At 41.7% G+C, this 65,377-nt stretch overlaps 3 protein-coding genes and 1 pseudogene across 4 annotated transcripts; 1 reads left to right on the top strand and 3 right to left on the bottom strand.

The window, feature by feature from the left end:
- Positions 1–20,950: 20,950 nt before the first annotated feature.
- On the bottom strand, positions 20,951–22,652 carry LOC103785478 (BET1 homolog). The gene has a single exon (XM_024929642.4). The coding sequence runs from the start codon at positions 22,650–22,652 to the stop codon at positions 22,308–22,310; it is 345 nt and encodes a 114-aa protein (XP_024785410.1). The 3' UTR covers positions 20,951–22,307.
- A 595-nt stretch (positions 22,653–23,247) lies between these two features.
- LOC100985207 (GTPase IMAP family member 5-like) lies at positions 23,248–26,026 on the top strand (annotated as a pseudogene).
- Positions 26,027–26,165: 139 nt separating this feature from the next.
- Positions 26,166–35,363, bottom strand: GIMAP5 (GTPase, IMAP family member 5). Of its 2 annotated transcripts, none has more exons than XM_008967933.4 (3): positions 34,744–35,363; positions 31,529–31,577; positions 26,166–30,269 (listed from the first exon to the last, which is right to left on the bottom strand). In XM_008967933.4, the coding sequence occupies exons 2-3, from the start codon at positions 31,569–31,571 to the stop codon at positions 29,389–29,391; spliced, it is 924 nt and encodes a 307-aa protein (XP_008966181.1). In that variant the 5' UTR covers positions 31,572–31,577; positions 34,744–35,363; the 3' UTR covers positions 26,166–29,388. The 2 variants fall into 2 exon arrangements, with proteins under 2 accessions (XP_008966181.1, XP_008966182.1); XM_008967934.5 differs by lacking the exon at positions 34,744–35,363 and adding an exon at positions 31,953–34,704.
- Positions 35,364–51,213: 15,850 nt separating this feature from the next.
- GIMAP1 (GTPase, IMAP family member 1) lies at positions 51,214–55,782 on the bottom strand. The gene is made up of 3 exons (XM_008967932.4): positions 55,679–55,782; positions 53,293–53,341; positions 51,214–52,335 (listed from the first exon to the last, which is right to left on the bottom strand). Exons 2-3 carry the CDS (start codon positions 53,333–53,335, stop codon positions 51,458–51,460), a joined length of 921 nt encoding a protein of 306 aa, XP_008966180.2. The 5' UTR covers positions 53,336–53,341; positions 55,679–55,782; the 3' UTR covers positions 51,214–51,457.
- Between the last annotated feature and the right edge of the window lie 9,595 nt (positions 55,783–65,377).

Raw genomic sequence — 65,377 nt, 5'->3', positions numbered from 1 at the left:
ATTTTTAGTGGAGACAGTGTTTCGCCATGTTGGCCAGGCTGGTCTTGAACTCCTGGCCTCAGGTGATCTGCCTGTCTTGGCCTCCCAAAGTGCTGGGATTACAGGCGTGAGCCACTGAGCCCGGCCAATTGCACCATTTTATATACCACCAGTCCCTCCACATCTTCCCCAGCACTCAGTGTGGTCAGTGTATTTAATTTTAGCCATTCTAATAATCCTTTTTAGTGCTGCATAATATTTCCATGATATGAGTATACCAATATGAGTAGCCCTACTGATGCACTTTTACCTCTCTTCCTATGTTTTTGCCTCTAGAAACAATTCTGCAAAACCAGACTATACTAACTGGAGCTTTTATTGCCATGAGACGGAGTCTTTGGAATAGGGTTGATGCATTAAAGTGTATAAATATTTTAAAATAAAATAAATCCTATTGAGAGCTTTCTTAAAAGGCTGTAATAATTTACATTTACCAGCAATGCATTAAAGCATCTTTTGTGTTTCTTCCCAACCTCACCACTAATTTTTTTTTTTTTTTTTTGAGATGGAGTTTCGCTCTTGTTGCCCAGGCTGGAGTGCAATGGCGCGATCTTGGCTCACCGCAACCTCTGCCTCCCGGATTCAAGCGATTCTCCTGCCTCAGCCTCCGGAGTAGCTGGGATTACAGGCATGCGCCACCACACCCGGCATTTTGTATTTGTAGTCGAGATGGGGTTTCTCCATGTTGGTCAGGCTGATCTCGAACTCCAGACCTCAGCTCACCCCTAATTTTTGTCAATAGTATATAACTTTTTACAATGCTTTCAAGTTGTTTTGATTTTCATTTCCTTCATTATGAAGTGAATTTTTTTCACATGTGTATTGGCCATTGATTGTTCATCTGTGAACAGTCTAAGGATGTTGCACATTTTTATTTTTGTGAGTTTTTTTGGTAACATAGATTTTAAAATTTCATCTTAAATTTTTTTTTCCTTAGAGATGAGGTTTCACTCTGTTGCCCAAGCTGGATTTCAGTGGTGCAATCAGATCTCACTGCAGCCTACAACTCCTGGGCTCAAGAGAAAAATTTATTTTTTTATCTTTAAATTTGTTTATGGCATCTTTGCCATATTAAACACTTTAAAGCCATCTTTTCTTTTATAACTTTTGGCTTCATATCTTGGTTAAGAAGGTACATTCAACTCTTGGCTTGTACGTATAATCTCCTGTATTTTGTCTTAAGATTTTCATGTTCTTATTTTTTTACAGACACAAATTCAGTCCTTCTTGGATTTTATTTTATTTTTTATTTTTTTAGATGGAGTCTCGCTCTGTTGCCAGGCTGGAGTGCAGTGGTGCGATCTCGGCTCACTACAACCTCCGTCTCCCGGGTTAAAGTGATTCTCCTGTCTCAGCCTCCCAAGTAGCTGGGACTACAGTCGGGCACCACCACGGTCAGCTAATTTTTGTGTTTTTAGTAGAGATGGGGTTTCACCATGTTGGCCAGGATGGTCTCGATCTCTTGACTTCGTGATCTACCTGTCTCAGCCTCCCAAAGTGTTGGGATTACAGTGTGAGTCACTGTCCCCGGCCTCTTGGATTTTTACGTAGTGTGAGGTAGCAGCCCAGCTTTACTTTCTTCTAATTGGAAAGCTGTTTTTTCCTCACCACTTAACTAAATAACCAATTTTCCTCTGCTTTTTCATACATTTATTCCCATTATTAACTAGGATTCATTATGTACTATGTATATTGTCCTACTGATTTATTTGTGTGTTTTATGCCGATGCCAGACTAACTTATGTTCAGGCATTTTTTTTCCCCACAAGGGAGCCTGAAGAAAGCATATCTAATTCCACACACAAAAACAACAGATTTCAATTGGAATTTAATTATGTATATATCCATTTTGGAAGAATGTATATTTTCATAGTGGTAAGTATTTTCATACAAGAACATGGTCTGTTTTTCTGTTTGTTCAGGTCTTGTTTCATGTTTTTCAATATGGTTGAGCTATATTTATAGTTAAGTATATCATGAATATATATATATAAGAGTATATGTACAGCATAAAGCTCAATAAAGCCATACCCAGTTTAAGGAGTAGAGCATTGCCCTTCAAAGCTTCCCATCCCACCTCCATGAGTTCCTCTCCCTGTCGCTAGGGTATTACTACTATCCTCTCTTTTGTGTTAATCATTCACTTTCTTTCTTTTTCTTTTTTTTGAGATAGGGTGTTGCTCCATTGCCTAGGCTGGAGTGCAGTGGTGCAATCATAGCTCACTGCAGCCTTGACCTCCTGGGCTCAAACGATCCTCCCACTTTGGACTTTTGTGTAGCAAGATCACCTTGTGCACCACCTCACCTGGCCAATTTTTTTTTTTGTTTGTAGAGACAGGGCCTCACTGTTTTGCCCAGGCTGGTCTCGAACTCCTGTCCTCAGGAATCCTTCTGCTCTGGCCTCCCAAAGGGTTGGGATTACAGGCGTGAGTCACCGCGCCCAGCCTTTCCTTGCTTTTCTTTATAGTTTTGTATCACCTATGTCTGTTGCTCTAAACAATATATATTTTTAGTTTTTTTCCATGACTAACCTTGTCAAAAATGGAATCAGATTCTGTATTCTTCTGGGAAAAGAATGGTTCTTCTTTGATTAAACATTATGTATATGATATTTATTCATGTTGATGTAGGTAATTGTGTTTTGTTCATTTTTCCTGCTGAATATCATTCCACTGTGTGGATAGTCTATAATTTGCTTATCCAATGCACTATTGATGAATATTTGGGTTGTTTCTAGCTTTTTACTATCATGAGTCTTCTCACAAAATATCCTTATGCATTCATGTAAGGTTTTCTTTAAGGCAATGGTCTTCAAACTTTTTTACTTCTGTATTCACTAAAGGGATTTTTAAAAATTTAGGTCTTCTCTTGATTTTATGCTGAACTTCTAAAATTTTTTCATCATGAATATTTGCAAAGGATGTAATTTCTAGCACATTGTAGATATTAACATTTTTAAATGAAATTACTTCTTCTTTTAAAATTATTTTCAATATAATACAAATAACAAAGCAATTGGACACCAGTCTTCAGCTATTTAAAAAATACATGAGCAAGCCTTTTTCTAACAGTCGGAAATTTTACCTGTTGCTTTTTCTCCTTGGCTGTCCATTTATTTCCCCACAGAATTGTATCTTGTGATCAATTTTTATGCTTGAAAAATCTTGGTCACCCTGGCATCTTTTTCTATCACAAAAATAAATATGGAATTTGAAAAAAATTCTGTGGCCATAGATATTTAGTGTGAACATTTTCTTTCATATTTAGTTATTATTAAAGCATTTGGGGAGTCAGTAAAAAATAAAATAAATTATCAGTACATGATTGATGGAAGTACATAAATACATCACAACATTAGTAAAATAATTTATCACTACCTTTTTAATTTTGAAAATGCATCTCTCAATGGGATGAATGAGGCTTCTTTTAATTTATTTCATGCATGCACTATGACATCATTCTTTGCCAGAATGAGACAATGTTCAGCATCAATTCTTTTCCTATTTTTTGTTTTCATCAGTGCAAAAATTGAGAAGTCTTGTTCATATAAATGAATCAATAGAAATATAATCAATTCTGTTATGATAATGCCACTCAATTCTTTGTACTCCTTCCAAAATAAATGCCAAAACTGCATAGTGGTTTCTCATTAATTTTTAATTGTCTATTGATGGATATATCTGTCTTCCTTTTTGTTGAAAACAAAATAGTGGAAACTGCTTGACTTGCAAAAGGATTTAATGGCCAGTCATTAGAATCACTTGATTTCTCAGTATCTGGGAAGTGTACCAAAAAAGCTTTATCAAGACATATCAAATGACTATAAATTGTATGTCTTACTCTTTCACTGAAAGGTTGAAAAGTATCCCATTTAACCCATTATATCTAAAATATTTGGAAAAATTGAAATATTATGAACTTTGACAAACCTCTGTCAATCTATTTTAAAAAACTTTTTAAGTGGAAAATTCTAAATACATAGAAGTAGAAAAAATAGTGTACTGAACTCAACGTATCTATCATTAGGCATCAACAGTTATACATGGGCAATCTTGTTTCATCTAAACCCCTATCCTTTCCACTCCTAGTTTTTATTATTGTTTTTATTTTTTGAAATAGGGTCTCACTCTGTTACCCAGGTTACGATGCAGTGGCATGATCACAGCTCACTGCGGCCTTGACCCCCAGGCTCAATGGATCCTCCTACTTCAGCCTCCTGAGTAGCTGGGACTACTGGTGCATGCTATTATCTTCCGCTAATGTTTTAAAAAATATTTTGTAGAGATAGGTCTGTGTTGCCCAGGCTGGTCTTAACTCTCAGGCTCAAGCCATCCTCCTGCCTTGGCCTCCCAAAATGTGGAGATTAAAGGTGTGAGCCACCATACTCAGCCCCTTTTGATGTTTCTGACAAACTTCCCAAGATTAATTTCTAAATTAAGCCTTTTTTATTGATCTTGAACTAACTTTGGGATTTTTGAGATGGGCTCCTGGAAAATGTGAAAGAATTTCTCTCTCACCTTGTAAAAGAGGGACATTAAACTAATTGGCTTATTTGATATGTTAAATTATGTGGGAAGCATTGTCAAGTAAAAGTGACGTTTAGCTTTCTTTATATTTATATGGGCACATGTTACTAATAAGAGTGTTTCAGAAATAAAATTTGTTAAAATTTGCCAATACCCTTAGCTATTCATCATATGTCTGATATAATGTTATCAATCAGAATTCTACATCTTATTTTACAATGTTGTATGTCACAGAAATAACCAAATTTCCTCATCAATTAGATTGTAAGAAACTCTCATTAGATATTTAAATGTGACTACTTAAAAATCTTTTATCATTTACATGTTATTTTACTGTGATATTTTCCTAAAAGCTTTTGCAAGCCACTATGGTCAAAATTTGTCTTCAAAGAGATTCATGGAAAAGACTCCAACAAGTACAGGTTTTTGATAACTTTAAGATCACACCATTGGCCTGGGTAAGAATTTCCAGAACTCTAATGAAGAAACTGACTGGTTTGTAAAACTGTTAACCCGATGTTGGGCAAAACAAAAATTAATTGGATGGGACTAAATGAACTGATGAAAAAAAATGATGCTTTAAAAAATTACCTTTTTTCAAAACATTGCTCGTTCTTTAATATTTTGTTTTCCAGATCTGAGGAAATGTTTTCTCTTTTATCCTACGCTATCTGTAGTTGACCACAATCTGGTAGATTATGCATTTGTAAACAGAAATAAAGCATTTAATTTTCTCCCTACCTAATCCCTCCAGAATTTGAAAATGATGAGTGAGTATTCTTACATTCATGACAATAGTTGTTTGTATAGCTCCAATAAGAATCTATCTGTTTGTAACAGGACACAATGGAAAACATTGGTTACATTACCAAAGCTTTGGAATGTAATTTTTAGAATGTCATAGAATCAGATATGACTACACAGTTTTAAGAAACTAAGGATGACTTTGTGGGGCGAATAAGGCCCCTTAAAAAACCCCCAGCCTGGTACCTTGCTCACAGAGTTCCTAGCCTTATAGTTGAGTAAAGAAGGTAACTTTCATGCAGGCCCAGGAGCCTTAAAAATATTTTGGAGACCTCGAGAAGAGAGGAACTCACCCAAATCTAGAGGTGTTACAGGTGAAATCTAATGACAAGCTCTTGGCTTGGCTTCCTAGACTTGAGAGGCTTTTAGATTCCTTATTAGCAGTTCCAGCAAAGCAGACTTAAAAAGAGCCTATACGATCAATCACTATTCTTGCTGCATTATGTAAATAATCAAGACAAGTTTAATGTGACTAGACGTATTTTGTAAAAAAATTAGTCTTACTGTAATTATGTTTGGTAAAAGTGGGAGTGACTGTGGAGAGAAAAATTATATTAAAAAAAACTATAGTGTACCCGTTATTGGATTCTAGTACTGTTCATTGTCTTTGAGGTTTTGTTATCTATATGTAGAATGGATTAGATATTAAACTCTAATTTCCTCCCATATCCGGCAACAAATCTTCAGGCTAATGCTTCATGTTTTTCTCCTACTCTCTTGACTTGACATCACTGAAAACTGAAGCTGCCCTTTTCCTGAAATTTTGCAAGCTGAAACTGGATGACTTGATATAAACTTCAGAGAACTCACTACCACAACTAATATATAAGCAACCTTTGTGCCTGTTGCTGTGTAGGCCACTCAGAAAGTCCACTGGAACACCCAATGACCTCACCAGAGACATTCAAACTGCAAATCAGGAAATTGATCAGAATTACCACTGCTTATCTTCACTCTCTATCTAAAGATGCTTTGAGCCCAACCTATAGTAGTACCCTTACCAACTGATTGCCCTCTGGACTCAAAAGCTGGGCTTATAACTTGCCCTAAACATTAACCTTTATTTTTCTTTTGTTTCCATAGAAATGCCTCTTATTGTTTACACTATGAAGTCTCAACTTGGATGGAAGCCCAACTGCAACACGGCCTCCTAAAATGAGACACAACTGTTCAACTGAACTGAACTATTCTCAGGACTAAAAGGCTGTGTCAATAAGATATGGGGAATATTTGTTCTTCTGTGTGTTCCAATCCGTGTTTTTCTTTCCCTTCGTTCATCTCTTGTTTCACAACTTCCAACCCAAATCTGCTCACAGCTACTAACTTGGCTTTTAACATATGAAACTTTCTAAAAGTAAAGTTTCAAATGGGGAATGAAGAGGCTCAGAATACACTACCCCAAAACATGTCACTCAGAACACATCATCCCCAAATATGCCACTTTGGCATCAGAATTATTTTAAACTAAAGGCACATAAAAACAGGAGATGCAAGAAGATCACTCTGACCTTTACTGTTCTTTAAAAGCCAGAGACGAAATTCCCATGTGAAAGGTGTCCTCCCTAAACCAAGAAGAAAGTAACATTCTCATCACAAAGGATAGGAAGTTGGGGCTGATAGGAATCTATACAAGCATCCCTTATGTTCCTAATTACTTATTTACCCAGTTATTTACCCTAGCATAAGCCCCTTCGCCTTGTTACATTTTCACAATTCAGGGCATAAATGTTTGACTCTAGCTGCTGCTTTGTGTCTTCATTTCCTTATGAAGGCTCTCCTGCCATTAAAAAACTTGCATTAAATAATTTATATGCTTTTCTCCTGTTGATTTGTCTTATGTCTATTTAATTCTCCAGGCCCAGGCAACAAACAAACAAACAAGAAAACAAAACAAAAACAAAAAACCCCCAACAACAACAACAACTACAAAACCGTAAAAGAGGAGGGGCAAATTTTTGCCTCCTCTTCTGCATTTTTCACATGCTTTATCCTGTTTTCACTTCTTTACTTTCTGGCACTATAAGGTGTTCCAGGCTCATCTTATATTTATTTTCCCTATCCTAGCCCTGGAATCAGCCACTTCTACATTTCTTGAAGGAGTCCTGGTTCCTTTCATTGGGGAACGGCATTTCGAAATCAAGATCTGAGTGCTGGCTGTGCTCATTGCTACTGGTGTCACTGCTCGTAGTCTCCTCTCTCTCAGTGGGCAGAGCTAGGTAATTCATGTATGTATAACTGACCCATATATGTACACATATTATATTTTTGTATCTACTAAAAATAAATCAACCATGAGTTCATACTGATATTTCTAACTCCAGTCCAGTACCAGGATTTATTCTAGCATTATCTCTGCTTATTTGTAACTTCTTTCTGACAATGAGAAAAGTGGATCCCATAGCTTACACTATATTTAATTATTTTTGAGCCCAAGAATACCATAGGTTTAGGGTTGTTTGTGAAAAACGAATTTACCAATGAGAGTTTGTTGCTTCTGTACTGTTCTTCTTGTCTTTGGCCTGACACTCTCCAGTCAAAACATTGCTTTACAAAGGCACTTAGGTCAGCTCGTTTCTTCCCTCCTAACTTCTGTATGGTTATGTTTTTTTATTTGTAATACAGTTAGATTCATTTTAGCAGTCCGCTTTTCATCTTGGATTTCCCCAAGATCTCAGTTGATTTTTTAAAAATTTGTATACAGCAAAGTTTACCCTTTGTGGTGTATAGGTTTATGGGATTGAGAAAGGCATAGAGTCACGTGTACAACAAGACAGTTTAACTCAGAACAATTGGACTGCCCAAAAGTTTCCTAATGAGGCCCTTTAGTGGGGCATCATTTCATAGGACTCCCCCAACTCCAGGCAACCACGGATTTGTTTTCTATTTTTATAATTTTGCCTTTTCCAGAATGCCATATAAATAGAATCATTCAGTATGTAACATTTTGGATTTTCTCTCATTTAGCAAAAAGAATTTCAGATTCATTCATGTGTTGTGGGTTGATACTTTTTATTGCTGAATGGTATCCCATTGTCTGGATATACACAGACTTACTTACCCTTTCATCTGTGAAAGACAGCTGAACTATTTCTAGCTTTTGGTAATGAATAAAGCTGCTATAAACATTCAGGGCCAGGCACAGTGGCTCACGCCTGTAATCCCAGTACTTTGGGAGGCTGAGGCAAGAGGATCAACTGATGTCAGGGGTTCAAGACCAGCCTGGCAAACATGGCAAAATCCTTTCTCCACTAAACATACAAAAATTAACCTGGCGTGGTGGTGCATGCCTGTAATCCCAGCTACTCGGGAGGCTGAGGCAGGAGAATCACTTGAACCCAGGAGGCGGAGGTTGCAGTGAGCTGAAATAGCATCACTGCACTCCAGCCTGTGAGACTCCATCTCAAAAAAAAAAAAAAAAAAATCAGGTACAGGTTTTTCTGTCAGCATAAGGTTTCAGTTAACTTAGGTCAATACCTTGGAGTGGGATTGTTGGGTCACATGGTAAGTGCATGTTTAACTTTATAAGAAATTGCAAAACTATTTTCCATTTATAAGAAACTGCTATACTGCCATTCCCCAATGAAAGGAACCAGGACTCCTTAAAGAAGTGTACTTTTGGTGCAAAAGTAATCAGAGTTTTTGCCATTGAAGGTGATGGCGTGAGTCAGAATTTCCTTATTTTAAAAGGCTGAATAATATTCCATTGTATGAATATATCATGTTTGTTTATTCATTCATGTGTCAATGGACACTTGGGTTGCTCCCACCTTTTGGCTATTGTGAATAATGCAGCTATGGACACAGTGTACAAATATGTGTTCAAGTCTCTGCTTTCACTTCTTTTGGGTGTATACCCAGAAGTGGAATTCCTGGATCACAGGTAATTATGTTTAATTTTTTTGAGGAATCATCATATCGTTTCCACAGCAGCTGCACCATTTTACACTCCCACCAGCAATGCACAAGAGCTCCAATTTCTCTCACATCCTTGCTGACACTTGCTATTTTTTTTTATTTTTTTGTGTGTGCATGTGTGTTGATAATACCAACCTAATGGGTGTGAAGTGATATTTCATTGTGGTTTTGATTTGCATTTTGTTAATAGCTAGTGATATTGAATATCTTTCATGTGCTTATTGGTCATTTGAATATCTTCTTTGGAGAGATGTTTATCTTGATAAACCATTTTTTGAGGTTTATTAATTTTTTTAACTTTTATTTTAGATACAGGAGGTACATGTGCAGGTTCGTTACGTGGGTATATTGCATGATGCTGAGATTTAGGGTATGGATCCCATCACCTTGGTAGTGAGGATAGTACCCATTAATTTTGTTAACCTTTTCAAGGATCCAGTTTTGAGGTTCTATTATTTTTCTCTACTATTTTTTTCTGTTTTTAATTTCATGACTTTGTTCTTATCTTTTCTCCCCTTTCTGCTTGCTTTGGGTTTACGTTACTCTTCTTTCTCTAGTTTATTAAGGTGAATGCAGCAATTAATTTTTTGAGGTTTTTCTTCTTTTCTGATATAAGCATTTAATGTTATAATTTTTCCTTTAAGCTCTCCTTTAGCTTTCTTCCATAAATTTTGATTTGCTGGCATTTTATATCAACTTATTTAAACATATTTTTAAAATTTGCCTTGAAGTTCTCCTTGAAGAGGTCCTTCACATCCCTTGTAAGTTGGATTCCTAGGTATTTTATTCTCTTTGAAGCAATTGTGAATGGAAGTTCACTCATGATTTGGCTCACTGTTTGTCTGTTATTGGTGTATAAGAATGCTTGTGATTTTTGCACATTGATTTTGTATCCTGAGACTTTGCTGAAGTTGCTTATCAGCTTAAAGAGATTTTGGGCTGAGACGATGGGGTTTTCTAAATGTACAATCATGTCATCTGCAAACAGGGACAATTTGACTTCCTCTTTTCCTAATTGAATACCCTTTATTTCTTTCTCCTGCCTGATTGCCCTGGCCAGAACTTCCAACACTATGTTGAATAAGAGTGGTGAGAGAGGGAGAGAGGGCATCCCTATCTTGTGCCAGTTTTCAAAGGGAATGCTTCCAGTTTTTGCCCATTCAGTATGATATTGGCTGTGGGTTTGTCATAAATAGCTCTTATTATTTTGAGATACATCTCATCAATACCAAATTTATTGAGAGTTTTTAGCATGAAGGGTTGTTGAATTTTGTCAAAGGCCTTTTCTGCATCTATTGAGACAATCATGTGGTTTTTGTCTTTGGTTCTGTTTATATGGTGGATTATGTTTATTGATTTGAGTATGTTGAACCAGCCTTGCATTCCAGGGATGAAGCCCACTGGATCATGGTGGATAAGCTCTTTGATGTGCTGCTGGATTCAGTTTGCCAGTATTTTACTGAGGATTTTTGCATCGATGTTCATCAGGGATATTGGTCTAAAATTGTCTTTTTTTGTTGTGTCTCTGCCAGGCTCTGGTACTCATTGAAATAAAAGAGGGCACAAACAAATGCTCATGGATAGGAAGAATCAGTATCATGAAAATGGCCATACTGCCCAAGGTAATTTATAGATTCAATGCCATCTCCATCAAGCTATCAATGACTTTCTTCACAGAATTGGAAAAAACTACTTTAAAGTTCATATGGAACTGAAAAAGAGCCCGCATTGCCAAGTCAATCCTAAGCCAAAAGAACAAAGCTGGAGGCACCACGCTACCTGACTTCAAACTATACTACAAGGCTACAGTAACCAAAACAGCATGGTACTTGTACAAAGCAGAGATATAGACCAATGGAACAGAACAGAGTCCTCACAAATAATATCACATCTACAACCATCTGATCTTTGACAAACCTGACAAAAACAAGCAATGGGGAAAGGATTCCCTATTTAATAAATGGTGCTGGGAAAACTGGCTAGCCATATGTAGAAAGCTGAAACTGGATCCCTTCCTTACACCTTATACAAAAATTAATTCAAGATGGATTAAAGACTTACATGTTAGACCTAAAACCATAAAAACCCTAGAAGAAAACCTAGGCAATACCGTTCAGTACATAGGCATGGGCAAGGACTTCATGTCTGAAACACCAAAAGCAATGGCAACAGAAGCCAAAATTGACAAATGGGATCTAATTAAACTAAAGAGCTTCTGCACAGCAAAAGAAACTACCATCAGAGTGAACAGGCAACCTACAAAATGGGAGAAAATTTTTGCAATCTACTCATCTGACAAAGGGCTAATATCCAGAATCTACAAAGAACTCAAACAAATTTACAAGAAAAAAACAAACAACCCCATCAAAAAGTGGGTGAAGGATATGAACAGACACTTCTCAAAAGAAGACATTTATGCAGCTGACAGACACATAAAAAAATGCTCATCATCACTGGTCATCAGAGAAATGCATATCAAAACCACGATGAGATACCATCTCACACCAGTTAGAATGACGATCATTAAAAAGTCAGGAAACAACAGGTGCTGGAGAGGATGTGGAGAAATAGGAACACTTTTACACTGTTGGTGGGACTGTAAACTAGTTCAACCATTGTGGAAGACAGTGTGGTGATTCCTCAGGGATCTAGAACTAGAAATACCATTTGACCCAGTCATCCCATTACTGGTTATATACCCAAAGGATTATAAAGCATGCTGCTATAAAGACACATGCACACGTATGTTTATCGCGGCACTATTCACAACAGCAAACACTTGGAACCAACCGGAATGTTCATCTATGATAGACTGGATTAAGAAAATGTGGCACATATACACCATGGAATACTATGCAGCCATAAAAAAGGATGCGTTCATGTCCTTTGCAGGGACATGGATGATGCTGGAAACCATCATTCTCAGCAAACTATCGCAAGGACAAAAAACCAAACACTGCATGTTCTCACTCATAGGTGGGAATTGAACAATGAGAACAGTTGGACACAGGAAGGGGAACATCACACACCAGGGCCTGTTGTGGGGTGGAAGGAGGGGAGAGGGATAGCATTAGGAGATATACCTAATGTAAATGATGAGTTAATGGGTCTAGCACACAAACATGGCACATGTATACATATATAACAAACCTGCACGTTGTGCACATGTACCCTAGAACTTAAAGTATAATAAAATGAAATTTGCCTTGAGGTTTCTTGTACCCAAGGGTTATTTTCAAGTATGTGTTTAATTTTCAAATCTTTGGACAATTTCTAGATTCTTTCTGTTACTTATTTTGAATTTAATTCCATTTTGGTCTGAAAATATACTTTATGTAATTTCTATTGTTTTAGATTTGTTAAGGTTTGTTTCATGGCTCAGAATATGGTCTATTTTGGTGAATGCTCCATGTGCATTTGAGAAGAATGTGTGTTCTGTTGTTGATCGAAGTATGCTATAGGTCAAGTGTCAATAGGTCAATAGTGTCATTAGGTCAATAGTGTCAATAGGTCAAATTGGTTGATAGTGGTCAGGTCATCTACATACTTAATGATCTTCTAGCTACTTGTTCTATCCATTACTGAGAGAGATGTGTTAAAATCTCCAACTGTAATGTAGATATTCATCTATATCAGCTTTTGGTTCTTTCAGTTTTTCTTTAAGAGTTTTGAAGCTCTATTGTTAAGTTCATATACATTTAGGATTGTTATGTTACTTTGGTAAATTGGCATTTTTATCATTATGTAGTATTTCTTTTTACCTTTGATAATACTCTTTGTTCTGAAGTTTTAAAAAATTTTTATTTATTTATATTTTTTATTTTTTTAAAATTTCACCTTTTTCTTCATCATTCAACTTGATAAAGCTTCTTTTTTTTAACATGAATATAGCTATTCCAGCTTTCTTTTGGATATTGTTTGATGGTATACATTTTTAATATTCTTTTATTTGTAACATATTTATGTCTTTGTTTTTAAAGTGACTTTTTCTTAAGGCAGCATATACATAGGTCTTGTTTTTAAATCATATCTGGAAATTTCTGTCTTTTAATTGGTATATTTTGATCATTCACATTTCGTGTTATTATATAACTGAATTAAAATCTACCATTTTCTTAGCTGTTTTTTATTTAATCCATCTGTCCTTTATTTTTTCCTGCCTTCTCTTGAGGTAATTGAGCATTTACTGGAATTATGATTCTATTTCATCTCCTCTATTGACTTATTATTTGTTCACCCCTTAAAAAAAGTTTAGTCCTTGGTACAGGAGTTATATGTTTTTAATTAATTAGAGTGTATCATTAAATAATATTGTATATATTCACAGATAGTTTAAGGCCTCAAATTATCAGAGTCCCACTTCTCTGCTATTACATATATTATACATATTATATACAATTATTAACCTATATATCTCTATATTATTAGATATTAATATCTGTATTCTATCATCTATCTATCTATCATCTATCTATCTATCTATCTATCTATCTATCTATCTATCCATCCATCCATCCTGGGAATTAACTGAGAGATACAGATAAGCCAAAGCAGGCTTAAAACAAAACAAGGGCCGGGTGTGGTGGATCATGTCTGTAATCCCAGCACTTTGGGAGGCCAAGGTGGGCAGATCACGAGGTCAGGAGATCAAGATCATCCTGGCCAACATGGTGAAACCCCGTCTCTACTAAAAATACAAAAATTAGCTGGGTGTGGTGGCGCCTACCTACTCGGGAGGCTGAGGCAGGAGAATTGCTTGAACCTGGGAGGCAGAGGTTGCAGTGAGCCAAGATAGTGCCACTGCACTCCAGCCTGGTGACAGAGCGAGACTCCGTCTCAAAAACAAAACAACAAACAAACAAACAAAAAACAAAAAGTAGCTAGATAAAGAAAATATTGTTAGGTGAATCATGAAAAATAAAAGCATTTATTATGAACCATAAAAGTCGTACAGAGTAGCAGTATAAAAGATGATCTACATCTTGGGTTAATACAAGGCTTTTGTTATATAAGACTCACTTCACACCTTCATATTATTCATATAATTTTAATCTAATGACAACTTAGTTATCTTGGCTGTCTCTCCAATGTGTTGTATAATAAATTCTTATAGGGTAAGGAGTTTACCGTGTGCAAGTGACCCTTGTTCTTCTCTCCTACCCCTTTCCTCCCTGTTTTCCTCTTCCCCTCTTTCCCACTCTCTCCTCTTCTCATCCCTTCTCAACTCCTCTCTCCCTATCCCACCTTCTTTTACTCACTCTTTCCTCATCTTATCTTCTTTAATCTCCCCCTTTTTAAAATTAATAGGTTTTGTTTTAAAAAGCAGTTTTAGGTTTACAGAAAAATGGGAATGATAAATACTGAGAGTTCCCCTATACTCCTCACCGTCTGCCCCAGCAATTCCCCCTATTAGTAACATCTTGCATTAGTGTGATACATTTGTTGTAATTGATGGGCCAATATTGATAAATTATTATTAATTAAAGTTCATAGTTTACATTAAGATTCAGCCTTGGTGTTGTATATTCTATGGACTTTGATGAATGTGTAGTGACATGTATCTACCATTATAGTATCACACAGAATAGTTTCACTACCCTAACAATTCCCTATATTCCACCTATCCATCTCTCCCTCCATCACCTGGAACCGCCAGCAACCACTGATTGGTTTACTGTCTCCATCATTTTGCCTTTTACAGAATACCATTTAGTTGGAATCATACAGTATATAGCCTTTTCAGATTGGCTTAGTTCACTTAGCAATATGCATGTAAGTTTTCTTTATGCTTTCTCATGACTTGTTAGCCCAGTTACTTTTTGAATGAATAAGATTCCATGGTCTAGATGTGCCACACTTTATTTATCCATCCACCTATTGAAAGATATCTTGGTTGTTTCTAAGCTTTGACAATTATGAATAAAGCTGCTATAAACCTTTGTGTGCAGATTTTTGTGTGGACATAAGTAATATATTTTTAAATAATGGGACAAAAAAGGAGAGCTTTCTAAGAATGACAGCGCCATAAAGAAAACATTTGTTCAAATTTCCAGACAGCAAAAAACTCACCATAGCAAACTTAAGAGACAAACAGCAGGGGGTGGTATTTGCAAGATATGTGACCACAGTTGACAGTTCTATTTTACTTAGCACACTGTGAACTTAAAGGAGATAAGATTCTCAAACTCTTTGACTATTTTATTTTATTACCTGCATGTCTGTGGTAGGAGAGAGACATATCAGTGATTCCCTTTAGATTTGTCCAAAAAATCTTATAAGAATTTAGCCCTGTTAGGAATTACCAGATTTCTATTTACATCTCACTGTTAGGAAAACACATTTTGAAACGAAACCACCATAATTCTACAGACTTTTAGAGAGAAAAAGTTATAACTGTTATTATATGAAAAGTGAACATTACAATATTAATATGAGAGAATATTTTGGAAGTCAAATCTGGCTTTCATTGCAAAGTGCGAAGTGTATATGTTATCTGCGTTAGAACCGCTTTCCTCTCCAAACTAAATCAAAGAATCAAGAGTTACCTGTATCTCACTCCCTGGCTTATAATTTCTTTAAAAACTGAATCCATCTAAACGCAAATGTGCAAGTAACTGATCAAGCTCTGCCTCATTCACCTGAGAAAGTCCCCAGAGAGGAGCTCTGCCCACTCCCCCTGCACCCGCCACCACAACACAGAGGCTCCCAGCATGACCAGGGCCACCCTCTTCCCTTCTCCCGAGCCCCTTGTTAAGTGCTTGTCACTTTGGCTAAATCACATCATGAATGGGGTCAGATGTCTTCCTGGTCCCTGCGGAAATGAAATCCTCCTGGGTGGGGAAATCTCCTAAGCCTTGCCTCCCCCTCAGGTCAGAGCACAGGTAACCTGAGGGCAGGGCATTTGGCAGAAGTAAGAGGGAGCCATAAAATGTTTCAAGCAAGGTGCCAGCTCCTTGTGCAGTGGAACCTGGAGAGTGCCCTTGGGTTCAGTCCTCACTGCCATCTAGAATTCAATATAGGAAACTCTCTTGGCCAGGCTTATGCCTATAATCCCAGCACTTTGGGAGGCTGAAGCAGGTGTATCACTTGAGCTCAGGAGTTCAAGACTAGCCTGCGCAACATAGGGAGACCCCATTTCTTAAAAAAAAAACAACAAAATTAAGAAACTCTCTTTATGGCGCACTGCAGATGGTGGCTGGGAGATGTGTATATGTCCAGCCTGGGCCAGTAACCGGCAGCTGTTGGCCTGCCCTGGGATGCAGCCATATCCAGATGCTTAGTGGCTTTTCTGGGTCTCAGTGCTCCTGCTAATTCTGGTAAAAAGTTTGTTTTGCACAAAAGCAACACAGAGGTGTGGTGGGAAAAAGGAAATAGAGCTGTTTTACAAACAGCTTCTTACCCTGGCTGTCTCTCAGGGCCTTGAGTCACCCTCTGAGGGCGGCTTTGTACGGAAACCCACACACATTGTTATTTTCCTGTCCCCAGGGACATGGTCCCTCTCTCTCTCTCTCTCTCTCTCTCTCTCTCTCTCTCTCTCTCTCTCTCTCTCTCTCTCTCTCTCTCTCTAGCAGACCAAATTTGTGGCCAGGTTCATCATGTCTCATTGCTCTTGTGTTTTTATAAAGAGCCTATAAGACAGTGAGAGAGACTGCCTAGGAGAGGGAGGGTTGCTCCTAGGCCATCTGTAGACCTTGCAAGAAATTCCAGGACCTGGCAGATAACAAGGCTTGTTTTGTTTTCTTTCATTTTCTCTTCTCTCCCCCACCCCGACCCCCCAGTTCTACCAGTAACAATCTGTGCCAGCGTGGACAAGACACTTGATCTTTCTAAACCTCAGTTTCTTTATTCCTGAATTAGGAGAAAAAAATAATATACCCTAAAGTCCCAGATATGTGCTAACTGAAAATATGACTGATATTATATTTTTAAGAACCTAAAATCTGGAATAGAATGAGTTCAGATGGTACCCCTATGGTGATACTAATGAGCTCATTTCTTGTGTTTGTGCAAGAGCATTTTCATATATGCACATAGTGGCTGCTGCACCCTCTATGTGGGTACACATATGGCTTCCCCACAAATTGCAGGGCAAGGAAAGATCACCTGAACATCCTTCCACCACCCTGGTCTTCCCCAGAAGTTAGGGGATAGTCTTTGAAGGACAGGCTGAAAATTCACCTTTTGATTTCAATCTCATTTTATTCCCATGCCTTTTGTTGTTGACTATACCACTCCACTTGATGGAAATAGTTTCCATCTTAAAGAGGGGAGAAAGATTTCAGGAATAGGACTCAAGATGATCTGCAGTTATATATATATATATAATATATAAATATATAATATATAACTGTATGTATATATATACAGTTACGTTTATGTATATATTTTTCAAAGCAGTTTTAGAGTTACAGAAAAATGGGAATGAAAAATACTGAGAGTTCCCCTATACTCCTCACCTTTTGCCCCAGCAATTTTCCCTATTAGTAAATTCTTGGCTTAGTGTGGTTTATATATATATATATATAGAAGTAGTTAAAACTCCACTGTCCACAAGAATGAAGTCATAGATGGCAAGGGCTTTATTACTAGGCAGTTACCCTGACTCATAACCCTCTAACTGGCAGATCCTCACAACTGCACGTTATGTTTTTCTAATCAGCATGCCACTTATCTTTTGGAAACTCCAGTGAGGGAAGTAGAGAGAATATTATTGCTACTTTTGGCAAATGAGAGTAAGATAATCTGTCCAAGGTCAACCACTAGTTTCAGAGCATTTCACAGTTTTTCCAGTGGGGGTCTCCACCTTCCCCTTCTCCACCATGCCCCTCATAGTGGAGGGAACCATTCTTTACTCTCATTAGCTTAGAGATGATGCTCTCCCAGTTTGAGGCATGAGCTGCTCCCCTTCCTTCCTTCCTTCCTTCCTTCCTTCCTTCCTTCCTTCCTTCCTTCCTTCCTTCCTTCCTTCCTTTTTCTTTCTTTCTTTTTGAGACAGGGTCTCACCCTGTCACCCAGGCTGGAGTGCAGTGACACAATCATGACTCACTGCAACTTTGGCCTCCTGGGTTCAAGTGATCCTCCTACATCAGCCTCCTTAGTCGCTGAGACTATAGGCATGAACCACTGTGCCAGGCTAATTTTTTTTTTTTTTTGGTAGAGATGTGGTTTTACCATGTGGCCAGGGCTGGTCTTGAACTCCTGGGCTCAGGTGATCCTCCAGTCTCAGCCTCCCTCCTAAAGTGCTGGGAGTACAGGCATTAGCCACTGTGCCTGGACAGGTTAAACTGGTCCAACCATATTCCATGTGTGAGGCATTTAATACCATTTTAAAATGAATTAATGGAAGGATTGATGGATATAAGATGAGTGAGGTGAGTTGATGGCCAGCCCAGAATAGGCATTTTTTTTTTTTTTTTTTTGGAGGGGAGCGATGATAGTGCTGTCCAGAGGGCTGGTGTGGCACTTGGGTGGGGTTCTCTGTAGTGGTGGTTTGGGCTAGAGGGACAGCACTGTGACTGGAGAGGAAAAACTCCTCAATAAAATAATTGAGGCAAATGAGAACAATCCTGATGTTTCTGAGAAGCACCCTTTTCACTTCTCCTTCTGTTCAGGCTGGATTCCGAGACAGCAGCAATTTCAGGTTCTCCTTCTCGGAGGAAATGGCCCGCCACCAATCTCTTGGCCAAACACAGCACGTGAATAGCTTTGCTGCACGTATTCCCGGAAGGCTGATCCCTCTCAGCACACAGGGGCAGCCACAGATTCAGGCCCTACAGGCACTCAGTTTGCCCTGAAACACCTGAAAAAGCTGCCTTCTCCCGTTAATATCCTTTCACCCCCTCAATCTTGGGTGCAGACTTGGCCTCATGTCACTGCTGCTTTAGGAAACCCTGGAAATCTTAGTTTCCCGGTAGTTAAAAGGGGTAGATGGTATTACAAGACCGCCAAGTTCGCCAGGTCCCTGGCCTCCCCCAGTGTAGGAATATCCGCTTCCAAGTCCACCTACCCCTCTGCAGCTCTTTCAGCATCGCCTTATCTTCCCCTCACACACCTCTCCAGGCACCTACCAGTGCCACCTGTTTTCCTCTGATGCTCAGGAGCCCCTCCTTACCGGCTCCTGTGGAGACCACCGTTCAAGACAATCCAGGGGCAGCACATGAGAAAACAGAGAGTCTTGAGTTCCAAACCATCAGCATTGCAGCAAGATGGAGTGAAAAAAGGTTGGTTTTCCCATTTGCCTTCCCCCTCATGCAATCACATCTTTAAAAAATGTCCACCCCAATATCATTCTTGAAAAGAAAAGAATCATCCTTGGAAAGATGAGTTTTTTTTTTTTTTTTTTTGAGACAGAGTCTCACTGTGTCACCCAGGCTGGAGTGCAGTGGTGCAATCTCGGCTCACTGCAAACTCCGCCTCCTGGGTTCAAGCGATTCTCCCACCTCAGCTTCCTGAGTAGCTGGGATTACAGGCATGCGCCACCATACCTGGGTAATTTTTGTATTTTTAGTAGAGAAAGGGTTTCACCATGTTGGCCAGGCTGGTCTCGATCTCCTGTCTTCAGGTGATCCACCCACCTCGGCCTCCCAAAATGCTGGGATTACAGGCATGAGCCACTGCGCCCGGCTAAAAAGATGAGATTTATGTTCAGGTTTGCTCTTTCTCTGAATATCAGTAGCAATAATCAGTTTTGACTATTGGCCAGGTTTCTCCAGAGAAACAGAATATATCTATTAAGAGATATATATCTATTAAGAGATTTATATCTAGAAATTGGCTCATGTGATTTCGGGGTCTGGTATGTCCAAAATCTGTAGTACAGGTGGGCAGGCTGGACACTCAGCCAGGAGTAGACACTGCAGTCTTGAGGTGGAATTCCTTTTCTGGGAAATCGGTTATCGTCAGACTTTCAACTGCCTAGATGATTTCCCTCTATGTTATGGAAGGTAATTGTTACTTCACATTAACCACATCTGCAAAATACCCTCACAGCAACTCCTGGATTAGTGTTTGGTTAGATCATTGGGTACTATGGCCTTGCTAAGTGACACATAAGAATGACCATCACACTCAGTTTGAAGGGCCCTCTCACGGATTGCAGGATGACAGAAAGTGCTTTGGTTTCTATCCAAAACGTCAGCACTTGCTTGGGTGTAAAAGCAAGGCTTGAGTTGTGTCATCAGAGCTGTGGGTGGATAACTCTTATTTGAATTGTGCGTACTGTGGGACAGACTTTGCAACCAGATTAGATTAGCTTCCATGGGACCTGGCTAAAGAACAGAGAGATTCCAGGAGGCAGTACTGGTGCTAAAAATACCCTCGGAGCCACTTACAAAGAAATTACTAAATAGTTACCTCATAGAAAGTGAGTTTTGACATTTAGTACTTACATGAAAATGATTCCAAAATTATTTATTTATTAATTTATTTTCCCTGCTAAAGTAATCACTGGCCAATTTAACTGTGTCTCCGTTGGGGGGCAGGGAGCTAGATACCATCTTATGTAGCATGATCCCAAGGAACATTAGAAAATCCATTTATTCCAAAAACTTTTTTTCTTTATAAAAATATTTTATTTGAAAATTTATTTTTGGATCCTATAAACGGGTAAATTCCAAAATAGTAGTAATGCAGAGTTTTTAACAATATTTTAATGTTCCTTTTTACTCTAGTCTGCCTTTGTGTTTTTCTTTCCATAAACAAATACACTGGATTAAAGCAACAATACTCTTATATTCAAGTTCAGTGCTTGAGTTTCTTGAATACTATTTCCATTTAGAGTTTAGTAATTACTTAACTTCACATTATTCTGTCACAAATGATAATATATATATAGTCCTACCGATATAGTAAAAATCATAAAACTATTATAAGCCAAGTCAACAGAATTTATAAAGTTAATATAAAACAATAACTATACGGATACACGTGTGCATTGGTCCCTATTAAAACTATGCCAACATAACAAGCATTACTTAAAGAATGAGTTCTTTGGGCAGAGAGAAGTGATGGGTCACTATCATCAAAAATTATTAGGAAGATTATAGGTAAAAAGAAATCAGCCTATGATTTTAACTAAATAAAGGAGGAAACAGGAGTACATCATCACAGTTGATGCAGTTAGGAAAATTTAGTTACCATTCTATCACAGACTGGTTGACTACTTCTAGAACTACAGTCAGGCTCTTCAGGCATTCTGTTACTCTCTCACTAGAAGTTTCCTTACATGGGACATAAACCTACATTTATGATAACAACAGAACATGACAATGCTATTTAATCTGACAGTTAGCAAACAATAGAAAAACAACTTGGAAATTGGTGGAGCCACACGGTCTCATTGCCCCTGAAGATAGGGGGCAAAATGAGTCATCAAGAAACAGTATTCAATCAACCCAAAAGCTGATCAATGATAGACTGGATAAAGAAAACGTGGTACACATACACCATGGAATACTATGCAGTCATAAAAAGCAATTAGATCGTGTCCTTTGCAGGTATATGGATGAAGCTGGAAGCCATTATCTTCAGCAAACTAATGCAGGAACAGAAAACCAAACACCACATGTTCTCACCTGTAAGTGGGAGCTGAACAATGAGAACACACAGACACAGGGAGGGGACTAACACACACTGGGGCCTGTCAGGGGAGGGTGGGGTGGGGGGAGGGAGAGCATCAAGAAGAATAGCTAATTCGTGCCGGGCTATTAAGTGGCATGGTGATGGGTTGATAGGCTCAGCAAACCACCACGGCACACATTTACCCATGTAACTAACCTGCACATCCTGCACATGTACCTCAGAACTTAAAATAAAAAGAAAAATAAAAAACAGACAATATTCAAAGAGCACTGTATTATCTAATGTGATTTATATAACAAGCAACATGCAGCAATTTTCAATGGAAAATGCCATAGTGTTCGAAAACTAGGAATGTTTTGGTGCCGATTTTTATCAAAGTTGTACGCCAAGCCATTAAGTTGGAACAAATTCCAAATTCACAATTACTTGCATCACCTCAGTTTACTAATCCAATAAATGACAAAAGAAGACAAATAAATGAAACAGCATTGTAGAGCACAGCAGCTTTGTTTGGCTCCTTATGGATAAAATCTCCAGTTTGCCCATAGTTTTACCTAGAAATCCAGTTGTAGAATCAAATTGTGAATCCATTTCAGCTAATAATTTATTTTGGGTTTTAACTTCATGGCCTATTTCAATGGAAAAAGATTTTATAGCAGTTACTTTGCTTCTCAGACTTTCAGTGAGTGTCTCATTTTCTTCTTCACAGGCACTATACCCATTATTAGCATAGCCATCCTTCCCGGAGTTGTCAGGAGGTATTTCTTCACCCAGGCCTGCATGCTTCATTGTGCTAGAGGAGAGAGGGAAAAGGTGGGCACGGGAGGGTTGGGTGGGTAGGAAAGAGCTAGGGGTGACCCGGACTGCATCTTCAGTACCAGGGCCCCGTGGAACACCAACTTCTTCCCCTAAAGCACCATGACATCAGTCCAAAAAGTATTTTTTCAATTGACCTGGCATAGGCTCTGCAATTCTGCAATTAGAGACTCACTTTTTAGCATTAATGCCTTGAGCCTGTTACAAGGCAACTCACTGAAACTTTGCACACAGCAAGGTCCTCATGTTGCTCTGGAATGGGTTGTATGGGTTTTTCATAGTAGTGAAGCCTGAGAAGTCATTCTTCTGTGGGGCCTGGGTGGATTTTCTACCCGAGCACTGGACGTAGGAGGTAGAAGGAAAGGTATGGAGGGAACAATGCAAGGAGGTGAGGGGGCTTGATGAGAAGTGCCCCTGGGGTAGTGAGGTCCGAGTCTGTTTGAGGTAGGAATAGGGAAGCACCCATCCTCCTCTGTAGCATAAGGCATTGATCTGAGCCCGACAAATCAGTTCTTCTCTCCAATTACTGGATGTACACGCCCCTACTCCCCACCCCTAACCTGGACCCATGACAATCTCCTACTCTTGGGGTAAACAACCCATCCTGGTGTGTCTGGGACTTTCCCAGTTCAGCACTGAAAGTCCTTCAATCAGGGAATCCTCTCAGACCTGGGCCAACCAGGATGGTTGGTCACCCTTTGTACCACCATCACCATGGAAACATAGGGGAGAATTTCTTTTGTGAGTTTATTGAAGGTGGATGCTTTGCCGGGCACACTGTAGTTTGGGTACCAGCCCTGAGACCCTAAAAGTGGACAAGAACCCATGACAGCCAGATGTTCAGTTGGAAATAACTGCTGACTTTCTTGATCTGGGTGGACAGCATCCATCAGCCTTCCCTGCCTTCCATTCACTGCCTCCCATTAGCTAAATACAGGTGCTGGGAAACGCAGGCATGTGGTGCACTTTTGGGCTGTCTGTATGTTAAATACAGGTGCTGGGAAACGCAGGCATGTGGTGCACTTTTGGGCTGCCTGTATGTTAAATACAGGTGCTGGGAAACGCAGGCATGTGGTGCACTTTTGGGCTGCCTGTATGTTAAATACAGGTGCTGGGAAATGCAAGCATGTGGTGCATTTTGGGGCTGTCTGTATGTTCTTCAGCAGGAAGTCCAGGCTACTGCTGAGAATATCTGAAGTCAGCAGACCTGGTGTTAGTCTCAGCTCATCCCTTAAGTAATGTGTGACCTCAGCAGGGTTTTCTTTTCTTGCCCCAATTTCCTCATCTGTAAAATGTGATGCTTTGTGTTGGATATCACATCCGCCTCCAGTGTGAACAATCCATGTATGGTTTCCCCTCTAGGACAAAATAGAAGGGCTTCGAATGGGTGGAGAAGGTGCCTTCTGCACAGGCAAGGGAATTGCACTTGGTGAAGTTCTTATAAAGATCAAGGGTTGTAGACTCAGAACTGGGGGGCAAACTTCCCACCTGGCAGTGAAAGGCACAAGACTATATTCACCCACAACAAGGAAAACACATTTCCCCCCCAGAAATACAGCATATTAAGCTGTTAGCTGCCATCTTCTTTTCAGTGAGGACAAGATTTTCCAAATAAAACTCTGTGATCGTGAAAAATCGAGATGAGCCAGGGATGGGAGAGGAAGAAAACATGAGACAGACCTTGCAGTGGCCGAGGAAACGGCCTCCTGCCGGCCCCAGCCCAGGCCCTCAGGGTGGGAAGTGCATCGAGGGAAGGCCAGAAAGGGGCAGAGCTCAGCAGTCCCAAAGGGAAAGAGCCCTGGAGCTCTGGCCAGCTGGGTAATCCCACAAACACTGTGTGAGTCCCTCTATTCTCTGTACTTGGGGTCAGGTGATGGGAGCGGGGCTATGGGGTCCTCACTAACCCAGGGTGCCAGTGCCTCTGGATGCCTTTGCCTTCTGTCTTTTGGCACCTCCTCCTCAGAATGCAGTTTTTATACCCTCACTCTTCACCCGCTCTCACAGGCTGAGGAGAAGGCAGGTTGGCTCCAGGATCACTGCTGCTGCTGATCCTCCTGCGGGGCAAAACAGGCTGTGGGAAAAGCACCACAGGGAACAGCATCCTTGGCCAGCCTGTGTTTGAGTGCAAGCTGGGGGCCCAGTCAGTAGCCAGGACATGCCAGGTGGAGACAGGAACATGGAATGGGAGGAAAGTCCTGGTGGTCGACACGCTCTCCATCTTTGAGTCCAAGGTCCAGACTCAAGAGCTGTACAAGAACATCGGGGACTGCTACCTGCTCTCTGCCCTCGGGCCCCATGTGCTGCTTCTGGTGATCCAGCTGGGCGTTTCACTGCTCAGGACACAGTGGCCATCAGGAAGGTGAAGGAGGTTTTTGGGGCAGGGTCATGAGACATGTGGTCATCCTCTTCACCCACAAAGGGGACTTAGGGAGCCAGGCCCTGGATGGCTATGTAGCAAACATGGACAACCTCAGCCTGAAGGACCTGGTGCAGGAATGTGAGAGAAGGTACTGTGCCTTCAACAACCGGGCTGCCGGGGAGGAGCAGAGGCAGCAGCAGGCAGAGCTCCTGGCTGTGATCGAGAGGCTGGGGAGGGAGCGAGAGGGCTCCTTCTACAGCAATGACCTCTTCCTGGATGCCCAGCTGCTCCAGAGAGGCAGGGCTGGGGCCTGCCAAGAAGACTACAGGCAGTACCTGGCCAAGGTGGAACAGTAGGTGGAGAAGCAGAGGTGAGAGCTGAGGGAGGATGAGAGTAACTGGCCATGCAAGGTGCTCCTCAGCGTCAAACACCAGATGCTTTCTTAGGTTGTCATGTCTGCCTTTTTATTACATGTGGTTTGATTGTTCTTACCATTTTAATGAACTTTTGTATCACTTGTGGACACTGAGCATTTTAGGTGATTTCTACAGCCTGCCTTTTTTCTTTCCCAGAGTTGCCATCTCTGTTTATGTGTGTACAGCACTTTGCTTGCTTTTTACAGAATTTCCCTCCCAATTTATCTTCCTTGCATCAGACATATCATCAATTTTCCATCCAGTGCTTTTAGATAAATAAAATATTGTCTGGGTGTGGTGGCTCACTCCTGTAATCCTAGCACTTTGGGAGGCTAAAGTGGGTGGATCACTTGAGGTCAGGAGTTCAAGACCAACCTGGCCAACATGGTGAAACCCTGTCTCTACTAAAAATACAAAAATTAGCTGCAAAATCAGTTGAACCATGAGGTGGAGTTTGTAGTGAGCCGAGATCGAGCCACTGCACTCCAGCCTGGGCAACAGAGATTCTGTCTCAAAAAAAAAAAAAAAAAGAAAAGAAAAAAAAGAAAAAAAAAGAAAAAAAGAAAGAAAAACGAGTTCTTTTTTATTTTTTTTTTAAATTGTGAGTGTAAATCATAAACTGGCTGGGTACAGCTATGGAATATTTGGGGGCTTGCAGGAAGAAAGGTGCTTGGCTACGATGCTCTGAGAATGTCTCACCCTGGGCCCTGCTTTCTGCATTCCTGATGTCCAGGGAGAAATGTGCTATGTGAAAAGCTGCTGGCAGAATTCTTTACTTTATTCATAGATATGCTCAGATTTATTTGCAGGCTGAAAAGGTGATGCCCTGCCCCCACCTCAGAGAGCAAGGATGGTGAGATCCATCTGCTGAACCAAGCAGGGGACCCTGTAGGTATGGAGAAGGCTGGAGGAGAAGGGGCTGGACTTGGAGGAAAGAGAGCAAGGGGTTGCCGTGGCCGGCTGGGGCCTGCCTTGGGGAAAGCAAGGAGAGCAGCTGGGAAATGCAGGACCTGGGATGTCCCGGAGTAGGAGTTTTAAGGGCCAGAGAGCAGAAAACCTGGGCTCAGCAGACTATATGGTAGATGTCCCAGCTACTTATCTCACCTTTGCCGCATAGACAAAGGCCACTATGGATAAGATTGTAAGTGATGTGCAAGGCTGTGTCCCCTAGAACTTCATGAGCACTGAATTCTGAATTTCATGCAGTTTTCTTGTGTGAAGATGAAATGTTATTTTTCTTCTGATTTCTTCAACCATTTGGAAATGTAAACACCCTTCTTAGCTCACAGCTGTACAAAACAGGTGGTGGGCCAGATTTGGGCCGAGGGCTGTCATTTGTTTCACTGATTTCCCATTGTTGGCTGGGCTGAACTGCAATGCGATATCTCTAACCCGAAACTCAGTACCATCCAGGACAGTGACGTGTGATGTCCATGGGAATTTGAGGAAAGGGTGATATTCCCCATCTCAAGCAGCAAAGAGAAGAAGGCAGACATGGGGCTCAAGTATGGGCAGATCGGGAATTCAGTGGAAACAGGTAATCAGATGAAGAGGAAGTCCCTGGGTCCCTCCACCACACCTTCTTCTTTGTGTTCGGTAAGGGAGACCTGCAGCCATCCCGGACAGGCCATGGCTGGATGGGCAAGTGACTACTCTGGGGTGAGTCTGAGGTGCTCAGCTGTGATGCCCCTTAGCAGCATCCTCCAGCACTGCTGCTGGCAATGAAGCTCCATGTCTGGCTCCATGGCACTGACTCCTGCATCGTCTGGCACAGAACTGATTCCAAACATGTGCAGGGAGTATGTTGTGTGCCAGCTCCCCAAACCCTGGGAACCCTGAGTTCTCAGACTGAGGACCACCTCCTCAATTCAGTGTTCCCAAACTGCTCCAACTGAGCTTGACTTACTTAATTCAGTCCAGCTTCACAGACATTTATGATGTGAGTACTGAGGGCCAGGGTCAATGCCTGGCACCAGGAGTGTAAGATAAAAAATAACAGGCTTCTGCTCCCCAGGAGGGGTAGTGGGGTGGAGGGATGAAAGCACATAAAAGTGGGGCTGTAGGAGAAGGTTTCTTTTGGAAGCAATGTCAGCAAGAAGGAGACAACGGCAGGCTCTGCAGCAGCTTCCTAGATGGGGTGATGCTAAGCTGACTGGGAACATCCTTGCCTCTTGGGGAAGTCACTGGAGGCTGAGGGACACGTGATTAAGGAAGGGGATGGGAGTCAGCACACGGGAGGAGGGGTGCACGGGGGGCTGGGGCTGGGTGGGGATGGGGGGTCTGGGCCTCATTCTTAGGATTCAAGGGTGCCTTCTGGAATCCTCCCTGGAGGCTTCTGAGCAGGTTGGTGTGTCTTGGGAAAATCAGGTGGCAGCTGGGTTGTATAAGTATAAGCCTGGGGACAGGGATAACATTCGGAGGAAATCAGCACCTGCACTCCAGCAGTAGCAGTGGGGATGGACAGGACAGATTCAGGAGAGGTGAGGAGGTGTCCTGCGGTGTGGTCTCTGATGGCAACATTGGGAGGGAACTCACCTCTGTCCTGGATGGCTTTTGAAATGTGGTTCCCTTCACTGCAGCAGCCCTGCAGAGGAGGAGTGGGCCGAGCCAAGGGAGACAAAGACTGCATATAAGTGTGGTGACCTTGAAGCCTCTGGAAACTGGTCCAGTACATGTTGTCTGGGCTCTCCCTCCCTCCAGGGAGGCACTCTTGATTGACATAGCCATGATCTTAAGAAAGCATTACAGAGCGGCGCTGCCAGAGTAGCTTCCTTCCAGCGTGGGGATGGTCCACTCCTGGGTCGCCCAGTCCACACTCCCTCTACTAACAAGGAATCGCTTTCATGGTGAGCACGATTGCCTGGTACCCAGTCAACAACCTGTCCCCCACCCCAACCCTGTGGACATTGACTTCCAAAGAAATAGAGCTGGAGAGTTGATCCAAGGACATTTTACAGTGGAGAAGGAGAAAGAGTTTGGTTAACCTTTCTCATGTGTGAACATTTGCCAAAGTGATTCCTTGCAGAGCATTGAAATGTGAGCTGTGTTTCTTTTGGGCCCCTGGCCAAACTGAGAAGAAAGCACAGAGAAAACCCTGCGTACAGGGCACCCCATTTCCTTGACCCTCTCCCACTGCCATTCGTCAATGCAATCCATCCATCTGAAAGTGTTTTGCTTTACTCAGAGTTCAGGGAATGTCCACTATGTGGCAGGCACTTCAGTAGGAGTAGGAGGTTCTTCCTAATTTTAAGAACAAGAAAAGCCAACCCTGTTCCTTTATTCTAGATGCCACTTGCTCAAAGGAAGCATGTGGACTGGGAAGTTCCAACAGATTTAAAGGATAAAAAGGAATGTGGAGAAATTTTTATTACTTTGAATGTTTTAGAATGCAGGTAGAAGAGACCCGGAGCTCAAATAGCTTAAATAAGTAGGAAATTTATTGGCTAATACAACTGGAAATGTGGAGATAGGGCAGGCTGCAGGGCTGGTGGCTCAGGGCTCAGGTGGCCCCAACTCTCTGTGCTGCTCTGAGGCACTGCCTTCAATCTCAGGTTGGCAGCACAAAGCTGCTGAGAGTCCCAGTGTCACGCCCAGACCCCACAATGCCAGGGAGGAAGACAGGTTCTATCTAAGGAGAGATCTTCCATCCCCACCTCTGCGGACTTTTACTCACTTCTCAGGGACCTGCATGGGATCTCAGGCCCGTTCCTGAAGCAGTCGTTGGCAGACAGAGTGGAATAGTGTTTACAGCAGGCAGGCAGCCTTGGAGTGGAGGCACACAGCTCCAAGTCTATCAGGAAGAAGGGGAAATGGGAGCTGCACAGACAGCAAGCAGCATGCTCCACAGACCACGAGGATCTGAGTCTGAATTGGTGATTATTAGAACAATGACTCCATGGGGTGATACATTAGAAGTGCTCCAGGGTCCAGAGATTTAAATGTAATGAAAGATGAACAGAAAAATAATGAAAAAAAGTATGCTGCACAACAATAGAAAAACAAAAATCTCATAATGCAAAAGCATCAAGTGTTTGACTCTGAGGAGTGCCTTGTATGCCCAGTTACTCTCGTTCTCCCTCAGCTCTTGCTTGTGCTTCTCCACCTGCCATTCCACTTTGGCCTGGTACTGCCTGTAGTCTTCCTGGCAGGCCCCAGCTCCAGTTCTTTGGAGCAGCTGGGCATCCAAGAAGAGGTCATTGCTGTGGAAGGAGCCCTCTCGCTCCCTCCCCAGCCTCTCAATCACAGCCAGGAGCTCTGCCTGCTGCTGCCTCTGCTCCTCCACAGAGCCCCAGTTGTTGAAGGCACAGTACCTTCTCTCACACTCCCGCACCAGGTCTTTCAGGCTGCAGTTGTCCGTGTTTGCTACATAGTCATCCAGGGCCTGGCCCCCTAAGTCCTCTTTGTGGGTGAAGAGGATGACCACATGTCTCATGGCCCCTGCCCCAAAGACCTCTTTCACCTTCCTGATGGCCACTGTGTCCTGAGCAGTGAAACGCCCCAGCTGGATCACCAGAAGCAGGACGTGGGGCCCCGGGGCAGAGAGCAGGTAGCAGTCCCCGATGTTCTTGTACAGCTCTTGGGTATCAGCCTGTGACTCAAAGATGGAGGGCGTGTCAACCACCAGGACTTTCCTCCCGTTCCATGTTCCTGTTTTCACCTGGCACGTCCTGGTCACTGACTGGGCCCTCAGCTTGGACTCAAACACGGGCTGGCCAAGGATGCTGTTCCCTGTGGCACTTTTCCCGCAGCCTGTTTTGCCCACTAGGATAATCCTCAATGCCGGTGGTGTTGCAGACAAGTTATCTTCTGATCTACCTGTAGAAAACGAAGTTTTGTATCTTACTAAGTTAATGATTCTTAAGACTGTTAGGTCATTGTTCATGGTTATCTCATGAAAGCTATGAACGTCCTCCCCAGAATGACAGACATATTTATGTGTACATAAAAGTGTGCATACAACTATAGGTGAATCTTGCATGTAGAAAGCCCCATTGGAAGCCCATGCTTGGATCCACAGCCAGGAGTTAGAACTGTTGCATTAAGGGAATGCTTTAAGCACTTCATCTGGATTGTGGCAAATAGAGCTTTCCTGAAAGAAAATGGTCCTTGTGTTTTCCCCTGCGTGGTGTTTAGGCCAGCTCCATGGAGAATTATTAGAAGGAGGCAGGGGATAAGTAGTTACAAGTGAGAAAATCCAATTACTTCTCTTTCACCCACACATTTCCAGGCACACTTGTATAGACACACTCCACACATTCATCCCAGTCTTGAGGGTCAAGGAGGTCTCCACTGGCAGATCTATAGTGACCCACTGCCGGGGGTCAGCTGCCTGTCCCTGGGTCTGTGCCCTCTGGATAGGGAGTGAAATGTTTGAAATTGAGATGACATAGGTTGTAGTTAATGTTAGGGCAGCGTCTGGGAGATGACCCTAGGGTGGATGGCTCAAAAAGGTGGAAGATAAGCTCAATAGAAGCATGTGTGTTGAAAAGCTCATCTATGTGGCTGATTGAAGCACACAAAATTATAGCAGAAGTGGTGTTGGAGAGGGTGACACTGGGGCAGGAGCGAAAATCTTCAAGGCACGAAGAGGGGAGAACCTGTGGATTTCTAGAGCCCAAATGAATTCGAAGTGCATTTTAGGCTCTTAAAAATCTATTATTTTATTTCTCCCACTCTGGGTTAGTTCTTCCTTTTCTTAAGTTATTTTGTGGTGTTTTGTAGCAAGCACAATGACTAAATCCCTATGGGGACCTTTTTTTTTTTGAGCTGGCAGCAGACAAAGAAAGATAAAACATATTCACCATTTGCTTCCAGACCCTTCAACCTATGACTTGGTTTCCTTTCCACATTTCCCACATACCTGATGCAGGGAGAGCATCACACTATGGTGTGTGTGTGTGTGTCTGTGTGTGTGTGTGATGGTTTGATCACACACACACGATGATAGTTGCCTTTATCTTCTTCATTTAAAATGAATGGGTTTCTGCCACTGTGTTTTAGGTGGGGGTAGATGGGGAGAGAATTGTGATTCTCCCAAGTGTCTGGGGCTCTTGAGAACTTCAAGACTTTCTTACCTTCAGCCATAGTTCCATATTTGCCCTTCTGGAATCCTCCCATTCTCTCCTGGAATAAAAACAGGAAAAGGATAAAAAGCAGATGTACATTTGGGAGCTGGTAGAGCCTGAGGGCACCTCAATTCAGACATCTAAGAATAATCATTCTCAAATGAGCCACTTCCATCCCTAATTTTCTAACTTATACTTTACTTTGAAACATCTGTAAATAACTTTAAACAAAGCAGGTGATGTTAGATGTTAGGTTATGCTGAAATAGTGCATGATTGCTTCCCTCCCCTCAACTTACAGAAAATCAGGAAATATTTTGAAGCAAATCAGTTGATTATCTCCCCCAACCAGAAAGGCATGAAATGGAGAAAGCATTCTTCTATGGAACAAAGAGTAGGCATTAAAAAAAATGAAATTAAAGTAACAAACTTACCAGAATAGAGAAAACAAAAATTGCCTTGCTGTAAATAAGATTGGTTTATTTGAAGTAGTGGAAACTTCCAGTCCCAGAAAGTCTTTGTGTCAAATGGACATTCCAGCGGCGGAGAGGAAATTACAAGGTACTGTCCAGTGGGAGGATGGAAGTGGGGATCAGGGACACGAAGAACTGACATGAGAGGAAATGGTATAGGGGGACCGGTATGACCGCCTTCCCACCCTGACGGTTGGTGGAGAGGAGGTAGTGAGGTGACTGAAGAGAAAGAATCAACTTCAGGCCGAATTCAAGAACAACTCATTTCCTGCTCCGGGTTTCCAGCATTGTGCAACAGTATTGGGGATGTACATTTTCCAGGTGACTGGTTATTGCCAAATATGACTCCCAGGGAGTCGAGTTAACTCCTATTTGCACCACCCATTTATAAGAAGTCCCCAAATCTTCACAGGCACTTGGTAATATTACACTTTTAATTTCCTGTCATCCTTATGGGCATAAATAAGGATGTCTTAATTGGCTTAAACTTACATTTTACTGATTATCATTAAATTAAAAACAGTTTTCATGTTTTATTTGCTATTTCGGTTATTTATAAACTTCAATTTTTAATAACTTCTGTGATTTCTGTCTTTTCCACATTTTTCTATTCATTCAGTGGATTTTCTTGGCCTTCTTTAGGTCGAGAAATCTATTTTTATATTATCAGAATGTATTAAGACAGCTTCCTGCCTCCCTCCCTTTCCCTTCTTTCTTTTCTTCCTCCTTTCCTCTTTACCCTCCCCTCCCTCCTTTCTTTCTTTTTCTTAAGCCCAGAGAAGAACATTTTCCTCTCTCCCACACCCTGTTCTCGTCTCTGGTAAATTATGCTTCTGGCTTTTGCTAAAATAGCACCAGTTCCCTGACATCCTCTCTACTTTAGATGACGTTTTCTGAGGTTTGGAATCAACATAATGATGTGGTAAGGGTCAAGATGACAGTGGTAATGATATTGATTATGAACATCATAATTGCAATAAGCCTCTGTGAATATATTTATAATTTTCAAAGTTATTTCATCCTTCTTATTTTAATTGCTCTCTCAAATTCCCTGTGATGTGATCAAAACTGATCTTAAAATTTCTATTAAAATGCAAGGAAACTGAGCATTAAATGACCTGCCAAAGGTCACATATTTACAATGGAGCTAGCATCAGGAAATGGCTCCTTTTGCTGTGTATTGTCCTTGATTCCACAGGCGGAAAAAGAGACTTTTCCAAAAAAGTCAACAAACCTCTTGGAACGTGTACAATGCTGCCACTCCCTGGTCAGGAGACAAATTAATTGGACAGCTAGAAGCCTACCATAAAACCAACACACAGAATTTTATTGCAAAATCTTGAGTGCATTTCTTATAAAAGGTTATTCAAAAATAAAATTGCTGGTGGCAGGAGTTTCTCTGAATTGAGGTCTTTTCTTTTAAAACAGCCAATTGCCTGTCACAAAAGCCAGTCAAACTATGTTATGTTAGCCAATGAGCAGCAACAATAGCTCTCCCAATCCAAGCTTTCTGAGTGGATCAGGCTGCATTGAGGAATATATTTTTTGGCAGATATTCACAAATAACAAAGTGTTCACAGGTGAGTCAGAAAGGATACTGATGGCAATGCTAAAATGAGTCATGGAGATTATAAAAGAACTGAATAGAGCGTGGTGGACACACCGTAGGCTTGAAGGAATGTGATACGTGTTGGTCTACAGGGCAGACAAAAGTGGAGGAATTGAGAATGAAGACAGGCGTCTTCTCCAAAGGAAAAATTTTACTAATCGTCCCACAAAAGAGACCAAAGTTCATGAGAGATTGGAAGGCAGTGTGCAAGCAAGACAGTAGCAGCCTCTGGCAAGCTGGTGGGAGGGTCTGGCTCAGGGAAAAGGGTGAAGCAAATGAACAAAATGCACATTCCGATTTGAAAATTGCATGAACCTGATTTTACCATGAGAAGAGCTTATTTTAGCAAATTACAAGAAAGCAGCCTCTTCCATACTATTTTAGAAAAGATCAAACCACTTCTTGTCTTCCTTGTTCATAAGTATTTCCTTCACCCATCTGCCCCAGCCCATGTATTTCCAGGTATTGGAATCATGTGTTTTGCGGTTTGGTGTGCATCCGGCAGGGTGTCATAGGAAAAATGTGGGGCATCTGGGGGAGCATGGGGTAGTTTTCAGAAGTTGAAAGTCACAAGACAAGGTCCACTCAGGGGTCTTGTTTGGAACATGAGGCTCCTGGGGTGGGAAAATATCCCACATTTGCCCTGGGGAGCCCTAAGAATCCATCCTCAGCTCCCAGGCTTGTCTGAGACATGGTACGTGTCTGGCTGGTCTGGGACAGGAGAAATTAGGAGGGTAAAATTGAGAAGAATGCCCCGGCATGCTAGGGGAGATGGGGGAAAGCCTATCACCCTCTGGGAGCTTCAGTTCTCCCATCTGTCCCACTGATGAGAGGATCAGTTCAGCCTTACAACCTGAGAGTTTCATGGAGATCGACTTGGCTAAGTAATGGGCAATGGGGCAGCAAAGCCCGCTGTCCTGGGACTGGGCTGTGAGTGCAGGCACAGATTCTTCAGGCTGTGCTCCACCAGCTGTGCACCTGCTGATGCCCGCAACACTCATCACCATTGCCCCGTTTTACTGACCAGCGAACCCAGAAGTGAGGGGATCTGTGTAAGGTCATGTCAGAAATGAACAGCTGTGACCAAACTGTGATCCTTTCAATTCCCAAAGTCTCTGTGAGCATAAACCCAGTTCTCCTTACCAGAAACGGCTGTTGTGCCCTGTCCTCCAGGGTGGCAGTCACTGAGGCTCTGGCCGGCTGGTCCTCTCTCAGGAAGGTGAAGTGGCAGCAGAGAGAGCCCTGCTCTGCGTCTGTGTGCGGGGATGCTGTTCACAGGGCTGAGGGAGGTTGAGCAGACGCAGTTAAGGAGGAGCCATGTGCTGGGGCTGAAAGCTCCGTGACTCAGCTGCACAAAAAGAAAAGTAGAGATTATGGAATGTGTCCCCCACACCTCTGCGGACTAGGACACCCTGGTGTTGGCTGGAAACTGATTGGGAACAAGACCCTGAAAACCAGCCGAATGCAGCGATGTGCTGCTTCCTTAACGGGTCACTTCCTGTCATGAGCCTGCCCTGGGACAGTGTGCCCCATCCCATTTCCTTTTTTTTTTGTTTTTTTTGACTGTTTCAAGCAAGCAGTATTTGGAAGAAGGAGATATGAAGGGAATTACAGACTCTCCCACTTCCAAGTTCAGAAAAGGCCCCTAGTGACTGGAAAGTTCTGGGCAGCAGCTGCTGCCCTCAGCACCCATCACCGGGGCACCTGCTCCTCCCAGCACTCTTGGGCCCCTTCTCACAGGCTCTGCTTCTGGAAAGTTTCTGCTAACCAGGATCAGAAAGGCACTCTGGTCCACAGAGGACCAGAACAAGCCCTTGCAGGGTTTGACTCTGGGCTCGTGACTGACCCTGGTAAGCTGTCTGGCACGTGATGGAGCCCACCCTGTGGGGACATTGTGGAGTCTACGTGTCAGTTTATCTGGTAAGGGTTGAAAGCAGGGTGATAGAACCTCTATTTTTGAATTGATTGCCATTTAAGGCTAGAGCAGTGGACATAAACCTGATTGCCATTTAAGGTTAGGGTAGTGGACATAAACCTGATTGCCATTTAAGGTTAGGGCAGTGGACATAAAGCAATTATGCGATGGAGAACACAGTGGGACTTAGGCGGAGGGCCGTCATGGCCCAGAGAATCCCCATATCCTTCTCTGTTGACATTTGAAGTGGGGCTTACAGTCATATGGTAACAATTGTCTAAGACTTGATGGGAAAACAATTTTAAACAATCTCCTGCCACCCCAGAAAACCTCTCCACAGAGGCAGAAGAGAAAGAAAACAATTTTATTATTGAATGTCCATTGAACCAGAATGTGATCTGGATCCCAGACAATTCAGGAAGAGATTGCAAAGACGGAGAGGGATGCCACCTGGTTATACAGCCAGGCAGGTGCCACCCATTACACACGTGTTTTCAAGTTAAACCATAACTAGTCCTCAAGTAAGAGGACTTGACAGCACCCTTTGTCATGCATAGTTCATCCTAAATTCACTCAGTAATAATCTGTGTTAGCTAATTGTCTTTCCAGAGGAAAAGTAAACTTCTCACATCCTCTATGGCAAGAGGAAGATTTGCAACTCAGAAAGGTGCTGGCAGATGTCAGGCTCCTACCTAAGTTAGGCTCCTAAATTAGGCCCCTATTTTCACACAGAGACTGGGAGGTGGGGACGCTACCTTCCTTGATGTTTGCATTTCAAAGGGATGGCTTCCAGATGCTCTACAGACAGCCCTGGGCTGTCAAACAGCGTTTAAAAAGATTTGCATTACAAAGGGTAGAGAAAGATTTCACACTTACAAGGTTTCTAAAGAAAATGCTCTAAGAAGGGAGGGGTAATTCTTTTCCACTTTATTTTTTCCCCAGAAAAGAGAATTAATGTTTTCTCCTTATTTTTGATTTTTATTCGCCCTTACACTTTTAAATTCTTCAAGGACTTTCAACCTAGTCAGCACTCATAATTTATGTGAATTGAGCAGAGCAGGGCAGAAAGTGGGCTGTAATCTGACCAGGATTTCACCCTTGCTAGATAGGGACCAGGTACTCCCCCAGCACCTGGCTGGAATCTCTCAAAAACTTGACCAACAGAGTTCACATCAAAATCTTATAAACAGTGAGGGGCACCGAAGCTAACCATTCCCATCAATGTAGCAAATTCACTGAATTCTGGCGACATCTTCAAACTCCTTCTCTTCTTTCCTTTTGGTTTGAACTATTTGCAAACATTATTTTTATCCACTGAACTGAGTGCTCTGGCACCCCAGCTAAGGACTGATTTTCTGCTTTGAGTTCTGTTCTCTAAGTCTTATCTCTTCTCTAGCAGTTCCCAGGCTCCTCTTATGGCTCAAAGAGACCCCAGGGAGTCAATGATGAAATGTGTTAACTGGTCTCTATCAGTTTTCTGGGTGAGATCGTGGGCTTTTTAGAGGCCAGGGACTGTCTTTAGGTCAGTATCTTGCTAGAACTTAGCCCTAGAAAGTGCTCAAAAATACTTACTGAGTAAATGAGTAAAACATACAACTTAAATGCTCTAACTCTTCCCTCATGTCCCCTTTTGTAGTTACATTTAGTGCTAGAAGAATAATCTTAGGTAGCTACTTTCAGAAAGTAGGGTTGTAGAAATTCGTATATATCCAGATATGAAAGGATTTCCAAAACTAGACTCTTTGTGCCTTTTTCCACACCCTCTCTATTCCTCTGTTCAGATTTGCAAAACAAACAAACCCCCAGGAAACCTGGGATACCGAGGAAGTGGCCATTTTCCCTACCCTTCTGTTTGACACCAAATTCAATCCCTTTTCAGCCTGGACAGAGACAGTTCTCTACCAAACCTGACATAGTACAAAATATGATGAATCATTACTGAAAGCATGTCTCTATCCATCCCCAGCCACCTCTGCTATCCCTGCTTTCTCTCTGTGATGCTCCCTGGTGCACAGAACTGAGCACGCTGAGTTGCAACTCATGTGCTCTAGTTATGCGATGAAGTTTCTGGAGTTCTGAGCGCAGTAGCCATCTCAGAGTAGATACCTGTAGGCTGCCCTGAGAATCAGCTTTATTAAGCTGAGGAGATGCTAAAGCTCCATCTCGGAGACATTTTGGGAAGCCACCTTCCCTACCAACTTGGAGTGATTCAAGGACCCCTGGGTTCATGCCTTGGACCTTCTGTTTGAAATGGGAGACAGACAATTATTGCCTTCTGATGAAGGAGGAAAGGAGAAACAGGGAAAGAGGAGGCATGGCATTTACCACTTTCTCCTGAGCCACTGGGCTGAGGTCCTAGGTGACCAACTGCCTAACTTGCCCTGAATTTGACTGGATTTAGTACTACAAGGCCCACGTCCTGGGAAACCCCTTAGTTCCAGTCAAACTGAGCCTGTTGGTCACCACAAGGTCTCCTAACACTTAGTCATGTTTGCTGTCTTTCACCGTCTGGCCTCTGTCTCTTCATCCATCATCTCACCCTATTCCATGAAGGTCTCCTATGAACATGACTAGTGGGAAATGTGGAAATGAAACCCCAAGTCAGGGTTGGGGGGCGCTGAAGCCAAATGCTGAAGTGTGATTTCTCTTCCTTGTCGGTAGTCACTCTAAAAAAAGTTCTTTCTTGGAACTTTTTTTTAGAACATTGTGTTCTTATGAAAATCAAAGAGCAGGTAAAAGATGCTGAAAAAAAGTATTAAAATGCAGGCATTTCTATATTATCAACATTATTATTTCCTTTGTGTCTGGACAAGGTCATGGCTACTCTTTTCAGGGCTGAGAGGGGCCAGGTCAGGGGTGCCTCTAATTGAGGGTGAGGAAAGGAGCCTCCTGGATAAGGGTGCTCTACAAAGACCACAACTGCTGAAGAGGCTTCACGGTGGGGGCGGAGATCATCTAGGGGTGAATCCAGGAGGTAGAGTTGAGGATTCAGAAACATCCAGGTCAATTAAAGGGGCCACTATTTGAGCCCACAGTTGACATACAACATGGAGGAAGGATTAACGATGCCATGAAGTACACTCTAAGTATCTAAATATTGCATCTTTTGAAGCAAATTTACCCTATTCTCCTGAGCCTTTGCACCACACCAGCCCTAATGGGTGGTAAGTCCAGACAGCACCTATGGGAAGCAGACAAAAAGCCACCCTTGTAAGGAATCTGAAATCTTATTAGAGAGACAAGGCTTATGCAAATGAAAGACAATGAGTAAGGGTCCCAAATGAATGTTTTGGACAAGTGTATTTCATACACCCCATTATAGAGCATTAAAACATGAAATAGAGTAGAATAGAAACTGTAGAAATTAATCACACAAAATATGAGTGTATGTAAGCTCTGGGAAGCAGTATAAAACTGAGGGTCATGGTAAAAAATACATGAAAGCACAGTTTTAGACAATGTATCAAGCAGGATTTTGGGAAGAAAAGGGGTCAAAACGGACCAACCCCAAGGAGAAAGCCCTGAGGTGTGGAGTAGAACTTGGACATGTGATCAAGGTTGACTGGAGGTGGAGAAGGGGCCCTTTGAAGCGGTTATTTTAAAGGAAGCAGAGAGTATGTAGGTGTCAGGGCAGGACAGTGCCTAGAGCAGGTTTAAGAGCTTGTTGTCATGACCTCTGGAGTTGTCTGGGTAGCTGATGTCTAGTTGTCTAATTCCATAGCATTGCATCTAGAGTAGAACCTTCACCCATTTAGTTAGCCCAAAAGGCCAAGAGGGAGGAGCAGGACTGAATGCATGCCTTGACGCTCTCCTCTAGTTGTTTATTAGATGGGTTAGATGAGGTCCAGATGGGATGACAAGGTCCCTGAAGATTTCCTGGCTGGCATCATGGAGGACAGCTCCTGTTGCATCTGGAGTGGGGTGGACCCTCCTGAAAGCCTAATGAGACCCTCCCCTACCCTGACATTATCACCTGCAACTAACTGAATGTCTCCGGGTGAGCGTCTTGGGATCCACAAGCTGATATCTTCCTGTCACGAATAATGTTTCTGAGCTTGCTGAGGTGTACCCTCACCAGGCTGATTTCCTTTTGAGTCATTACATTGGAAATTCTCGGCCCTTGAGCTGTCAATCAATTATAGGTTTGTTGAGATATTTTCCCCCTCACCCCTCCGAGGGGAGACAAAGAGCCCCCCAAAACCCCAAGGTGGCTCAAGGCCTGAGATCAGTTGCATCTGAGGTTGAGAGCAGCCTCTTCTGTTTACACACTATGCTGTGACAAATGTTACCATGTGGACATCGACATGAAAAAGTTGGGAAGCTCTACTTTTGATGAAAAAAGTATAATATACAAAGTCCTGCTGTCTGGGTCTTGCTTTCCTTCTGTCTGAAATTACTGTTGACATTTGACATCATGGGGTATCAGAGTTACCAACAGGCACATCTGTAGGACTGGCCCAGGCTTCTTGGGGTGCACATTGTCTTTTAACATATCCCACCCCAAGATCTCTGGTTCCTCCTCTCCTGAAGCTATCAGACCTTACACACAGTCAGGAGATTCCGTCAGATTCTGCCCCAGGCAGTGCTTCCAAGCTGCCCCACGGTCTCTGTCAAGGCCAGGTTTTCCCAGACCCAGGACATGGGGTTCCTGGCCTGGGGATGCTTCTGTATCCTGAGAGCCTAAGCAAGGACCACAGTGGCTGCCTATTTGCTTTTTCAGAGAAGGGAAAACACAGCAAGAGCAATGATAAAAAGTGGAGGCAAAGCTGAACGTGTGAAGGCAGTTGATTTGCACAAGAAGCATTAGAAACAGTTCAGTGACAACATTAGAAGTCATACCTCCTGTGGCTTTTCTATGAAAACTACAGCCTGTGCTGCCATAAGCCTCATGGAGACTTGCATGCACACGTCTGCCATTTGAGTTTAACCCAGTGAATAACTGAGTTGTGTGGAAGGGAAAGGAAAAAGGCACAGGCACAGAAGGTGAGAGCTAGAAGAATCTTGGGGATCATGTAAACTAGTCCTTTCCTCCCCCATATTACAGATAAGGAGACTGCAGTCTAGAGAAACGGTTTTCAGAAGACCACATTAGTTAATTTTAGTATATGGCGTGAGATATAAATCAAGTTTTTTTTGCAAATATATGTCCAGTTTTTCATTCCATCAACTTATCTTGCAGGGAATATCCTTTTTTATTAAATTACTTTGGTACCCTTTCAAAAATTAATTGATCATATATATATGTCTATTTCTGAACTGTATTCTGTTCCATTGATCTTTATGTCTGATTTTCACCAGTACCTCACTGTTATGATGATGGCAGCTATATATAAATCTTGTGATCAGGAAGTGGAAATTCTCTTTTTCTTAAAATGGTTTTGGTTTTTAAATACAAATTTTAGAATCAGCTTGAAAAATATATAAGAAAATCCTTCCAGATTTTGATTGTGATTGCATGACTCTACAGATTCATTTGGAAATAATTGATATCTGAATAATATTGAATCTTCTGATTCATGGACATGGCATAATATTGTTCCAGTTATTTAGGTCTTGTTTGATTTTCCTCATCAATGTTTTGTAGTTTTCAGTGTAAAAACCTTAGATTAATCCCAATATTTTATAATTTTAATGGTACTATAAAAGGTATTGATGATTTAATTTCAGTTTCCAGTCATTCATTACAAGTATGCAAGAATATAATTGATTTTTGTTTGTTGACCTTATATTTTCTGACCTTGTTAGTTTATTAATTCTAGAATTTTTTCTTGATTGAGATTTTCATCATAGAAAATTATGTCATCTGCAAATAAAAACAGTTTTTATTCTGTTCTTTCCAATCTGTGTGCTTTTAATTTCTTTTCTTCACCTCCTTTCACTGGCAGGGTCTCTATCAAAACATTAAATTGGAGTGGCAATGAAGGACATTCTGGCCTTTTCCTGAACTTAAGGGAATGTATCCAGTCTTGTACCTTCCATATTCTTACGGATTTTCTGTCTACATGTTTTATTGATTACTGAGAAAGAAGGTTTAAAGTATCCAAGTATAATTTTGGATTTGTCTATGTATCTTTTTGGTTTCTTTAGTTTTGCTTCATGTATTTTGAAGCTCTGTTTTTAGGTGCAAATATTCTAAGGATTCTTATATTTTTCTGATACATTAACACATTTATCATCATGTAATGTCCATCTTTATCCTTGACAATATTCCTTGCTCTGTGGACTACGGATCTATATTATATTAATGTAGGTTCTCCAGCTTTCTTTTGATGAGTGTTTTCATGATGTTTATTTCCTCATTCTTTTACTTTTAAGCCATCTCTATGACTGTGATAGGCAGAATTCTAAGGTGGGCTCCAAGATTCCCATAAACTAGTATACATGCCCTGGATAATCTCTTCCTCTTTAGTGTGGGAAGACCTGTGAATAGAATGAATGACATTCCTATGATTGGTTTACATGGTAGAAGTGAAGGGATTTTGCAAATTTAATTAAAGTCTCTAATCAGCTAGTTTTGCATTAGTTAAAGGGGAGATTATTCTGGGTAGGTCTCACCTAATTAAAAGAAGCCTTAAAAGCAAGAGATACTTCCAGCTTTTAAGAAAGCAAACATTCATGCTTTAAACTGCCTGTGAATATATGGAGAGGGGCAGCCTCTAGGATCTACCCACAACAACAGTCTTTCAACCACAAACAACTGAATTCTGCCAACAACCCGAATGAAGTTGGAAAAGGACCCTGAGCTCCAAATGGCAGCATGGGTAAGACTTCCATTTCAGCTTCACAAAACCCTGAGTAGAGGTTCCATCTAAGCCATGTCTGGATTCCTGTGCTAGGCTGTTTTTGCATTGCTATAGAGAAATACTGAGACTGAGTAATTTATAAAGAAAATACATTTATTTTGGCTGACAGTTTGCAGGCTGTGCAGGAAGCACAGTGCTGGCATCTGCTTCTGGTGAGGGCCTCAGGAGGCTTCCAATCATTGTGGAAGACAAAGGGGAGCCTGCACGTCACACGATGAGAGTAACAGCAAAGTGTGGGGGAGGTGCTACACACTTCCAAATAACCAGGTCTCACTCACTGCAGTGAGGACAGCACCAATCCTTCTATGAAGGATCCACTCCCATGACCCAAACACTTCCCACCAGGTCCTGCCTCTAACATTAGAGATTACATTTCAACATGAGAAATGAGGGGCCAAACATTCCAAAAATATCAACTCTTGATCCACAGAAACTGTGAGATAATAATTGTGTGTTGTTGTAAGTTGTCACATTTGTGGTAATTTGTTATGCAGCAATAGATAACCAATTCAGTCATTATATTTAAAGTGCATTTTTTTGTAGATAGCATATGGTTGAATCTTATGGTTTTCTTGTGGTTTTAACCAATCTAAATGGATTTTAGATCATTTATCACAATCTACCTATAAAAATTTCAGGCCACTTCACATATATTTTAAGAAAGTTACAATAGTGTATTTGCAATTCGTCCTTCCCATTTTTATATTATTGTTGTAAACTTTTACATATTTTATAACTTCCCTAATACACTATTACTATTTTTGTTAGAGCTATAAAATGTAAAATAAATTTCTTTTATATTTGTATTTATTTTTTCCATTTCTAGGGCTTTTCATTTCTTTGTGTAGATTCAAATTTCTATCTGGTGTCATATTCATTCCTTCTGCCTGAAAAACTTCTTTTAACATTTCTTATAGTGAAGATAAGTTGATAATTAATTGTTCCAGCTTTTGTTAGATTCTTTATTTCACCATCATATTAGAAAGATTTTTGCTGGCTATAACATTCTGGGTAGTTTTTTGTATTTCAGTATTATAAAGATGCTATTCAATTGTGTTCTGAATTGTAGTTTCTGACAAAAAAATCAGCTGTAATTCTAATATTTATTCTTCTCATATAATGTCCTTTCCCCCTAGTTATATTTAAGACTTCCTCTTTATCATTGGTTCTCAACAGTTTAAGTATAAAATGTCTAGATTTTCTGTTTTGCTTTGTTATATGTTTACCCTGCTTGGAGCTCTCTGTTTCTTGGATCTGTAGTTTGGTGTCCTTCAATACTTTTAGAAAAGTCTTAACCATTTCCTTTTCAAATATTTCTTCTATCCATTCTCCCTTTTTGACAGGTATGTTAAACTGCTTGATATAATTTCATAACTCCTAGATATTGTTTTCCCCTCATTTGTTTTTCTCCTTTTGCTCAGTTTGAACAATTTCTATTAACTTATTTTCAATTTCACTGTTTCCTTCCTCAACTGTGTCAAGTCTACTGATGTAACCCTTAAGGAATACTTCATTTCTCATAGAATGTTTTTAATTTCTAACATTTACATTTGACTCTTATAGTTTCCATCTCTCTGTTGAAATGCCTAAAATTTTATTACATGTTGTCTACATTTTTCACTTCGTCCTTTAGCATAGTAATCATAATTATTTTAAAGTCCCTGTCCCACTTCTGGATTATTTCTGAGTCTGGTTCTGTGGATTGTTTTGTCCTTTTATTATGGATTATTATACTTTTGCTTTTCTGAATACATTATAACTTTATTAAATTGTAAATATGCACAGTAGGAAAGTAGATTGGGATAAATAGTATTTATACCTAGAATGGTTATGCCTCTTCTTCTGTCAGGCTGCTAGTGTTCAGTTGAGTCAATCTAATTAAGAGTTGAACTGGGTTGGGGTTGTTGCTATGGTTACCTTCAGTGCATCTTAGGTTTTTAATTTGTTTAGTGTTGCCTTGTGCTTAGGTGGGGACTGAAATGCCACAGGGCTTTACCTGGTGTTCCTGTTCCATTCACCCTCAGATTTCAGTTATCTCTGCATAACTCCACTTCATAGAGGGTGGTTCCAGGCTTTGACACTTCCCTGTAGTAGACTGGATTGCTTGTTAATCACCCAGTATTTTTTTAGATATATGGCAAGGGCAGGGAAGTGTTCTTTGTTGTTCTTACATAGCTTCAGTCTTAGGCATGCCCTATGTGCCTGGGCTTTGGGCACTGGGCTTTCTCAGTGATCCTGACCTTCTTCCTAATGGCAGCTGTATTCGTGAGGGTTCTCCAAAAATAGAGAACCCATTGTGTGTGCGTGCGTGCGTGTGTGTGTGTGTAGTTGGTCTGCATGATTATGGAGGCTGAGAGCCCCATAATATGCTGTCTGTGAGCTGGAGAACTAGGAAAGCTGATGGTGTAATCCAATCTAAGTTTGAAGGCCTGAGAACCAGGGAAGCTGATGATGTAACTCTCCCAGTTTGAGGCCAAAGGTCCAAGAACCAGGTGTGTGTGTGGGAGGTTGTTGGTGTAAGTCCAAGAGTTCAAAGGCTTGAGAACCAGGAGCTCCATTGTTTGAAGGCAGGAGAAGATGGATGTCCCAGCTCGAGAGGAGAGAATGAATTGCCCTTTGCTGCCTTTTTGTTCTATTTGGAACTTCAACAGACTAGACGATGTCTGCCCATATTGGTGATGGCAGAACTTCTTTACTCGTTTGAATCTACGGATTCAAATGCTAATCTCTTCTGGAAACACCTTCACAAACACACACAGAAATAATATCTTACTAGCTATCTAGGCATCCTTTAGTTCAATCAAGCTGACACATAAAATTAACTATCACAGAATCCAGGGTGTTCTTTGTATATGTGTAATAGAAGTCTTGTGCAGAACAGGTTTTTTTTTGCCTCTTTTTAGAAGTCAGTTGTCAGTCCAATTTTCACTCTTTTATAATATGTCTTTTTTCTGCTTTAAGTTTATTGGTTTAATTGAATTAGTGGATTGATATATTTTATCTGTTCTGGAAAATTCTGTTTTCAGATATTGTCTTAACTCCTGTTTTTCTATTCCTTTTTTCTTTTTGCCTTATCTCTGTGAACCTATGTTTTTCTATTCTTTCAGAATGATGATTAATATGTTAAATCTTCTCACTCTTTTCTCTATATTTCTTACCCTCTCTCCACATTGCCTATCTATTTGGTATCTCTGGGCTGCATTCCGTATTTTCTTCTATCCTGATTCTCTCTTCAGCACTGTTTAATCCATTAAATCTGTCCACTGAGTTGTTAATTTCAGTTATATAAGTTCAGGTTTGTGAAGGAGGAAACACCAAAACTGGATTGGATGTACAAAAAATTTAATGGAGGCAGAAGCATGTAGAGGGAAGGATAGATTTCAGACCATAATGGTTTGACACCTGTGAAGGGAGAGTGGAAAGAAAGAAGGTTTGGTTAGGAAGAGTCGTGGGCAGTGCAGTTCCAGGAAAGATTCAGAGAGCCAAGAGAGAGTCTTTGAGCCAAGCCACCAGTTAGAGGAAGCTCATGTCTTTCCAGGAGGAGCCTGAGTACCCTCACCATGCCAATGTGCTAGCTCACTGGCTGGGAGCAGTCTGCAGGTGGCATGCCTTTGGCACAAACATGGTGGTGGGTCCAGAGGGACAGAAGCAGAGCCATTTACCAATCATACTCTCCAGAGCTGGTGACATGGGTGGCATGTTTTATGGCTGCCACATTCCGTTTGTCAATTCTAATAGTTTTATTTGGTATGTTTGCAAATGTATCATGTCAGTTTTATATTTTCCTATTTTCTGAAGACATTTTAAAGATTGCTTAAAAATTGTCTTAGATATTGTAAGTATACTTATTTTACACCCATATCTGATCATTATAGTATCTCAAGTTTTTGCTTATTTGTTTCTGTTACTTTTTGTTTGGTTTTCTCATTGCATCATGTTTCTTTTGGTGTTTGGTTTTCTCTGAGTGCTAGACATTACATTTAAAAAGAAGTGTTCAAGGGAAAATTTAAGGCCCAAAATATTAGTATCATCCTCCAGGTAGAATTCCTTTTTAATGCCAAATCTTGAGACACTATTGGAGAAAGACCGCTTTAATCAAGTCTAAGGACACTCACACTACCAGTCTACAGGAAGGATGATTTACATCTGAGAATTTATCACTTTAGGATCCTTTTTTTCTTTTTTCTTTTTTTTGAGATGGAGTCTCACTCTGTCACCCAGGCTGGAGTGCAATGGCACGATCTCGGCTCACTGCAACCTCTGCCTCCCATGTTCAAGCAATTCTTCTGCCACAGCCTCCCAAGTAGCTGGGATTACAGACATGCACCACCATGCCTGGCTAATTTTTTGTATTTTTAGTAGAGACGTGGTCTTACCAGGTTGGCCAGCCTGGTCTCAAACTCCTGACTTCAGGTGATCCGCCTGCCTCAGCCTCCCAAAGTTCTGGGATTACAGGCGGGCTCCTTTCTAAAAGTAAGGCGAGGATGACATTCTTCACTTTGGATGGATTGTGGATTTTACTTTTATCCTGATTATCCTATAAAATTACCAAATCCCAAATTGTGGCTCCATCTTTAAGCTGTTTCTACTTGACCTGAAAATACCCTAAGGGCAAAAGTGGCTGCTTATCAGGCTTAGGTTTCTGGGTTTTCAATTTTCTTAGGTTTGTTCTAGAAATTCCTCACTCTTTTGTTAGGTCTTTGAAGCTTACTATTTAATTTATTTTATCCAGAGTGTTAACACTATTCTCTATGGGAGTATTGTACTAATTATCTAGCCACCTTTACCATAAGATCTATGTTCCATTGATTTTTTTTTTTTTTTTTGAGATGGAGTCTTGTCCTGTCACCCAGACTGGAGTGCAGCAGCACGATCTTGGCTCACTGCAACCTCCGCCTCCCGGGCTCAAGTGATTCTCCTGCCTCAGCCTCCTGAGTAGCTGGGACTACAGGCTTGCACCACCACACCCGGCTCATTTTTTTTTTTCTTTTTTGGTATTTTTAGTAGAGATGGGGTTTCACCATGTTGGCCAGGATGGTCTCGATCTCCTGACCTCATTATCCACCCACCTTGGCCTCCCAAAGTGCTGGGATTACAGGCGTGAGCCAATGCACCCGGCCTCCATTGATCTTATTGATTCTGAGTAACCCTAACTGAGCATCAGAGACAATCTTGATCTAGGTCTTCATGTGCAAGCTGTTATAGAGGGACCTACAGAGAATATTAGTTATCTCCTTTAACACAAGAAAGAATCAGTGGCTTTCCAAGAAGAAGGCCTTCTCTGCCTACTGGAGACAAATTCTGGTAATTCAGGCTTAAAACTTGGAGTTGATCCTTCTGCAGAACTGGAAGTCAGAAAGTCTTTCTTTCCTTTTTATTTCTTGAGATTGAGATGTCTATCCTTGTGTGTGTGTGTGTGTGTGCGTGCGTTTGCATGCATGCAAGTGTGTGTGTTTAATTTTTGAGCGGTGGTATGCAATTCTCTTCAGTGTTCATCATGATACATTCTGCTAGCATGTAGTAGAAAAGATAGTCTAGGAGTCTTCAGACGTATGAAGTCAAGAGGATATGCACAATATAACACCATTTTGAAAGTAAAAAAAGTCCAAGTGCCTAAACTTAGTGGTATGTAAAGAGAATTATGAGGAGGGAAAGAAAATATAAAAATATGAGAAGAATTAGGCAAAGAATGTGATTGAAAGTATAAAAATAAGACTCAAACCAATAATTATAACTAAACATCCAGTATATGGAGTGATAACTTCTTAAAGAAATAAAGAGGAGGGGACAAATTTGTAAGCATCTCAATAAAGTATTTTATTGGTAGAATAAGCAAGAACCGAATCTAGTTGCCTAAGAAGAGGCCAACATTGCCACTGTTAGATTAAGAATCATGGGGGAAAAATGAGTGTTGAGCCATAGTCTAGCTATAGCTTCCCCAAGAATTTACAGAAATTCTCTTCTGGGGTACTGAATCCATAGGTGAATCTCTGGAAGGAGCACTGGTATTTGTTAGGGCTACTGTGCGGGCTGGAACTGAATATTGATTGTGTAAGAATATGTAAGAATGTACTCTGCCTGAAATCTTTTGCTCTAAAAGTTCATCATGGCCAACACTAGCTTTCAGAAATAAGCCAGATACAAGTCTTTTTGTGTAGAACAAAAGCTGATCCAGGTACCAGGGCATAGAAATATGAACAGAAACATTATCAGCACAGGACCCATACATTTTTATCTTCCAAGAGATAAAAGGAGAGGAGAGGAAGGGGGACAATTGAAATGGATATATATTCATACAATTTTTGAGATATTGGACAGTATTTTTACTGTGTCTGGTTAAAATTAGCAAGCAAGTTTTTCCAACAGGAGGCAGTGCTGTTTTATGCTGTAATTTAAGTATAAAATTGATTTGTGCTATCAAATCACTCAAATTACATAAGTGAGGTCACAAGGCCTAACCTTGAGCTATGGGGGAAAAAGCAACCTTTAAGCCACAGCCTAAAAAAAGACTTTACCGAAGGGAATGGTGAATGCCAACTGTTCTGTAGTAGGAGAAAAGGGTAAAATAAGCTGAAAGGGGTGGAAATACAGTAATTTGGGGGACCCTGTGCTTGAAGGGAAGTAAATTTCCTTAGGGCAGGAGAATATCATTAATACAATGGCATGCTTGCACGAAAGAATTTTCTGTTATCTATGGTAGAAAATTTAGAAAATGGTCAAAAGTCTGGTAGCTAGAAATCTAATATTAAAAAGGTACAGGAAAGTCAACTTTACAATTCATTTTCCAAACATTTGTTGATCCCACTTTCTATGCCAGGCACTGGGTTGTATAACGGGGATACAAAGATGAAAAAAAAAAAAGATCATAATCAAAGTATCTGAAAAAGAAAACCACTAAAGAAATGTTATTGAATGTAAAGGAAAACTGTAACTTCTTCAATAATACATTATTCAAATTCAAAGATGATAGCACATTTTGAGATTCAGATTGGTAATATATCTTTGATTACACTTTGCAAATGTATTTGACAATTAACCATATACTACTACTTTTTATTACTGAGGTAGGAGGCAGGACTAGACTCTGGAGGTGGGGATTGGGCTCCAGACCACACTGAAGACAAGCTGAAAGGGAAGAGGTGAAAGAGTCTCTCCATAAAACACACTCACCAGTGCCACGTCAGGTTACCATTGCTAAGGCAACAGCTGGAAGTTTTGGCTCCTTTCCATAGCAACAATCCCACGACCTGGAAGTTACGACCTTTTTTCTAGAAATTTTGGCATAATTCACCCCTAAATTTGCATATAGTTGAAAGTGGGTATAAATATGATTGCAGTACTGCTTCCGAGCTGCTACTCTGGGCACACTGCCTATGGGGAGCCCTGCTCCACAAAGCAGCTTTGTTGCTGCTGTACATTAAACCACTTTGATAGAAGTTGTTGTCTAACACCAGCAGCAGCACTGGCTCGTGCGCAAGTGGCCGTGGACGACCACGCTGTGCCCTCCCTGCTGTCCCCTCTGGTCATCAAAGGATCCTTCCCTGGCTCGAGGCCCCTGCATGGGCCCAGAAAGGCTGCTGAGGAAGCGAAAGGCAGGAATTAAACATGGGTTTTTCTTGAGCCACGCTTCAAAAAGTCCAACTCCCTGCAGCGGTCACCAAGGCCCTCAGGACCCCTCACCACAGCCTGCCCGAAGCCCGCAACCCACCTGGAACCTCCTGCAGTCCTTAGCCTGACCTGGCAATTGTACGCATGCTTGCAGACCCCTTCTTCCCAACGTGTGCTGGGGAAGACCCTAGGGCGCCTGCGCACACTCCCTCCTCCTCTTCCTCTTGAATAGAGCTAATGTCAATACCTGCTTCCCATGTCTCCATGACCTCACTAGAGGCTGGCTGATTTAAAGACAATGAGTTCCCTTAAAGGGTTCTCATTATGCTCAGAAATAGAAATAAGGAAATCCTATTGTTTGATTCGCACAACCAGTCAGCGGCACATTTTCTAATCACGTGGCATTCGAGAACCTTCCTGGACAGGCCCACCCCGAAAAAACCGGATGCTTTCGCCTCACAGCATAGGATGCTCAGGTGTCTGCAGTCTCAGCCTATGCACCTGGCGCTCTGCCTCTTCTCCATAACCAGAGAGGAGCTCGAGATACAGACTGTGTGTGTGTGTGTGTGTGTGATAAAAATATGAATAACCATATAGAAGATATTATATGTTATTTTCCCAATATCCTACTCTTTTTCTTTTTCTTTTTCTTTTTTTTTGAGACAGATTCTTGCTTTGTTACCCAGCCTGGAGTGCAGTGGCACGATCTCGGCTCACTGCATCAAGTGATTCTCCCGCCTCAGCCTCCTGAATGGCTGGGATTACAGGCGAGTGCTATCATGCCTGGCTAATTTTTGTATTTTTAGTAGAGATGGGGTTTCGCCATGTTGGTCAGGCTGGTCTCGAACTCCTGACCTCAGGTGATCCACCCGCCTCGACCTCCCAAAGTGTTGGGATTACAGGCGTGAGCCACCTCGCCCGGCCCTTACTTCATTTTGGAATGCCATGAACCATAATATGTTCTAGAAAAGTGGAAACTGTTATTTTCCACTTTGTAACAGTACAGTTACATTCATCTTTTTGGTAGTAAATCATTGTACTATAAACTGATGTCTCAGAAGTAACATTCACGTGTGTAACCCCCACATTTCTTTTACTGATGCTAAAAGTCTACAAGGATCACAAAGGAACCTATCTACCCATGTATAAGAACTAGAAAATTATCAAGGAGGGGCAGTCTAAATTTTTTAAAAAGCTCGAAAATAATGGCACTTGTTTTCCCTGTGCCATGCGTTTGTCCCCACTACAAGCTACTTGACATTAGACTACCAAAACTACCAAAGGAAGTTATTGTTAGACGAATTTATTTTAAAACTCTGCATACACATCATTTAAAATGAGTTAAAAACTTAAAAAGTGAACTCTGAGCCTTGGCAAAGTTGCAAAGATGATGCAGCATTCAAAGTTTTCTGTGTCATTAAAACTATGCCTGAAACTACAGGATTCCTTCCGTTGGAATGAAGTTTTCCCTTCAGCTCCAAGAATTCAGCCTCTCTTAACCAAGTTGCCTTCAGTTTTAGGACCTGCGCTGTTAGTCAGGCCCGACCTCCGCAGCGGCCTCCGACCACCGCCTGTGGAGCAGCACCCAGAACAGGAGCGCGCCCCCCAGCAGCAGGGCCAGGCCCAGCCTCCAGCTCCTGGGGGACTTCAGCCACTTCCACAGCCGGGCCGACAGCCAGGCGCCCCACGGCCTCCTCCGCACCCTGGCTGCCACGCGCTCCGCCACCCGCCGGAGCCGCTCCTCAGGGCCTGCCCAGCGCAGCACCTGCGCCAGCTCATACACCTCGTTGGAGTAATGGGCGCCCTTGTGCTCCCGCACCAGGCCCTCCACCATCTCCAGCAGCTGCTCCACCTGGGCTTCCTGCTCCCGGCCGGTGGCCCGGTTATCAAAGGCACAGACCCGGCCCCCGCACTCGGCCACCAGCTCGCGCAAGGCCCGGTTCTCTGTGTTGCTCACGTAATCGTGCAGGGAGCCCCCGGCCAGGTCCTCCTTCCTGGTGAAGACGATGACCATCCACTTTACGACGTCCTCCCCGAACATGTCCCTCACCTGCCTCACCGCCTGCTGGTCCTGGGCGGTGAACCGACCCAACTGGGTCACCAGGAGCAGCGCGTGGGGTCCGGGGGCCGAGAGCAGGTAGCAGTGACCTCTCTCCTCACAGCCAGGATCTGTCTTGGACACTTGGGAGCTGAAAATGTCCGGAGTGTCCACGACTTCCACGTGGCACTTGTCCCACCTGCGGCTGCCCGTGGTGCAGGCCCTGGTCACAGACGTGGCCCCCAGCCTGGAGAAGAACCGTCTCTGGCCCAGGATGCTGTTCCCAGTGGCGCTCTTCCCGGCCCCTGTTCTCCCAACAAGAATGAGCCTCCGCGTGGACTCCTGCCGGGACTGAGTGTTCTCTTCTAAACCTGTGAGACCAAGTGTTATAATCTTACTTAAGTTTAACCAACTTCCCCTTGGGAACTGGAATCTTCTTGCCTTTAGCATAAGTGGTTAAGAATAGAGATTTGAATGCCTGGGCGTTCATTTCCACCTTTTCCTTTTGTATTTGGGTTGTCTGCCTGCACCAGTAGATGCTCCAACTACAGTTGATTATCATAGAAATGCTTCTTTATCAGTCCAGCCCAATAGTTCATCTGACATTTCCGGTCATCCACACACATGCAGACATATTTATTTCATATTTGAAAATTTCGATGGACTCTGAAATATTCTCCCAGAGACCAGCCCCAGAGACAGGCAGTGGGGGCAATACTGCCTGGTAGTGAAGAGCTGTGTGGAGTCCCAGATACCCTGGTTTGAATCACAGCCCCACCACGTGCTGGTTGTGTAACCTTGGGGAAGTTGCATAATCTAAGTATTAAGCCTCTTCGGCAAAAGTGGGAGCGATAATAGAGGCCTGTTTCTCAGAGGCCTGTTGAGGGGGTGAGATAAGCCCTCTTTCCTTCTTCTCTCCTTCTCTCCCTCTTTCTCTCCTTCCTCTCTTATCTCTCTCTTAAACTGGCTGCCTAAAAAGAATATATGTTTTAACCCTCTATCCTTGTTCTCTAAACATTCTACCTCACAAATCATGTTCACTGTAGTGCATGATTTAATCCCCTCTGCACTTCTTCTGTGGTGATCGGAGTAGGTTTATTATCCTTATTTTATACCGTGGAACCAAGGGAGCAGGCTAGTCACAGAACTTAACTTCTCACAGCAGAGATCCAGCTAAAATGCAAATCTCAGGGCTGGTGCTGTTTCATCCCAGAGTTGAGACACCTCTGGAACTTATCTCTGTTCAGTCTTGAGGAAGCCCCATTCTCCTTATTACCCTAAGTTCAAGCCTAGGGGGGCAAGTATGAGGTGTAGAGATTTGGTCTTACCATAGACATTTTCTTCATCTGTCGCCATCTTCCTTCCTCCCATGCTTACCTGGAAGAGTCCCAAACACAATTTGTTAATTCATTTATTTATTCCTCAAATAGGCATAACCACCTACAGGGTGTCAGGCAAAGTCCAAAGAGCTGGTGACAGCACAGTGAAAAGACATGGTTTTTGCTTGCAAGGATCTAAAAATCTAGGTGTATGTCCTGGCAGAAGGGCACGTGGCTAGAGAGAAGACAGGTAAATTTCGTCAAATATAATACATTGTGCTAATCCTTCTTTAAGTAAGGATTATATTGGAACTTGAAAGAATGGCCTTGGAAGGGCCAACACCCTGCCCTTGAGTTGGTAGGATGCTGTGAGAACATTGCGTGAGGCTGGATTTGTCTTTTCAGGAACTCCAAAAGCAAAAAGCAGAGGGTTGGTTATAACATTTACTCAATGCCAATGGGCTTTAGGTATTACTTTTCCCCGGGTGATTCTATATCACTGACATAAGCTAGAGATATCAGGGGATTCAGCAGCTGGGGGAAGATTAGGTAAACCCTCAGAACCAGAAAATGTACCCAGTGACTTAGGCACCCACCTTCAAGTGGCTGACCTGGGAAGAAAGAAGAAAATTGGGATTTTTCTTTTGGAAATTGAACAGATCTCCCAAGTAGATCTGGAGGTCCCCTAACTCTGTTTTCTTAAAATCAAATAATTTGGTTTGTCTAGAGATGTCTAAATACGATATCTGTGCTGGAGAGACTTGAACACTTCCCTTCAACTCCTGAAGTTGCTTCCCCTCCAAATCTGATTATGCTGAAATCTAACATTGTGTAATACAGCTAAACCCTCTGTGATCCAGTTTGCCTAATCACACAAGCTCCTGAACACAAATTCACTTCTCCCTGCATCTATGTCTCCAGCCTCATTCCCAGACAATACCCCACTCGGTCAGCTACTTCACAATCAGCAGATTTCAGGGCCTTTCCAACCCACTTGGCTTTCCCTCCTAGGACTATTGATCCTCCCCAACCATCTGTCTGTGCCTCACCATCCATGTCAAACTTGTTGTGTCTTGCACCCTGGTCACTTGGATACCTGTGTTCTCTCCCATTGGCACCACACATGAAGGAAGGGCAGAGAGAGAGGCTGGCTGAGTAACTTGTCTTTGATTGAAGGACTTGGAGAACAGATTTGCCTCATATTAAATCTAGAGCTGTTTCTGTTTCTGCAGGAGCTCTACTGGCCCTCCCCAAAGCCTTCAATAAAATTCACTCCATGGGCCTTATGTGATTAATTATTTTGCTTGTAGGAATGAACAGATGATCATAAATGACATCAAAGCAGAAATGAAGAAACAGTTGCAAGATTCAGAGAAAAGAATTTAGATGAAGCAAAATGTCCTTGTCAACCAAGAAAATGAGAATTTCTTTTTCCAGTGCTGCAGAATTCTGGATAGGCCTTTGGAATTTTCCATAGTTTGGAAGAGGGGTTGAAATGATTTTAAATAGTTTTTTTTTTTAAAGGAAAGTAAGACCCAGCTGAACTCTGAGGTGACAAATGGCCCTTAATCATTGAGGAATGTACACTTATAGAATCCTATATTCCTAACACTTTAAGAGACCGCAAAGTTTATTGAGTTCTTCACCGCTCAAATGTGCTGCTTCTCAGAATTACTTGAATGTTCTTTAAAAATGTACATCTCTTGGATCCATCCTCAGAGATTCTGATTCATGAATTAAATGTTTCTGATGTCCACAGCTCAGAACTTGGACATCAGTCATTTTCGCAACCCCCTTTATTGTACAGATGGGAATTTGAAGTGTCCCCGTGGCTGGAGCAGGAGAAGCTTGAATTAAGGGAACAGATGTTTAAGGGGCCATGCAGGGAAAGGGGTTGAAGACCAAGATATTAATCTCAGATGTCTCCTCAGGGGCCCCTTCTGTGGACAGTGAGGAGGAGAGTTCAAATGTACCCAGTCTTGTCACGTCGTAACTCACTCCGAGGTTAGATGGCTTATGGGGCCATAGAAATATCTTTTGCCTTTGCTCAATAGGGAGCTTGAGGAATGTTTAATGCCTTTCAAACTGTATTTTATTCCTGGAGGTGGTTCCAGCACACTCTTTTCTTACTTTGTTAAGGGAATGTGGGAGGAGACAGGTTTCACTCCCCACCAAGAACGTGTGTGCTCCAGAGCTGGAGAAGATGATCCTAAAATTTCCTCTGAACTTTGCCTACTTAAAAACCTGGAAGTATGTCCTTGACTGTTCCAGATCTTGCTCGCCTGCATGATGCCTTGTAGAATGCAAGTGTTCAGGCAGAAAACACTCTAGGAATCATGTTCTTTCTGGTTCTCAGAGCACCCCCAGCCCCCGCCACTCCCAGGCTCAGGCTCACCTTTCCTGGTGACAGGCTCTGAAGTTGGCCACAAGAAGCCCCAACCTGCTGCTTTCCCTTCGGCTGTGAGTGCAGAAGGCTGTTTCCTCTCGGCACACGGAGGAAATCACTCAGACTTCAGAAATCAGGAAGCTCAGGGTGGGCCCCATGGTTATGGTTTAAAGAGACAGAAACATTTCCCATTGAGCTGTGGGTTGGCAATACTTCTCCTACCGACTCTACTTTCTGCTGTGACTGAGGTTATGTGTCTCCAGCAGGGCCTCATGATGTCAAATATCTTGCCATGCTCTAAGAAGGGAGGGATGTTGTAGTCCCTGAGGCCTGACTGTACTTCTAAAATTGATTACTGAGCTAATCTTCAGTTGCCTTTGCCCTATAGGGATGTTTCCCCATATAAAATAGGCCCAGAGAGTCTCCTGCCCCGGAACAAATAACATAATAGCTGTTCTCATCATCTGTCCATTAATTAGACATTCATGTGGCCAGTGCCAGCCCCAGATCCAGTCTGCCAGAAAAACCTGAAGGCAAAGTCTTATCATTCTCTGAGAGAGGAGGGCTTTCCCAGCTATTGAAGGACTTGAGGGTGAACTGGTATGTTGAGGATGAACACCTTCGCACTATCTTCAATTTAGCCTTATTAGGAGGCTTTAGTCTAGTCGTCTATGTTGGTATCACCAGTTCTAGTTATTCTATCTTCTCTCAAGAGCATCATGAGGTCAGCAAAAAAGCGAATCACTGGGTGGTGAGAAGGCTACAGAGGAGCAGGCTGCATATCTGGTTAGGTCATTAACCAGCTATAGGACCTCACCTAACTCATTTAAACTTTCTGGAGTTGGCTTTCTGGAGTATATGGGGAAGACAATAACCCGAGTCTTACCCTACTGGATAGGATCTGCTTTTTAACCTCTTTCATGCCAGACCACTTTTTTTCTGGTAGGGAAGAGACCCAGCTTTTACTGTTTCCCATCTTTTTGGGGGCACAGAGTCTCCTGGATATCTGACATGTCCACTGTTTCCATTCATCATTGCTGAAACAGGGAGCCTGTCATTCTCCCAGTAGACCAGCAGGGCTGGGGCTATTGTGAGGCAGGTGGGGCATCTAGAGCACACAGCTTAAGGAGGCACTCACTCTCAGGTCACCCAAGTGCAGATCTTGTAGGTGGGTGACCCTGGGAGTGAGTGTTTTCTTAAGAGTGAGGTGCCTAGGGCTTCTCACTAGCCTCATCCTAGCCCAAGCCACATAGATCAGCTTTGAATAAGTCTTTGATACTTGACGTGTACCTTTCATAAAGACGCTTTCAGAGCCTCTTCAACAGCTCCGGGCCATTTATTGTTTCCATGCATGTGTATGATGTCTTACTTCAACCACTCATAACTCTCTGTCAGAGGGTTTATCTGACTACAAAAGTATGTGTAGGTAATGCATGCAGCAGCCTGAAGTTGTCAGAGCTGATATCCTAGGAGCAGATTTCAATCAATGTCAGTTAGGACTTATGGATAAACACCACAACTTATCAAGTTGTCCACCACGTGAGACAACTCTGTGATGTACTGCATACAAATTGCTGAGTCCCCAGCAGGACTGAGACCCAGTTGTCTGCAGTGGGAACATCCTCATCACCATATACAGTGGTAATGTGCTCATTAATGCAACTTGCATTGGCTACTATCCCTTCCCGTCCCACATTTCCACTTTCCTACTGGTGCTTTCTAGGATCTTCTTCCTATTGAAAAGTAACCGTTTCTGTCTTTATTTTCCTCTACATTTCTATTAGCTCTTGATTATGTCTCACTGTCTCTGGGCTTTGTTGCCTATTATTATTCATAGATACTTACTATCAGTTGTGGAAACCCAGGTGAAGCTCAGACCCTGACTACACTTGAGTCTCAGAATTATATCTAGAACTCCGGCTTCCTTTTGTACCCTGTATTAATGCTTCCTTCCTCTCTTTCCAGTCTTTGCATGTTCATTGTTTTCTTCCGTATCCTTATAAATGCAGTGAAGAAAATGTATTAGTCCGTCCTCACGCTGCTTTAAAGAAATACCTGAGATTGGGTAATTTATAAAGAAAAGAGATTTAATTGGCTCACGGTTCCACAGGCTGTACAGGGAGCATGATGCTGGCATCTCCTTGGCTTCTGGGGAGGCCTCAGGAAACTTACAATCATGGCAGAAGCCAGAGGGGAAGCACACACATCTCATGGCTGGAGTAGGAGCAAGAGAGAATGGGAAGGAGCTGCATACTTAAAAATTTTTATTTAATGTACTTTACGTTCTGGGATACATGTGCAGAACATGCAGGTTTGTTACATAGGCATACATTTGCCATGGTGGTCTGCTGCACCCATCAACCTGTCATCTAGGTTTTAAGGTATTTGTCCTAATGCTCTCCCTCCACTTGCCTCCCCACCCCCCGACAGGCCCCCATGTGTGATGTTCCCCTCCCTGTGTCCATGTGTTCTCATTGTTCAACTCCCACTTATGAGTGAGAACATGCAGTGTTCGGTTTTCTGTTCCTGTGTTAGTTTCCTGAGAATGATGGTTTCCAGCTTCATCCATGTCCCTACAAAGGACATGAACTCATCCTTTTTATGGCTGCATAGTATTCCATGGTGTATATGGGCCACACTTTCTTTATCCAGTCTATCACCGATGGGCATTTGGGTTGGTTCCAAGTCTTTGCTATTGTGAACAGTGCTGTAATAAACATATATGTGCATGTGTCTTTATAGCAGAATAATTTATAATCCTTTGGGTATATACCCAGTAATGGGATTGCTGGGTCAAATGGTATTTCTGGTTGTAGATCCTTGAGGAATTGCCACACTGTCTTCCACAATGGTTGAACTACTTTACACTCCCACCAACAGTGTAAAAGCATTCCTATTTCTCCACATCCTCTCCAGCATCTGTTTCCTGACTTTTTAATGATCGCCACTCTAACTGGTGTGAGACGGTATCTCATTGTGGTTTTGATTTGCATTTCTCTAATGACCAGTGATGATGAGGTTTTTTTTATATGTTTGTCACATAAATGTCTTCTTTTGAGAAGTGTCTGTTCATATCCTTCACCCAATTTTTGATAGGGTTGTTTGTTTTTTTTTCTTGTAAATTTGTTTAAGTTCTTTGTAGATTCTGGATATTAGACTTTGTCACATGGATAGATTGCAAAAATTTTCTCCCATTCTGTAGGGTGTCTGTTCACTCTGATAATAGTTTCTTTTGCTGTGCAGAAGCTCTTTAGTTTAATTAGATCCCATTTGCCAGTTTTGGCTTTTCTTGCAATTGCTTTTGGTGTTTTAGTCATGAAGTCTTTACCATGCCTATGTCTTGAAGGGTATTGCCTAGGTTTTCTTCTACGGTTTTTATGGCTTTAGGTTCGACATTTAAGTCTTTAATCCATCTTGAGTTATTTTTTGCATAAGGTGTAAGGTGTGAGGAAGGGGTCCAGTTTCAGTTTTCTGCATATGGCTAGCCAGTTTTCCCAGTGCCACTTGTTAAATAGGGAATCCTTTCCCCATTGCTTGTTTTGGTCAGATTTGTTGGAGATCAGATGGTTGTATATGTGTAGTGTTATTTCTGAGGCCTCTGTTTTGTTCCATTGGTCTATATATCTGTTTTGGTACCAGTACCATGCTGTTTTGGTTACTGTAGCCTTGTAGTATAGTTTGAAGTCAGGTAGCGTGATGCCACCTGCTTTGATCTTGATCTTTTTGCTTAGGATTGTCTTGGCTATACAGTCTCTTTTTTGGTTCTATATGAAATTTAAAGTAGTTTTTTCTTGTTCTGTGAAGAAAGTCAATGGTAGCTTGATGGGAATAGCATTGAATCTATGAATTACTTTGGGCAGTATGGCCATTTTCATGATGTTGATTCTTCCTATCCATGAGCATGGAATGTTTTTCCATTTGTTTATGTCCTCTCTTATTTCCTTGAGCAGTGGTTTATAGTTCTCCTTGAAGAGGTTGTTCACATCCCTTGTAAGTTGTATTCCTAGGTATTTAATATACTTTGTAGCAATTGTGAATGGGAATTCACTCATGATTTGGCTGTTTGTCTGTTATTGGTGTATAGGAATGCTTGTGATTTTTGCACATTGATTTTGTATCCTGAGACTTTGCTGAAGTTACTCATGAGCTTAAGGAGTTTTAGGGCTGAGACAATGGGGTTTTCTAAATATACAATCATGTCACCTGCAAACAGAGACAATTTGACTTCCTCACTTCCTATTTGTATATCCTTTGTTTCTTTCTCTTGCCTGATTGCCTTGGCCAGAGCTTCCAATACTATGTTGAGTAGGAGTGGTGAGAGAGGGCATCTTTGTCTTGTGCCAGTTTTCAAAGGGAGTGCTTCCAGCTTTTGCACAGTCAGTATGATATTGGCTATAGGTTTGTCATAAATAGCTCATTATTATTATTATTTTGTTTATTATTATTATACTTTAAGTTTTAGGGTACATGTGCACAATGTGCAGGTTAGTTACATATGTATACATGTGCCATGCTGGTGCGCTGCACCCACTAACTCGTCATCTAGCATTAGGTATATCTCCCAATGCTATCTCTCCCCACTCCCCCCACCCCACAACAGTCCCCAGAGTGTGATGTTCCCCTTCCTGTGTCCATGTGTTCTCATTGTTCAATTCCCACCTATGAGTGAGAATATGCAGTGTTTGGTTTTTTGTTCTTGCGATAGTTTACTGAAAATGATGATTTCCAATTTCATCCATGTCCCTACAAAGGACATGAACTCATCATTTTTTATGGCTGCATAGTATTCCATGGTGTATATGTGCCACATTTTCTTAATCCAGTCTATTGTTGTTGGACATTTGGGTTGGTTACAAGTCTTTGCTATTGTGAATAATGCCGCAATAAACATACGTGTACGTGTGTCTTTATAGCAGCATGATTTATAGTCCTTTGGGTATATACCCAGTAATGGGATGGCTGGGTCAAATGGTATTTCTAGTTCTAGATCCCTGAGGAATCGCCACACTGACTTCCACAATGGTTGAACTAGTTTACAGTCCCACCAACAGTGTAAAAGTGTTCCTATTTCTCCACATCCTCTCCAGCACCTGTTGTTTCCTGACTTTTTAATGATCGCCATTCTAACTGGTGTGAGATGGTATCTCATTGTGGTTTTGATTTGCATTTGTCTGATGGCCAGTGATGGTGAGCGTTTTTTCATGTGTTTTTTGGCTGCATAAATGTCTTCTTTTGAGAAGTGTCTGTTCATGTCCTTTGCCCACTTTTTGATGAGGTTGTTTTTTTTTTCTTGTAAATTTGTTTGAGTTCATTGTAGATTCTGAATATTAGCCCTTTGTCAGATAAGTAGGTTGCGAAAATTTTCTCCCATTTTGTAGGTTGCCTGTTCACTCTGATGGTAGTTTCTTTTGCTGTGCAGAAGCTCTTTAGTTTAAGTAGATCCCATTTGTCAATTTTGGCTTTTGTTGCCATTGCTTTTGGTGTTTTAGACATGAAGTCCTTGCCCATGCCTATGTCCTGAATGGTAAAGCCTAGGTTTTCTTCTAGGGTTTTTATGGTTTTAGGTCTAACATTTAAGTCTTTAATCCATCTTGAATTGATTTTTGTATAAGGTGTAAGGAAGGGATCCAGTTTCAGCTTTCTACATATGGCTAGCCAGTTTTCCCAGCACCATTTATTAAATAGGGAATCCTTTCCCCATTGCTTGTTTTTCTCAGATTTGTCAAAGATCAGATGGTTGTAGATATGCGGCGTTATTTCTGAGGGCTCTGTTCTGTTCCATTGATCTATATCTCTGTTTTGGTACCGGTACCATGCTGTTTTGGTTACTGTAGCCTTGTAGTATAGTTTGAAGTCAGGTAGTGTGATGCCTCCAGCTTTGTTCTTTTGGCTTAGGATTGACTTGGCAATGTGGGCTGTTTTTCGGTTCCATATGACCTTTGAAGTAGTTTTTTCCAATTCTGTGAAGAAAGTCATTGGTAGCTTGATGGGGATGGCATTGAATCTGTAAATTACCTTGGGCAGTATGGCCATTTTCACGATATTGAGTCTTCCCATCCACGAGCATGGAATGTTCTTCCATTTCTTTGTATCCTCTTTTATTTCATTGAGCAGTGGTTTGTAGTTCTCCTTGAAGAGGTCCTTCACATCCCTTGTAAGTTGGGTCCTAGGTATTTTATTCTCTTGGAAGCAATTGTGAATGGGAGTTCACTCATGATTTGGCAATCTGTTTGTCTGTTGCTGGTGTATAAGAATGCTTGTGATTTTTGTACATTGATTTTGTATCCTGAGACTTTGCTGAAGTTGCTTATCAGCTTAAGGAGATTTTGGGCTGAGACAATGGGGATTTCTAGATATACAATCATGTCGTCTGCAAACAGGGACAATTTGACTTCCTCTTTTCCTAATTGAGTACCCTTTATTTCCTTCTCCTGCCTAATTGCCCTGGCCAGAACTTCCAACACTATGTTGAATAGGAGTGGTGAGAGAGGGCATCCCTCTCTTGTGCCAGTTTTCAAAGGGAATGCTTCCAGTTTTTGTCCATTCAGTATGATATTGGCTGTGGGTTTGTCATAGATAGCTCTTATTATTTTCAAATACGTCCCATCAATACGTAATTTATTGAGAGTTTTTAGCATGAAGGTTGTTGAATTTTGTCAAAGGCCTTTTCTGCATCTATTGAGATAACCATGTGGTTTTTGTCTTTGGTTCTGTTTATATGCTGGATTACATTTATTGATTTGCATATATTGAACCAGCCTTGCATCCCAGGGATGAAGCCCACTTGATCATGGTGGATAAGCTTTTTGATGTGCTGCTGGATTTGGTTTGCCAGTATTTTATTGAGGATTTTTGCATCAATGTTCACCAAGGAAATTGGTGTAAAATTCTCTTTTTTTGTTGTGTCTCTGCCAGGCTTTGGTATCAGGATGATGCTGGCCTCATAAAATGAGTTAGGGAGGATTCCCTCTTTTTCTGTTGATTGGAATAGTTTCAGAAGGAATGGTACCAGTTCCTCCTTGTACCTCTGGTAGAATTCGGCTGTGAATCCATCTGGTCCTGGACTCTTTTTGGTTGGTAAGCTATTGATTATTGCCACAATTTCAGAGCCTGTTATTGGTCTATTCAGAGATTCAACTTCTTCCTGGTTTAGTCTTGGGAGAGTGTATGTGTCGAGGAATTTATCCATTTCTTCTAGATTTTCTAGTTTATTTGCGTAGAGATGTTTGTAGTATTCTCTGATGGTAGTTTGTGTTTCTGCGGGATCGGTGGTGATATCCCCTTTATCATTTTTTATTGCGTCTATTTGATTCTTCTCTCTTTTTTTATTAGTCTTGATAGCGGTTTATCAATTTTGTTGATCCTTTCAAAAAACCAGCTCCTGGATTCACTAATTTTTTGAAGGGTTTTTTGTGTCTCTATTTCCTTCAGTTCCACTCTGATTTTAGTTATTTCTTGCCTTCTGCTAGCTTTTGAATGTGTTTGCTCTTGCTTTTATAGTTCTTTTAATTGTGATGTTAGGGTGTCAATTTTGGATCTTTCCTGCTTTCTCTTGTGGGCATTTAGTGCTATAAATTTCCCTCTACACATTGCTTTGAATGCGTCCTAGAGATTCTGGTATGTTGTGTCTTTGTTCTCGTTGGTTTCAAAGAATATCTTTATTTCTGCCTTCATTTCGTTATGTACCCAGTAGTCATTCAGGATCAGGTTGTTCAGTTTCCATGTAGTTGAGCAGTTTTGAATGAGATTCTTAATCCTGAGTTCTAGTTTGATTGCACTGTGGTCTGAGAGATAGTTTGTTATAATTTCTGTTCTTTTACATTTGCTGAGGAGGGCTTTACTTCCAACTATGTGGTCAATTTTGGAATAGGTGTGGTGTGGTGCTGAAAAAAATGTATATTTTGTTGATTTGGGGTGGAGTGTTCTGTAGATGTCTATTAGGTCCGCTTGGTGCAGAGCTGAGTTCAATTCCTGGGTATCCTTGTTGACTTTCTGTCTCATTGAATTGTCTAATGTTGACAGTGGGGTGTTAAAGTCTCCCACTATTAATGTGTGGGAGTCTAAGTCTCTTTGTAGGTCACTCAGGAGTTGCTTTATGAATCTGGGTGCTCCTGTATTTGGTGCATATATATTTAGGATAGTTAGCTCTTCTTGTTGAATTGATCCCTTTACCATTATGTAATGGCCTTCTTTGTCTCTTTTGATCTTTGTTGGTTTAAAGTCTGTTTTATCAGAGACTAGGATTGCAACCCCTGCCTTTTTTTGTTTTCCATTTGCTTGGTAGATCTTCCTCCATCCTTTTATTTTGAGCCTATGTGTGTCTCTGCACGTGAGATGGGTTTCCTGAATACAGCACACTGATGGGTCTTGACTCTTTATCCAATTTGCCAGTCTGTGTCTTTTAATTGGAGAATTTAGTCCATTTTCATTTATAGTTAATATTGTTATGTGTGAATTTGATCCTGTCATTATGATGTTAGCTGGTTATTTTGCTCCTTAGTTCATGCAGTTTCTTCCTAGTCTTGATGGTCTTTACATTTTGGCATGAGTTTGCAGTGGCTGGTACCAGTTGTTCCTTTCCATGTCTAGTGCTTCCTTCAGGAGCTCTTTTAGGGCAGGCCTGGTGGTGACAAAATTCGTCAGCATTTGCTTGTCTGTAAAGTATTTTATTTCTCCTTCAGTTATGAAGCTTATTTTGGCTGGATATGAAATTCTGGGTTGAAAATTCTTTTCTTTAAGAATGTTGAATATTGGCCCCCACTCTCTTCTGGCTTGTAGAGTTTTGGTGAGAGATCTGCTGTTAGTCTGATGGGCTTCCCTTTGAGGGTAACCTGACCTTTCTCTCTGGCTGCCCTTAACATTTTTTCCTTCCTTTCAACTTTGGTGAATCTGACAATTATGTGTCTTGGAGTTGCTCTTCTCGAGGAGTATCTTTGTGGCATTCTCTGTATTTCCTGAATCTGAATGTTGGCCTGCCTTGCTAGATTGGGGAAGTTCTCCTGGATAATATCCTGCAGAGTGTTTTCCAACTTGGTTCCGTTCTCCCCATCACTTTCAGGTACACCAGTCAGATGTAGATTTGGTCTTTTCACATAGTCCTATATTTCTTGGAGGCTTTGCTCATTTCTTTTTATTCTTTTTTCTCTAAACTTCCCTTCTCGCTTCATTTCATTCATTTCATCTTCCATTGCTGACACCCTTTCTTCCAGTTGATCGCATTGGCTCCTGAGGCTTCTGCATTCTTCACGTAGTTCTCGAGCCTTGGTTTTCAGCTCCATCAGCTCCTTTAAGCACTTCTCTGTGTGGGTTATTCTAGTTATACATTCTTCTAAACTTTTTTCAAAGTTTTCAACTTCTCTGCCTTTGGTTTGAATGTCCTCCCGTAGCTCAGAGTAATGTGACCGTCTGAAGCCTTCTTCTCTCAGCTCGTCAAAGTCATTCTCCGTCCAGCTTTGTTCCATTGCTGGTGAGGAACTGCATTCCTTTGGAGGAGGAGAGGTGCTCTGCTTTTTAGAGTTTCCAGTTTTTCTGCTCTGTTTTTTCCCCATCTTTGTGGTTTTATCTACTTTTGGTCTTTGATGATGGTGATGTACAGATGGGTTTTTGGTGTGGATGTCCTTTCTGTTTGTTAGTTTTCCTTCTAACAGACAGGACCCTTAGCTGCAGGTCTGTTGGAGTACCCGGCCATGTGAGGTGTCAGTCTGCTCC

This window comes from Pan paniscus, chromosome 6, assembly GCF_029289425.2.
Source record: "Pan paniscus chromosome 6, NHGRI_mPanPan1-v2.0_pri, whole genome shotgun sequence".
NCBI lineage: Eukaryota > Metazoa > Chordata > Mammalia > Primates > Hominidae > Pan > Pan paniscus.
The sequence above is the reverse complement of the archived record's forward strand: the minus strand, read 5'-3'. Positions and strand labels throughout refer to the sequence as shown.

Coding starts and splice junctions, on each gene's coding strand:
- GIMAP5 (XM_008967933.4), bottom strand. CDS start 31,571: ATGGGAGGATTCCAGAAGGGCAAATATGGAACTATGGCTGAAG. Junction 30,270..31,528: donor ATATGGAACTATGGCTGAAG/GTAAGAAAGTCT, acceptor CGTTTTCTACAG/GTAGATCAGAAGATAACTTG.
- LOC103785478 (XM_024929642.4), bottom strand. CDS start 22,652: ATGAAGCATGCAGGCCTGGGTGAAGAAATACCTCCTGACAACTCCGGG.
- GIMAP1 (XM_008967932.4), bottom strand. CDS start 53,335: ATGGGAGGAAGGAAGATGGCGACAGATGAAGAAAATGTCTATG. Junction 52,336..53,292: donor AGATGAAGAAAATGTCTATG/GTAAGACCAAAT, acceptor TTGGTCTCACAG/GTTTAGAAGAGAACACTCAG.